The 72089-nt window shown below is 39.1% G+C and overlaps 1 protein-coding gene across 1 annotated transcript; it reads right to left on the bottom strand.

The window, feature by feature from the left end:
• Positions 1-17345: 17345 nt before the first annotated feature.
• Positions 17346-56995, bottom strand: BTC (betacellulin). Its single transcript, XM_054723460.1, has 7 exons — positions 56841-56995; positions 36158-36256; positions 34802-34906; positions 27062-27179; positions 20743-20889; positions 19228-19323; positions 17346-17389 (listed from the first exon to the last, which is right to left on the bottom strand). Exons 1-6 carry the CDS (start codon positions 56896-56898, stop codon positions 19230-19232), a joined length of 621 nt encoding a protein of 206 aa, XP_054579435.1. The 5' UTR covers positions 56899-56995; the 3' UTR covers positions 17346-17389; positions 19228-19229.
• Positions 56996-72089: the final 15094 nt, after the last annotated feature.

A 72089-nucleotide genomic window follows, 5' to 3' on the forward strand; every position in this document is an offset into this window, starting at 1 on the left:
AAGATTTGAAATACGAAGAAGCAAAAAACACCCAACCAGAAAAGAAAAAAGAATCCAAAAATATGAAAATAGTGTAAGGAGCCTCTGGGACAACTTCAAGTATACCAACATACGAATTATTGGGTGCCAGAAGAAGAGAGAGAGCAAGATATTGAAGACCTATTTGAAGAAATAATGACAGAAAACTTCCCCCACCTGGTGAAAGAAATAGACTTACAAGTCCAGGAAGTGCAGAAAACCCCAAACAAAAGGAATCCAAAGAGGACCACACCAGGACACATCAAAATTAAAATGCCAAGGGCAAAAGACAAAGAGAGAATCTTAAAAGCAGCAAGAGAACAACAGTATGTTACCTACAAGGGAGTACCCATAGGACCGTCAGTGGATTTCTCAACAGAAACTATGCAGGCCAGAAGGGAGTGGCAAGAAATATTCAAAGTGATGAATAGCAAGTACCTACAATTAAGATTACTTTACCCAGCAAAGCTATCATTCAGAATTGAAGGTCAGATAAAGAGCTTCACAGATAAGAAAAAGCTAAAGGAGTTCATCACTGCCAAACCAGTATTATATGAAATGCTGAAAGGTATTCTTTAAGAAGAGGAAGAAGAAGAAAAAGGTAAAGATAAAAATTATGAACAACAAATACATATCTATCAACAAGTGAATCTAAAAATCAAGTGAATAAAAAATCTGATGAACAGAATAAACTGGTGAATATAATAGAATCAGGGGCATAGAATGGGAGTGGACTGACAATTCTCGGAGGGAAAGGGATGTGGGGAGTGCAGGAAGAGACTAGACAAAAATCCTACACCTATGGATGAGGACAGTGGTGGGGGGGTAAGGGAAGAGGGTGGGGTGGGAACCAGGTGGAGGGGAGCTATGGGGGGAAAAAGAGAAACATCTGTAATAATCTGAACAATAAAGATTTATTTTAAAAAGCCTGGAAGGCATAATAAACTCTGTAGATTTTTTCTTACAGTTTTTTTCTTCCCTAGAAATGTTGCTTCTTAATGGAGAAAAACTTAGTCCTGAAAGATCATCCAGATTTAAGTTACCTGGATTTAGAACATCTCAAACCCAGATTTATCCAGCCATAGAGTCCTACCTTTTTTGCTACAGTTCATAGAGTTAGACTAAGATTTCTAAGGAGGTTAAATACTTTTCTATTGTGGTTGCAGTGGTAGGATGTCATGTAATCATGTAGACCTCTCACATTCAGGCTCACAGGAAGAACGAAAGTATATCAAGGAATTGGAGGATTCCATTGCCAGGATATATGGTACCACTCCCAGAATGCATGTATGCAATCAGCTGTATTATGTTTCCTACAATTTTATTTTACCTCCACAGCTGCCAACCCAAAAAAGAAGCCTGATCTTTTTATATAAAAGTCTAGAGTTCTAAAACATAAGCTCTGAGAGAGAGACCTAGTTATACTAATAGTTACACACACACTATTTGTATATCCTTAAGCAAATTATTTAACTTACTTTAGCCTTGGTTTTTTCATATTTAAGGCCAGGGGAGGATAAATTTCATAGGCTTATGGTGAAAATTATATAAGAAAATATAGAAATAAATTCTTTGTATATTATTTTCATACAAGGGACTTCAAAAATTAGAAGCAGATATCAACACCATTGTAATGCTCATTTCAGTTAGATGTACCTGTACAGTGAGAGGAGAAAGGACTACTCTCCCCAGGTTTAGCTCTATGCCAGGTCCTCAGTCCAGTATTGAGTCACCTAGGTTTGCATTTCCAATGAAATTCTACAAATCTTTATGCTACCATGCAGGAACGGAAGAAGATTTATCCTGCAGCCCTAAGTGGATCATAAAATAGAGGGTAAGCAAAGATTGGCTCAGCTCTCTCGCCCTTGTTTTTTGCCTGGGCTCCTTCTCCCTTCTCCTATTCCTTTGCCATAGCAAGCTGACCTACTGTTGAGCCTGACATCTCAGCCAGAATGCTTTAAAAAGCAATCAGAAATTACTTCTCACATTTCACCAAGTGATTGCCTAACTTGTATACTAAAATTAGTTTATTTATATTAGGAAGGTAAAGGGTATTAATATCTCACTCAATACATTAGCTCTCTCAGATAACAATTTTGAGTTTTATGTAAGTGTCTCTAGGAACTTTACTCAAGAAGAAAAATAATTTAGTGCATTAGAGGTTTAGCAAACCACAGAAAGGCATTTGAGTGCTTATGTTGGGGGTCCTAAAGTAACACAGCTGAGGCACCAGCCACTCTGCTGAAACACTGCTGGCCCAAGACTAGAGGACATTGAGGAGTATATAGTTTTGAGTCCAAAATGGCATGTTTTATCTAACATGAAATGCCATTGATAAGATGCACCATTATTTTATGACAATTAAGAAATATTATTTTTAATTAAAAAAAGAAACTATGACCACTGTTTACTCATTACTTACAATTTTAATCTTAGTCTAGCTGAAAGAAATAGTTTAGATTATTTAGACATATGTTCTTATCATTCATACATATCTATTAAACAAAAACCTTCCAGATCAAAAATTCCCCTAAGAAAGGATTCGTTGAGTCACATGTTAGCCAGAAAAAGGACCAGGTCCTGGGGCATGCAGTCTAAACCAGCAGCAGGAGAGCTGGAGGGAGAAGACAAGACAAGTATGCCTGCTGTCCTAGGGTGGTGGTGGGGACTCTTTCATACTATGAGTTTAGGGAAGAAAGATGTAATTTGTTGTGAGAGAATTTATATTGGTGATAGATAAGGAGGGTGGAAGATGGAGTTCTGGGATAGGTAAAGCACCCACAAGGAAGAAGTACTTTTGTTGCTAGATTGGTCGTGGGCAACAGGTTAGCAAACTCATGCATAAGCAAGGATGCAATGGCATCTGGTAGTCAGCTATTCTTCCTAGACAACGACTGAAAGAGCTGCCTGGGAAGTTGATTCAATTTCAGTATGTACTTGGGAATGTGAGCAGTCTCTTGTTGTTTTGTCTCTTCCTCCTTCTCTCTGCCTGCCATAATTTAATCTAGGACATCTCAGAATTTTTATCTTAGCATTTGCCCCTTTTCATCAAGATCTTTTGCAGAAAGCATCACTGATGAACATCTACATGATTTTTCAAATTATGCTTAAATGGCTGCTTTATGTTCAGGGAATTGTCCCACATTACTAGGAGCCTAATCCTAGAAAGTCATGTCCCCCAGAGGAGGGTTACTGCAGGTGATGAGATAGTTTAGGCGAGTTATGACTAACAAGAGGGAGAGAAAGAGAAAGAGGGTGTCATCAGTCAACCACCAAGGAGGATCTTTAATTTGTTTTGAAGAATAGCTCCTTCTGGAAAGGTGTAGGTGGCTAGTTCAATCTGTTGAACAAGCATAATCTTAGCTGGAGTCTGGTCCATGGATTCACATAACTGGGAGAAACACAGGTATAACACTTAAAGAGTATAACAATAAAAAAGTAAAGTAGAATTATTAAACCAATATATAATATTTTTTAAAATAATGAATTCATCCCTGCTGGCAACCAACTAAAAAGGTTACTATATACATTAAATCCTGGTCCTTTGGTAGCGACTTAGAACCAAGGCAAGTAGCTTCTTTTCTGATGCTGTATATAATAGGTTTATACTTCATGAGGGGTGTTTATGTATTCACAGCAAAATGTAGTAATTCTCATGCATATGCCTAATTGTTCTGTTGATATATATTCTAGAGAAATTCCATTGTCTAATACAATTTATATAACTGAATCCGAAGATTTTTTCCTGGTTGGCTATTTCTTTGGTGGTAATTTCAGCAATTTACCTTAAGTTTTTTTGTTAAGTTTATAATTATGTATTCATTTATTGCAATGCCTGCCCTTTTCTGGGGTTGGTGCCAAGCATTGAATACTCTTGACTCTGTGTACTACCAATTACACATTTTGACATTTGAAGTGGGGTTAAAGATGATATTCAGTACTGAGTTATCTTTCCAGACAGAAATTAAATAGAAAAAAAGAAAACAGTAAATATGGTGAGTACTTGGTCTCTCATGTTATTTGTGAGATGAGAAGGAACTAAAAAAAGTCAAAAAAGGAAAAATGAAGGTATAGATTACATGGACCTGGTCCGGAATCTTGGGCTAGCTGTCTATAACAGATGTTATCTGTTCATTTCCTAATAATTTTTTTTATTTCATATCCTCTGTTGCAACACATGGATTGGTTAGAGTACTTGATATGGACCTCTTCATCTTGGTGGTAAAGAATTTTTATGAAGGTGTGTTTTCCAGTATACGTAATCTCCTAGTTAGAAATTGTGATGTTTTAAGTCATTTGTCTCCTTTAATTAATTGATTGGATATTAAAAGCAGAACAAGATAAGTGCAAAGTTTAGGTAAGGCTGTTGGGAACCCTGTAAGCAAGGTATCATGCTGTTATCCCATGAAGGCTTTTGTCAGTCAATCTTTGTTCCTTGAAGCTGCTTGGTCATATCTAAGACAATGCATGTCTTTCTTAAACATTCCAATCAAAGCCTTGATGACATAAACAGTTTCCAATTTTCTGTTACAAGAACAGATTCTTATTGAACTTATGTTAATAATTATAGGAGAGTTTTTGTATTCTTACACAGGTAAGCTCATATTCAAGGGGTGTAGAAACAGATTCTACCTCTTGATGAAAAGAACTACTAAATATTGTGGCTATTTTTTTAAGTCTACCACATTAGACTTAATGATTTTTTTGCACATAATATGTGCTACATGAATGTTAGCTTGTATTAAAAGTAAGAAACGCTAGCCCAGCCAGTGTGGTTCAGTGGTTGAGCATTGACCTATGAACCAGGAAGGCAGAGTTCAATTCCTGCTCAGGGCACATGCCTGGGTTGCTGGCTCTATCCCCAGTAGGGGGCATGCAGGATTCTCTCTCATCATTGATGTATCCATCTCTCTCTCTTCTCCCTTCCTCTCTGAAATCAATTAAAATATATTTTTAAAAAGAATAAGAAAATCTCACAACAGTCCAATTATGCATTTATAAATTATTCTCCAGCTTTTAAGTAAATTGAGACCCAAAAAGTATAAGTAGCTGTCCAACTTCACTTAACTAACAAATTCCATAATCTAAAACTCATACACAGAATTTCTGATTCTAACCTCACTACACTCATGAGGCCTCTCTACACTCCAGTAAAATTTGCTTTCTTGAAAACTCAAGGTATGATTTTTGGCTAATTGACATGATGGTGTTACCATTGCTAATAATGTCCCCTGGTCCTTTCCAAACCAGTGAAGATGAGTTTCCTGAGAAGTTTCTGAGCTATGGGAAATAGGTGGGCATTCTTGTCACTCTGAATTACTTGTGTCAGAATATTTTAACTATAGCACCAAGTAAATTATGTTTTTTAACAGGAAATAAGTCTCAGATTTGAACATGAGCTATAAGAAGTACAGAAAAAAATTCACTCATCCTTGAAGCACTCTTTATCTTTTAAGAACAAAATGAGACCTTTTGAACATACAAAATAAATTGTTAAAATTCCCTTAGGTAAGAAGAGTCTCCCTCTCATATCAAAATGCTAATGGAAAATTACCACCCAGAGTTGAGCTGCACACCCAGTTCCGTCTGACTCCAAATCTTTTGTCCTGTCCACCAATGCATGCCACCACCAGAGGTCATTTGCAATTGCTCTATTATGAGCTTCAGGAAGAGTGAAGAAGAGTTAGAGGAAAGGTTGGTGAAAAAGCACAAAAGTGCACAGAAACCTAGGGTTAGGCATGGCTTTAGGACTCACCTGGTGCATCTCTGAAAGGGTACTAAGGTTCACATTGTCATAGATGAAAGAATTTCAGATCTGAAAATGTAGTCACTAAGGCCAAACAAATCCTTAATATTTAGCCTTATCTTTCTATTCTCTTTTCCTTTAGTTTCCATGGCAACCTACTGGATAATTTTGTGTGTATTTGCTGAAGACAGGTGGTTGTTTTTGCTTAGCCTAAGAGGGAGAAAGCAGTCTGAGAGAGGTCATTTAGAGGAAGAAAACTCATTTTATTTTGTGGGAACTCATAAGCTAAGGTCTTTAAAAATAACTGAGTTAATTTCTCAGACTTTGTCATAAGCATTCACTGAAATTGAAATTAATTATAAGAAGAGGAAGAGGAGGAGGGGGAGAGTGAAAGGGGGAGAGAGAGAGAGAGAGAGAGAGAGAGAGAGAGAGAGAGAGAGAGAGAGAAGGGAGAGAAGATAAGAGAGACGGTGTTGGGGAAAGGAAGACAGGAATAAACACAGCTGTGCTGTGTGGATATTCTCAGAGGAACTAGCTAAATTCTAGCCATTTTCCCTGTTTGCCTTCATACTCCCAGGGCATTCATCTACTTCCCCTCCTCTCTCCTCCTTTCTCATCCTTCTGCTCCCTGACTTCTGCTCTGTCACTGCAGCGCAGCAGAAGAGACAGGCTGGTGGCCCTGCAGAGAAGCCATGTCCCCCATGCCCTCCCCAACCCCACTCCCACCAGAGGTCAGTTCCACAGATCTAGAAAGTCTACCTTCCACATCAGGTGCCTCCCATTGTCTGCTTCTCTGTCTGAGGGCTTTCTCCACATAGAGGTGGATTGCTCTATCTGTGAGCAGGGTATGTCAAAAGTATAGGTGATTTAACGTCACCCCAGAAATGTCTGTGGATAAAAGTTCCCTTTTGGCACAAACCTTGATCGGACACTTCTAAGGGGGACTCTACATGGTTCCTCAAATGGTATCCCAGTGGGAATAAGCTTGGTTGTCCAAAGCCATAATTCTCTCACTAATCTACCTTTCTGGAGCTCCTCTCCTTTTCTGTGTCATTTTTTCCTACTTTCTTACTTATGTATCCTAACTAAATAGTTGCTCCCAAGTCTTCATTTTAAATGAATGAGACCTAGGACACCAAGGTATCTCCTTCTTGGCATCAACATATGCAAGAAATAATATTAATAATCATTAACACTAATAATTAAAGCAAAACAAGTGATATTTTTGAGGGTGGCCATTGCCCCAATGCCTCATTCTGGGATCCATCAGGGAAATAGAACCTCCCTGGGTTTCATGTAGAATAGTTTGTACAACCATTGGAAGAGCTTAGGAATCAAAGGTCAGGAGAGCTATAGACAGAAGCAGGTGAGTCTCAGGAACACACCTGGAAACCATGGCGAACCTTATCTGCCATCTGTCCAGACATCAGCTTTCAACTGTTCCTAGAGAATAACAGCTTCTGTTTCCTTCCACCTCCCAAATTTTGTGCAGATTCTCATCTGTAAGCAGAAAAGGAAAATAGGGTCCCAGGTATGTGCCCTAAAATGCAGATGAGCATGTAGGAAAGGAGGTGGCCAGGCTAAGGGTATAGCAGGTAGTTCAGCACACAGGCACATGCTCTCCAAGATGCCCTGGAGATGCTGGAGCTGATGGCCGCCAGTGCTGCATAAACACTGACAAAAAAGAGCCCATCTGCAATGGGTGGGAAACTGCAACTTTCTATATTATCTGGAGACTAGATCGCTGCTTCTGACCCATCGAAACCTCTGACTTTTTCTTAGTTTCATCCTTGTGGCATATGCTACCACAGGTCACCCTCTCTGCTCATTCCTTTTCTCTTTTTCTGTAGTTTGCCTTACAATTCACTTTCTTTGCTCCCCTCCCATCTCTGGACTTTCTTTTGGTTCTTGGCTGGCCCCTCTTTCTTCTCATTAGGTTGCTCCTTTCAAGGAGGCGCCTAAACTTTTCTATCTTTATTTCTGTGGAGGTTTTTAACACTTGAGGGAGTAACAGATCACCTTGAGAGTCTGATACACCTAAAGATCCTCAACTCAGCAACATGCACATGATGTCTGGCGGGGCGGGGGAGGGTGTTGATTTTAAATTTAATTTTCTCTTTTGGTTTCATTGAGTATACAATCCTGCCGTAGTCTTCCCTGACCATGACAGTCAGTTACTTTCAATCAGGAAGCTAGATTTCTTGCCTTCATCTGATTCTTTGTGGTCTGGAACCGAGTTGAGAACTATACACCCTGCCAGTGCCCTGACATCCTGGTCAGAGGCCAGTTAGAGGCTGAGAGGATAGAAGCCAATAAGGTATGAGAAGTCAAGTCAGAAGGACAGGATGGTCACTGCTCCCTGGGATCATGCCTGGGCCAGAAAGATGGGACCATAAGGTCACCTGCCTCAGAATTCGGCATCGAAGACCAGCAGAAAACAGCAGGCTGGCCAGGAGGCATGCTTGTTGAACAGAGGATGCCTGCCAGAACAATCCAAGGGCCCACATGAGGCCTAAGCCCCTTTCCTCATCCCTGCACAGCACCTTAGTGAGAGAAACAGGAGAAAATGGAGACTCTCAAAGAGCCTAAGCTTTGTATTCCAAGGGAGCCAGGAAATTTTTGGAAGGGACTCTTAACATTAGTTTAGACCAAATTGGACATTTAATTAGTTTGTTTTCACACTCCCTAGCATATAAATATTCAGGAGAGAAAAACTAATTAGTAGTGGACCACATTAATTTATTAAATATTTTTTTCTGCACAACCAATTTGGAGTGTGAGTTGCATTTTTTTTTTTACTGAAACATGCACAGATTTGCATTCCTTTTCAAGGACTTCAGAGCATCTCTGAGGGTGAAGATTTCTGCTCTATATTCATACATTTGGAAATAAAATACACTTGTGGTTCCACTTCTTTGCAAAATCTGTATTTTCATCCTGTGTGTATAATATATCTATTGCAACCACTAGCAAGACATCTTAACTTAGATGTTCTATGAGCAGCCTGCAACTCAGTGAATGCACAGTGGAACCTATCTTGTCTCCTAAATTCAGCTCTCATCTCACCTTGCTCACGCTGTCACGACCACAGCATTTCTGTGTCCCAGTCTTTCTTGCTCACAAATCAAAGGTACTTTTGTTTCCTCCCTTCTCATTTATTCACAATAGTACTGGCTATTCGCTCTTTGAAGTGGATCTAGGTTTCACTCCTTATCTCTCCATTTCCCTTTTTCATTATTATTAGAATGGTATTACTAATCAGGATACAAGCTTCTCCTCATGACCTCAGCTGTGGCCCTTTAGTCCATTGCCAGTACTCTTTATTAAAATTTTATTTTATTTAAAAAAAATCTTTATTGTTGGACCATTGCCTGTTCTCTTGATGATTATTTTTAACCCTTGCACTCGCTTGCTTTTTTCTCGATTCCTTTATTCTACTCGGGATTTAATTTTTTAAATACCCCAGATTTTACAAAGCGCGGCAGTAGAATAAAAAACTGGAGTTTATTTTCATACAAACGTATTTATTTGGATTTTTTTTATATTTCAAATTATTGATACATTCAAAGAGTAATTTTAATCTCGACATCCGAGTGCAAAAGGTTAAAGGTGTCATCACGTTGTGTCTTTCCCCCTGCTCAAGGCTCTTCTTTTCTTGACCTGGACTTTTCTTGAACTCCAGTTTTACATTCCTAATTGCTTGCTGAACCTTCTACATAAGGAGATTGAGATTTGATAAGGAAAGAGGTGTCAGGGAACAGGGAGGGACAGGGTACCTAAAGGGAGAATAGTGTGGGGGAGGAAGTGGAGAGGAAAATAGTTAGGGTTTGGGAGTCCCACTGAAGGCCTGGAATGACCTGGATTGGGTTCAAATTTCTCCCTACTTGTTCTTAACTTGCACAATTTATAAACAATCCCCGAAATCTTTCTAGAGATGAAATAGGTACACTATAGATGTGTCTAATAAAAATTCACTTTTAGGAAAAGTAAGGGAGTCAGTATCTGAACCAGGAAGTGATGACTAACCTTTATCTCCCGGTCACACACCAACGGGCCACCTATTCAAGGCGGGCTACTGAGTTACTAGAAACATCTCTATATAGACAGTGGGGAAGGGTTGGTGTGACATCAGCTTGGACCTTGGAATGTCTTCTAGCAAATACTTGCCTAACATGTCTCACTCATTCTTCCAGGCCTCTTCTGAGAAATCCTCCCTAATCCCTTCAATCCCTAGTCCATACTGTCAAGGTATTATTTGTACAGGAAAATGTTCATCTTCTCTACTAAAAAACAAAATTCTTGGGGATATGGACTAAGACTAGTTCATTCTTTTATCCCGAGTTCTTGGCACTGTGCTATGAATTTAGTAAATGCTGAATATACATTTCATAGATGTATAAATATGAAGCTTTTTATTATAGTTATTGTGTATATGTCTTTTACTTAAAAAAATTCACTGTCTCCAGTTTTTCTCTCTCCCTCCTTGTACTTTGAACACTTTTGTGTGTGTGTGTGTGTGTGTGTGTGTGTGTGTGTGCGCTCATTGTCAGCTTTTGGAAATATTTAATCAGTTGAATTAGAATCTGAAGGTAGTTTACAAGAATGTGTTTTATTTCAAGCATGTACCTGATGGCACATGAGGTGATATTACCATGAAAAAAAGACGCTGCTTCTGCAGTGTAATTTTCAATGGATTAGAAACGTTTGACATTGATATTTCTCCTATGGTTAAAAAAATACTATTTCTTAGATATTGTGAAGGTAAGCATCTGCCTAGTCCCTTCCTGAATGGTGACAGATTCTAGAATAGTAGGATTTAATTTAATGAAGTTCTGTGGAATTCAAGAGACTCAAGCAATGCATAGTTAATTTTGCTTATCAGAAAAATATTTTTTAAATGACATCAATTTGTATAAAACTTCACTCTGTAAAAGCTTCAGAAATAGCCAAATTATTACCTCTTCATATCCTGAGTTTGAAAACTTATTTTTGTTTCACCAAGTAAAATATTCTCCAATAAGAGCATGGTATTAAGTTAGCATGCATGCCATATTGTTCACTCAATATGTTTTACTCGATATTACTAATCAGGATACACAAGTTTTTTATCCTATTTTTAGATATTTTTAACTTTTAAAAATGTAGCTAAGCCTGTTAAATTTGGCAGAAAGATTCAATTAAAAATATAAATAAATAGCCCTGGCCAGTGTGGCTCAGTGGCTGAACATCCTCCTGTGTACTAAATGGTTACAGGTTCAATTCCCGGTCAGGGCACATACCCTATTGTAGGTTTGGTCGTTGGTTGGAGTGCGACCAGTTTATGTCTCACATTGATGTTTTTCTTTCCCTCTCCTTTCATCTTTCTCTAAAAAATAAGTAAAAACATATTTAAAAAAAATAAATAAAAATAATCAAACAAACAAAAACCCTCACCACTAATTAGGTGGTTGCTATAAAATGTTCTTATTTTATTCCTCTTCAGGGTTTTACTTTTTAAAATGTTTTAAAGCTTTGTCAACTACTTTACTAATCATTTATTTAGCCAACTGGTCAAGTCCAGAACAACGCATTTCTGTTTCTTTCCATTTGGAAAGTGTATAATTTTAGTGCACTTTTATTTCAAAGTCTGAGATACCGAAGTTAAGAAGCAGATGACAATGATTTTCTAGTAATTTGATGTGTCAGGGTATTTGAGCTTCCTGAGCCTTAGGAATATCAACCAGTAAATGGATAAAATAATTCTTACTGTGCAAGCTCACCATCGATAACAAATAGGAAAGGTAATTCCTAGCTTCTGGCCTAAGCTACTTTTAATACAACCATTAATTTTTAGTCTACAAGTAGTAAAGTCCACCTCCACTTCCAAATATAGGTAACTTATCTCAGCAAAATTTAAAAATGACTAGGCTTTTATTTATTTTCAATAGCAACATAGTAATTCTTCCTTAATTTTCTCATTGGGTACTTTCAAGGGGGGAGTTGGGAAGAGAGCTAGAGAGAATATAGAGAGAGAAATGAGCCAATTTTATAGGGCCTGTCCCTGAGTTGGAATTCTTCACCTCACCATGGCTTGTTCAGACAAGAGTAGGAAGACATTCTTTCCACAGGGGTCATCAATCCCTAAAAATACACAGAACTTTCACTATGTCAGTGCAGTGACTTAACATAAAAATGAATTTCTTGTTTTTAATAAGACTTATTAGAGAATATCACTATTATCATCACCATTTTCTTCATCACTCTTATTACTGATCTTACTAATAGTAGCTAACATTAATTGAAATCTTATCTTGAGAGTGCTTGCTTCAAATATGCAAGGTGCTGGCTAAGCATTTCTTTTTTGGCATTATCTCATCTAATCCACTTAGCCCACACTATTATTTATTTTCACCCTGTTGATGAGAACAGCAGAGGGGTTAAGTGACTTGCCCAGGGCCTCACAGTAAGTGATAGACCTGGGATTGAATCCCAGATCTGTTTGAATAAAGGTCCTGTGCTCATGTAGCCTTTGTATTATAATAGTTCAGCAGCCAGTTTCCCCATCCCTATGCCATGTATAGAATGATTAGGAGCACTGGTTTGGTCAGGAGTTCAGATACTTTGACATGTAGTTGGAGTTAGGAGGCAGAGAGGTGGCAGTACAGCCCAAGACTAGATTAACATTAGGAATAAAACCAACCAACAAACAAAACATACTGGGTAAGTGACTTTTTTTAGAATTGTTAGTTCCAGTTCATGGAGTAAACAATGTTCCTAGGTTGTAAAAAAAAGAACATTCTAGAAATAGATTTATTAAAATTAGTTGATACTTTGCAGTATTTCAAAATGGTTTTGCAGAGCAAGTCAGATAATGGTTCTCTCTCACTTCTTACTAAAAAGTATACATACATTTTTATATAAAAATTATATACATACTTAATAAAAAGTATGCATACATTCTTATGCATACATCTATAAGAATAATTACATGTGTCACAAAAAGCAATTTTAAGGAGTTTTGTGTTGAAGAATTTTGTTTGACTTCTTTTAAATAAACTGAAGAAGAATGAAAAAAAACACCTCTTAAAGTACTTCTTTCACACCTTTATTTTTTTGTAACTTAAACTTCTGTAAGAATAATAATACATGAAAGAAAAAGTCTTTAAAAACACATTTGATTAACATTTATTTTATAATACAAGTACTTACTGTAATGATAAATTACACATACCTATATATCCACATTTGAATTTTTCAATAGTAGAAACATTCCTAACAATTTATCTTTTGAGTATAATTACTGAAGTCATTTTTGGAATCATATAGTTTATTTAGTTTCTGAATATGGAATTTCAGACTGCTTCAAACATCAATGGCTGACAGGTCCTCGGGAAGAATGAGTTTGCAGAAGTGTCAACTAGATATTATTATAAGATACACATTCCCAGGAACAGCAGCATTAGCTAACAGGCAGGAATAGACTAATGCACGTTATGTTCCAGCATTATCGCTCAGCTGCCAACGCTGATCACATGGAACAGGTTCTTTTGCAGAAAAATGCTTTGAAGCATGAAGGATTCTTTGAAGAAGAACAGATGCCCAAAGGCAGTACTCATACACATCAACCATAGTACAAAAACAAAAACAAAAAACACCCCAAAGTATAAACCAAGATTTTTACATTGAAGAAACATAGTTATAATTCCTTGCTCTTGAGAGCCATTATTAAAATATGTAAGTTATTTTGAGTCAAGGAAAATCTGCTGATCCCTCCATATACTGACTTCTGTGAGTGCCCATCTTGAATTCTATTCTCTAAGACAGTGGACAGGTTAAAAGCCTGATGACAAAGTCCGCTGGGTAACATACCTTCTTGGATAAGCCTTGTTTAAATTCTATTCTATGAAATATTGTATCCACTAGATTATGAGCTCTATGAGGTGACAGATTTTTTTAAAGCATTTTGTTCATTGATATAGCCCCAGTACCTAAGGTACGTGACACTTAGTAGGTACAAAATAAATATTTTTTAATAAATTCATAACAAAATGAATTTCTTTTTTATTCATAACAAAATGTAAGCAGAATATATTAAAATAGAGATCATGTTAAGGCAATAGTTTGGTCTCAAAGCCATGGGCACTGAAATATGTCCTGAACCTCCTTCACAGAATTTTGCACAAACCAGGGCCTTAGCCAAGCAGCAAATTATCTGACCCAGAACATTTTACTCCACATTCTATGTCACTTGCTTATATCATGAGCAATGATATGAAGTGGAAAATGTGAAAGGCCCAAATAATTTACTTCAAGAAAGAAATATAAAGCTCTCTCCCATCACAGCTCATCATTTAATAATGTAATGTCACCGGAACCAGGAACATCTCACCTCACAGCTCACATGCCTGTATCCTTTACTCCATCAGCCCGGGGTATTCTGGAACAAAGTATGAAACCTTGATTCCTACCATTTTTTAAAAATCCCCTTGTAACAACATCTGTTGGTCCTTCCACTGCAAGAATTTAAGAGAAATTCTGAGGAATTTGACAAGGCTCCAAGAAATATCTGCCCTTACCCAGGAGCCAGTCCAGTTCAGATACAATCGCCTTCAGGAGCCTTCACTGACTCCTTCCAAGCTGCCTTAGTCATTCTCTTCTCTGATCCCATAATACCTTCGCCTCTTTTTTTCTATGCTTTTAAGTTTATCTTTATAGCTGCAAGTATTATAGAGGTCCCTCCTTTTCCCCCCTCACTGACCCCCTCCACCCTGCTCCTGCTCCCTCCCCAGGGCTTCAGCCCGTTTTAGAGAACCAAATTGAATGGAGATGATCAGTGAGTAGCTGTTCCTCCCACTAAACTGTAAGCTTCCTCAGGGGTCATGTCTTATTTCTCCTTAGCTTTTGTCATTGTGGGGAGCACAGTGCTTAGGATATAGTAGGTGCCCAGTCATTGCTCGCTGAGCTCCCTGCTCCCTCTCTATGTTCTGCAATTGTCATCTTGAATGCTTATGTGAAAGTAGAATATTGTTGCTAGAAATGTTCCTCTAGTACAATTGATAGCACTATGTGAAAACCGTAATTTGATATTCTGTTTGGTAGAGGATGTTATTTCTGCTTTAAGAAACTATTGTACACAACCCCATGATGCACTAAAATTAGGATCTCTGTTCCAGGTTACAGAAACCCAAATAGCAAGTCAATTGAGGAATTTATTATAAAGATAACATGTCTCATAGAGGCCACAGACAGGAACAGAATGAGGCTAAACTTTGAGAATACATGTACTAGGGACTCAGACTCTCAGGAAAGTTGAATCTTATATCTCTGTTCTTTCTAATCAGCTTCCTTTGCTTTTCTGATCCACATGAGGAAAAACATGACTACCTATAGCTTTGAAATGGGAATGACTTCAATTGGCCCAACTTCATTAAGTATTCCTCTTAGACCAGCCAAACGCTGGAAGTGGGGTCAAAAATATGGGCAGGTTGTTGGGCAGACAATCCCATAGGTCTGTCCACCACACTTCCAAGTTCTTAGTTTCTAAGGAAAACATCTGGTCAGAATGGACTATTTCAAATTTAATAATGGTAATCCCTATAAAATATAAAAGTTTTTCAAAACACTAATATTCAAATGTAATTCTCTTAATAATACATGGTACCAATAGAAAATTCCTGAGTATACAGTATATGTGTTTTCTTTGTTTTAAAAATAAATTAATTTTATTATTTGATAATATTGACAATTTATATCCAAGTTCATTTAATATATGAAAAACAATTATAAATACATTTTGAAAAAGATACGAAAATCCTTAGTTCTTTCTTGACATCAGACGTACCAATTTTCAAAAGACATCATTAACATCTTAAGATCAAAACAAAATCCCCCGTCTGAATTGTCTTGAGAGATCCCTTTGGTCAACCAACATCAGTTCAGGAAAGAAGAAACATTTATGCCTTCTTTTTTTGTTTTAAATGCTCAAACAAGCATTTGTTTCAAGTGTTCTCAGTATCAAAGAAGACTGAGAAAGAGAAAGGGCATGGAATGAGTCCAGAAGACTTGTAAAGAAAACATATACAACATAAATCAGCTGTATATAACCCTGTTGTAAGAATGTCTAAGTCAGAGGAAAAAAATAGAATTAGAAAATTATCAGTTGTTGACTTAGCTCTCATTGATATTTGAGCTAAATCTGTATTACATAGAAGCACAGCCTCAGTCTCACTCCAAACACGATGTGTAATAGAAAGTGATATACAGCTTCACCTTTCCTCTCAATTCTCCACTTCACTCTAGGTATGGCATCTACACCGTAAGTAAAATTTACAAAGATTCTGGAAAAGAAGCTGCTGGGTTGACAGGTGCAACAGCCAAAGTGCAGCAATTTGGGGACATCCTCCATGTGTTTTTGTAAAAGACCTAGCCTGTCAATGTTGAAAGTTCCATATTCTATGGGATGTTGGTAAATGTAGATTTTGCTTCTTCAGTTGTAAAGAGTCCTTATTAAATATACTAGGGAGTTAAAGGAGCCTGTGGGAGATGGTCTCAAGTAATAGTTGTATACACGGGATTTCATTGCAACAATATTCCACGGAGAGCAGTCACAGGTACTGCTTATTAGAAGGACAAAAATGAGGATAAGGTCACAACCAGCTTCTGCCTGGGCTCTGCTATGCTGTCACTGACCATTATCCTGGGGATAACTAGATCTTCCAGTGCTATTGTTGATACGTCAGTGAACAGACACACTTACCTGGGGCTTAATGACTGCCAGCCACTTCCTTTCCATAGCTCTATGCATTCTACTAGCTAGGGGGCAAGTCTGTTTGCTTTACTAACCTAGAGTTTATTCATGTCTCTAAGCATTATATGAAGGAGCAAAGGAACATAATAAAAGTCAATGCTGCAGAAAATATGGTGGTAACAGTAACATATATTCAGGACCCTGCATTCTGAGTTTCTGCAGGAAAATAGTCCCAGTATATCAGAGTCATGACAAAACACAGTTCAGTAGAAAGTGTTGGGCTATCTAGTGAGTTAAGTTGTACCAACTGTGAGGAGCAAAAATGATGGTTCAGAGCACATACGTTGAATGGGGTAAATCTTGGTTCCAGTTTCAGCTCCATCAATTCCTAACTCTGAAAATCTGGGTTAGATTATTTAACTTCTTTGGGTCTGTTTCCATATATGGGAAATAAGGATCATAATAGATATCTCAGAGATTCTTGCAAGGATTCAAGGAAATAACATATTTCAAACTCCCAGCACATGGTAAGTGTTGGATAAATGGTAGATGTATTATTAATGCAACTTCTAGGATCTAGAGTCCTTCCTACTTTTTTTTTTTTTCTTATTTAACTAGTAATCCTGGTGACAAAGCTTAAGTGGAAGTTTAATAATATTCCCTTCTTAACTGGGTACTTTTTCCCAGTTATTAAACGCTAATAAAATTTATTATTATAATAAAAACAATAGTAAACAACACAAACTGTTACAAACGAAGGTAAATACATGATTTAAAATTCATTTTGTTAGCTGTTTTCCTGAGACACATTCTGTCATTTTCAGTTGAGCATGGCATTTTGTAGCTTGTGACCAGCCTGGAGGTACCTTCAGAGACTGTAGGAAACAAAAAAGAGCAAGCTTTTAAAGGAAAAATGTGCTATGAATATCCTCCCCCACCCCCCACCCCCCAAAAAAAATATATATCTAGAGCCAGCATTTTTGTTTTCAATTCATTAGTGTTATCCTGGTAATACGTTCAGAGAACATTGTAATTTCTTGAGAGGCATTTACTGTACCCCATCAATCTGGGAGTTTCTGGGAAAGGAGGTTCTTTGTGATGCTGGGAGACCTATGGAAAGTCGCCGCCTCGCTCTTGCTGAAAGTGAACAAGGAAGCCTGTGGCCCTGATTGCTACTGGCCTTGGCGGAAGCCATCAAGGATGAAGCCACCTCTTCAGACAGTGAGCAGAAAGAGATAACTCGTGTTTCCCTGCGTGGGAGTCTCTAGATTGCCAGTTCATGTGAGCCAAACACTCCTTTGTTTTAAACCAGCGTGGTTGTGTTTGGCACTATCACAGCCAATCCGACCCGGTGACTGTTGTTTGCCCCCTGAGAGCCCTTCTCTGCCTGCTGTGCCCTCCTAGGGGCTGACTCTACAGATTGCATACAAGGGCTCCCTTGCCTTTCTGGTTCTTAGGTTTAGCTAGTGGAAGGCTACTGCCGAAGATCTGAAGGCAGAAGGAGATGAAGTCTGGGGTGTTTTTCTCCATTTCCTGCCTCCCTCCTTGTTTAGGTTCCAGCAGTGGCTATTTCCTTCCACAGCCACAGCTCCTACCTGGTGGGCCCTCCAGCAGCCCACCTCTCAGGGCCAAGGGAACGTAACTCCAGCCCTCGTGGGCATGGGAGGGGTACAGCCTCCTGCCATTGCTAGACTCTGGAGCCTCCATGTTCCTATGAGTTTCCTCAACCCTACCCCCACCCTCACTCCACCCCTACCCCAGTCCCTTCATCAAAATCTTTTTATTGGCTCTAGCTGGTTTGGCTCAGTGGATGATAGAGTGTTGGCCTATGGACTGAAGGGTCCCTAGTTCGATTCCGGTCAAGGGCACATGCCTAGATTGTGGGCTCGATCCCCAGTAGGAGACATGCAGGAGGCAGCCAATCAATGATTCCCTCTCATTATTGATGTCTCTATTTCTCTCTCCCTTTCCCTTCCTCTCTGAAATCACTAAAAATATATTTTTAAAATCTCTTTATTGGATCATCCCAGAGGATTTGTGGTTCCTACTGGGAAACTAACTGATACAACATTTAAAGAGCATAGAACAACAGTGTTTGGCATGTGGTAAATGCTCGATAAATGAAGCTATTAATAAAACATTACTATTGTTATTTCCTCTCAATGTGAGATGTCTCTCAACCTGTTCTTTGTGCCCCAAAATGAGGAAGAACAAAATATAAAATAACTACACAACTATGTAAAATTAGAAAACCGCCCAGCCGGCATGGCTCAGTGTTTGAGCATCCACCTTTGGACCAGGAGACCATGGTTTGAATCCCAGTCAGGGCACATGCCCAGATTGTGGGGCTCCATCTCTGGTAAGGGACGTGCAGGAGGCAGCCGATCAATGATTCTCTCCAATCATTGATGTTTCTATCTCTCTCCCTCTCCCTTTCTCTCTGCAATCAATAAAAATATATTTTTTAAAAATTAAAAAAACAATTGATCTAGGTACCTTAGAAAAAGTATATGCAAGTCCTCTCCCCACATGCATGCATCTCTGTGATAACATGTGAGAGAAAGATATGAGAACATTTTATTTGACTTCAGAGTCTATGAAAAATTCTATTTATTTTTAGATGTTTTTAAACATAATCAAACTCCAATCAATGATTTATTAGATGCAATTAAACCCCCATTTTCCCAGATAAATGCCACCTGAATAGTTTCCCATCTACCAAGTTTATCACACTCACCATTAAACAATACTAGTCTCTTGAATATCTTCATTTACAGGAGTTATATCTTTACCAAGATTTGGCATATCTTCTTTCTTTTTCCTTCGAAGGGGACTTGAAAAACAGTGTTAGAAATTAGCATGGGCCTGTTAGTTCATGTGAAGACAAAATTAATAATCAAGAAAGCCGCGTATGATTTAATTTCTAGACCGTTAAGAATGCATAGGTTCCCTTTTTTCCTTAAATATTTGAGGTTTTCTCTTAAATCATCTCTCTCCCTAGGCTCCATTGGTCGCTACAGTAAGCAACAGTAGGATAGAGTATGGCAGGAGATAAAAAGAATGTGGCACCTGAGTGTTGATGGAGTTTGAACATTTTCCAAAACAAGTCATTTTACAAAGTAGGCTGACATAGCATTATTTACTGTGTATATAAAATATAGTACACATTGGAAACAAACATAAGAAAACAAAGAGCACTTTTGGAATGTTAATTAAGTTGCCAGATACATTAGAAATCTGGACTGTTTTTTTTAAAGTATAACTCAAAATTAATGTAATAAAATAGGCCACTTCTGAGCTCTGTCCAACAGATACTCTGTCCCAAACCTGGCATTATAAAAGTTCCTTTTGCTATAAAGTAGGTAAAATAAAATAAAAATTCAATTTTACAGCTAGAAGGAATCCTACAGATTATCTGGTTTAATCCTCTAATTTTACAGAAGATATAATTAAAGGCTTCCGATGTTAAGAAAGTTCTCCAGAGTTTCAAAGATACTCAGTGGCAGAGCTATACAAAAATCAGTCACCCAGGAGCTCTGCTTGTGTTTCTCATCCCTGATGGCTGTGAAGAAAGGGATCATGAGATACCCTCTTCTGGTGTAGACCGCAGACCAGAAGGAATTGCAGCAGTTTAGGAGGCTGCACTAGTTTCTCAGGACAGAAAGATAGCACTGGGAGACTTTTAGCATACCACGTGGGAGTTCTAGTCTAACAAACCATTCGATGGGTTTCCAAAAGTAACTATCTTAAGTAATATACCAAGCCACTCTCTCTCTGACAAAAGCAAGGTGTTTCTTGAGTGCCAAAATTGTGGCATATAATGAAAAGTAAAAGAGAAGGACAAGAGTGTGATTATCTTTCATAAATTAAATTCACTATTTTGATGTGGAGAAAAAAAATGTTTTGTTCATTTATTTCAATCTTTCAAAGTTAGTTTGTTATGGTGCAGCTTGAGAAACGGAGTCTGATTTAGCCCAACAAACTCACATAAAATATGAAAAACTTTAGGACTAAATAATAGTTTTCTTTAAGTTAGGAAAAATTTATACAAATTTGATTTTAAATTATAATAATTGTGCTCAGTAAAATGACAAATATGTGTTTTACTATAAATAGTTTAAATAAATGATGGGAAACCTGGAAAGGATTTATTTAAATCAAAGCAAAAACTAACAAAAAGTTAGGAAAGAGGGAAAGAATTAGGAAGATACAGTTTCTCATATTTTCTTAAAATTAAATTAAAAATACTTACTGACAGCATGTGCAGACACCAATCACCAAAATGATCAATGTCACCATAACTGCTGTCAAACAAATCACCAGAATCTGTCCTGTGTCTCCTCTCAGGTAAAAAAAGTCAACTCTCTCACATCTCGCCCCAGCGTAGCCATCATCACAGCTGTAAAAATAAAACGAGAACAAAACAAGGTGAAAATGGGAGTTTTCAAAATTTCCACTATTTCTTTTATGAAGAAACTAACACTGTTTTCATTCCTTGGAATTAATAAAGGACATAATTTCTTCAAAATGTTAAGTACTTCATGTTACTATGTTCATGAGTAATTTCTCTTTCTTTGCTTTGCTGAAAATCTGTCACCACTTGAACAATATTAACAATCTGTATAACATAAATAAATAGGGATGCTGACAATTTACTAAACTTTAGGTTGAAATTTTAGATTTTGCGTTTGAATAGAGAAGATGATAAAATTCCCTCCACAACATTCCCAAGCACTTAAATACCTGCATGACAAACGTTTCCCATTTCATCGCAGGGCAATATGAACAATTTCAGTGTGCCCAAGTTCTATTAACATAATTTATTTAAAAATTATACTGTTTCATATCATCAAAAATGGTAATGTGGATGAAAGTTCATAGACATCTACCTACATATAGAAGTTCCATAAATATTATTCAACAGAATTCTTCTCTGTGACTTCCACCCTTCAGTTCTAGTTCTACTGCTTGCAGGTGTCACAGATGAGGTACTGCTCTTCTATTCCTCTAGTCACCACCTCCCAACTACACTCCCAAACACAGTAGGTCTTATCCTCTCTGGTTCCTGGTTTCTGGTTCCTTTATCTGATCCTCTAAGGCCACATTTTCAGATCTGGTCATAATTCCCTCTACTCTCTTCCAAATGGCCTCCCTTTCTCCATGGCCTAATAAAGTGCAGTGACCAGAAATCAACAAGTTTTCCAAGTGCAGCTATCCCTCCCCTCATTCTCTCAACTCTCTATCAATACAGTCCTAGGATTCACCTGAACTCAGCGGATGCCCCAAGTCTCAGTTACAGTTAAGGGTGTATTTGACCAAGCCAAGGCTTGTCTGAGCAACACTCAAGAAGCTCAAGGCTCAGTGATCTGGAGACGATTCCTAGTATTCTCTGAAGAGTGCCTATGCTTAAGGGTATTTAAGAAGTTTGAGGACATTTGAAACTGAAATTATATGTTGTAACATCAATTACTTTCCCCTTTTCTCCTTAGACTCATTCAAAATGCAGAGATGTTGGTCATAATTATATACATCTGAAAAAGGGGAAATTATGCTTCTTGAAAAGACTTTTGTAGAACCTCTTTTTGTTTTGTTTTGCTTTGCTTGATTTGGTTTTAATTTTGTAAAAAGAGATGAATTGCCAGGCTGTTCTATGGTTTATGTTTGACCAAGGAGTCAAGGCAGTTAATTCCCACAAAGCCTGTATTTCACAAATAAGGGGAGATTCCCTAAATGCCAATACTGCAGCTGATACAATGCTACAAAAATTAAATAAAACAAAACAAAAAAGCAAGCTTGGCTGGAGTGGCTCAGTTGGTTGCACATCGTCCTGTGCACTGAAAGGTTGCTGGTTCCATTCCTGGTCAAGGCACATACCTGGGTTTCAGGTTCCATCCTCGGTTGGGATGATCATAGAAAGCAACCAATGGGTTAATCTCTCTCTCTCTCTCTCTCTCTCTCTCTCTCTCTCTCTCTCTCTCTCTCTCTCTCTCTCTCTCCCCTCTCCCCTTTCTCTCTGTAGTAAGCATGTCCTCAGGTGAGGATTGAAAAAAAAAACACATACAAAAACAAGCTCAATCTCAACCCTGAGTTGAAAGGTGAGGCTCCATGAAAGACAATCAACTGCAAAAGGACCCCAGGACCTATGAAAGAAAACTGCTTTCTTCAAGAGAGCTGGGTGACTTTGTTGCAAGGTTAAAATCATGGAAAGAAAGCTTAGAAATATCTCAAAACATCAAAAAAATCTCCTGTACAATGGGCCTGGAACTGGGGGGAAAATCATTTTTAATTGCATATGTGGGATGAAGGTTTTTAAGAGTCTTTTTTTAAAGGTCATAATTAAAATCTTACAGATATAGTCTCTCCTAATTAGCTTAAATTTTTCTCTAACAAATTCACTAAAAGTGGCATTTTTAAACAATAACTTTGCCCATAAAATACACTGCAATTACTTAATGCTCTTTAGAATGCTTTTCCAATTATAAACTCCAGGTTTATAACTAAGGTCCTGTGGTGTAATCACACTTTGGTTGAATTTATCAGTGAGCAGTAACCCTCCCTGCAAATTATAAGCCAGTGAGCCATGCTAGAAGGTGAAACCTTAACCAGTTATAGTGGCTCTCATGTTATTTCACTTCTCATCAAATCAATAATAACCTTTGTCTCAGTGAAAACGAGGCAAAGGGTATAAGATTCCAGTAGATGTTTATTAAATGCTGAGTAATAAACAAATGAGATTTAATAAACATGAAATAAAAATTTAAATAATTTTTAAAGATGCCCACGGCTCTTGAGGACTCTGAAAAATCAGATTTGGGATCACTTTTCTGGAATAATCACCAGACACAATTCTAAAAGATTTAGAAGTATTAACTCAGTTGATTCTTTTTTTAATATATATTTTTTTATTGATTTAGGAAGGAAGAGAGAGGGAGGGAGGGAGACAGAAACATCAATGATGAGAGAGAATCATGGATTGGCTGCCTCTGGCATGTGCCCTGACTGGGAATCGAACCTCGACCTCCTGGTTCATAGGTCGATGCTCAACCAGTGAGCCATGCCGGCCGGGCTCAATTGATTCTTAAAACAACCTTTGCAGTAGTTGTTATTATTAACCCATTTTACAGATGGAGTAACTCAGCTATAGAGAAATTGAGTGAGTGGGGCTGGGGCTCAAATGCAGGAAGTTGGCTACCAAGTTAATGCCCAACCCCATGTAATACTGCTTAAATGAAATGTGCTGCATAAATAATTAAAAATTATGTATCTGGAAACAAATTATCTCTATTCCAATAATATACAGAAGAGACTAATAGAGGATTGAAGTTCTTTGAAACACTGTGGTGTTTATGTAAAAACAGGAATCCACAAACTCCTGTGAGCTCAAGTAAAAGGAGATATTTCTGGTTCCCAGAATAGCATAGGCACCATGGACAGGGCAGTTTCACCTGAATCCGTGTCCGTTACCCAAAAGGTCAAGCCTAGGTTCAATATTTCTCACTCATCTGATGGTACAATTTATGAAACATTTACTCTGTGCTAGGTACCATAATAAATATTTTTATTAGTGTTTATTTTGCTTAATTCTCAACACTTCAGAGGAAGATATTATTATTCCATCTTACAGATGATAAAACTGAGACTTGGGAAAGATAAGTGATCAATTATTAAACTTGCTTATTTTGATGGAAACAAAATTTTACCTTAGGTCTATTTGATTCCAAAATCTGTGTCCTGCCCCATATGCTTTCCCACCTCCTATTGATTCAGTATCATTCTACCACTCAGAAGGTGTTCCTGGTTCAGATTAAGGCCTTGGTTTGTGTTTTTTTAATATGTTTTTTAAATTGATTTTTTTTTAGAGAGAGAGGAAGGGCAAAGGATAGAGAGAGAGAAAGATCAATCGGCTACCTTCTGCATGCCCCCTACTGGGGATTGAACCCACAGTAAGGGCATGTGCTCCGACCAGGAATTGAGTAGGTGACCTCCTGGTTGTGGGTCAACGCTCAACGACTAAGCCACATCACCCGGGCAAGGCCTTGGTTTTGACACTTAGCATAGCATTAGATGAATTATGATAGAGGGACTCAGTCACTAATTCATCAGTCATTTCTTGAGCACCTAGTAAAATCTAGGTGTGATGCTTGGCACCGGAACACAAAAAGGAATAAGCCATGAGCCCTGCCTTCTAGGTATTCACAGTCACAGAAGTGACATTTACAGAAACCATTTATGCTCCAGGGGAAAGAGTTTTTATAGAAGTGGGACTAGATCCCAGAGAAATGGCATCTAGCCAACACCTGAATGTGTCTGGGAAGAGGGAAGATAATGCAGGGGTCCAGGAAGAGCTGATGTTTGAGTTGCATGTAAAACACCAGTGAGAGTGAGCTTTGCAGATTATGAGAAGAGCTTGTGTGATATACCATGCAAAGGAATGCAGAATTGTAGAGGGACATTTGACTCTATCATGGAGATGTGGTTAGAAAGTTAAAGCAGGATCAGAGTAGCTTTGGAGGCTGAGGAAATGAGTTGGCAGAAGGGAGCATGCTGTGTGTTGATTGATCTTAGGGAGTAGATTACACACTGTGGTTTTCATTTTAGAAGGCAGCAATATTAAAAAGCAATAAATGCACAGACATAGAGATCAGTTAGAAAAATGTAGTGCATTAATGAGCATTAATATTTAAAAGACTCAATATATTCTCCCAAACCAGTGAGCAATTAAATGAAATTGAAAAAATAATCAGCTGTCTTTCCCAACACACACACACACACACACACACACACACACACACACACACACACACAGGAACATTTTTCTTATTCCCTATTTTCCCTCTAATTATGATCCTTATATATTTATTTTTAATTAAGTTTAAATATAATTAAATTTTGAAGAAGTCCATAACTCATACATTTCACTATATTAGGGATTAGAATTACTGTCCTGAGATAATTATGAAAAAACAAACAAACACAAAAACGTATGCTGGGGGGAAATACACAAAATATAAATATTCTATGAATTTTAGATCAAAATTATACTTAAGAAATCACCTTGCTACCCTATGAGGTAAGCTCTCAGAGCATTTTAGAGGGTCATCTCTTTAGAAGAAAATGAATATTTAAATTATGCAAAAATGTTTCTTGTGCCTAGTAAATTAAAATTTGGACTCTTAATGTACTAACAGGTGAAGATTTTTCTTCCAATTCCCTGCCCTATTAAACAAGCTTTGAAAATCTATATTTATGGATAAGATGGGGTTCTTTGCACTTAATTGACACCTGCAAAAGTAACTTTTAATTTGGCAGAAGCTCTTTCATATTTAAATGAATTACAAACCACATAACTAATGCCAGAAAATGTTGTTTCCATTCAAAACACATGGGAGATAAATTGAGCTTTTAAAACCATCCTTTAAAAAAATTATCTTTATTGTTGAAAGTATTACAGATATCCCCCTTTTTCCCCCCATTGACTGCCTCCACCCCATTTCCGCCCCCTCCCCAGGCCTTTACTGCACTATTGTTGGTCCATGGGTTATGCATATATGCACATAAGTTCTTTGGTTAATCTCTTCCTGCCCTTGTGTGAGGCTCATGTGATAACCACTACACCATGGACACAAGATGGGTTAAGGGTAAGGAATTACAAGAAACACACAGGAGGATGTCACCAAAATGGAAGCAACTCCCATGGAGATCCCCGGATTCAAAGTCAATAGTGCTAACCATTACACCATGGGGCCATAGAAGCAAACCAAGTGCCCATCAGTAGATGAGTGAGTAAAAAAGCTGTGGTACATATATACAATGGAATATTACTTGGCAATAAAAAAGAATGGAATCTTACCATTTGCAATAGCATTCATGGACCTAGAGGCCATCATGCTAAGTGAAAAAAGTCAGCCAGAGGAAGACAAATACCACATGAGTTCACTTGTTTGTGAAACCTAAAGAACCATACAAATGAGCAAACAAACAGAAACAGAGTCATAGATACAGAGAACAGTCTGATGGTTGCCAGAGGGAAAGGTTGGAGGGTTGGAGGGAAAAGATGAAGACATTTAGAAGTACAGATTGGTGGTTACAAAGTAGCCAGGGGAATGTAAAGCTCAGCATAGAAAATATAGTCAAAAATATTGTCATAAATATGTAAGGTGCCAGGTGCATACTTGACATAGGGGGACACTTAAGAAAGTATATTATTATCTAACCACTATGCTGTACACCTCAAACTAACACAAAAAATAAATTGAATATAAACTATAATTGAAAAAAATAAAACTATAGTGAAAGAGAAAAAAACATTCTCAACACTGGATAGGAACAGTCTTGCTTGTCTAAGGCAGCAGAGGACGCGGCCCTGCCTGCAAGCAAATCTGGACCCTCCAATGTGCGTCAGTTTCTCCATAAGCAGCTGTGGAAGGAGCCCCGAACAAGTGGCTGGGGTAGGACCAGGGGTCTCTGTGCTGGAAGAAGGCTTGATTAGCTCAGACTTTCCAGTCCTGCAGAGCCCCCGGCCAGCACCATCCTGCTCCCCTTTGCTTCCAGGCTCAGGGGGCTCCACTTACAGGCAGGAGGGTGTCTGCAGGGCCCCCACGAAGCGACATTTCCCATTGATGCAGTAATGCTCATATTTCTTGGGGCATGGAGAGAAGTAGTCATTCCACTTTGATTGTGTGGTGGTAACTAAAAAATAAGAAAAAGTTCAATAAGTCACTCACCTTCAAAACACATTTCTAAGTAGTAGCATATTCTTATCTTTACGGCCAGGTTTTCTATAGAATATACTCCCATTTCTCTTTTCTCCTCCCTACACTGGGATAAAAGTTACACTTTTGTGGCTCCAAAATAACGCCAGAGATTGTATAATGGCAACTGTGGTGGGAACATTTCATATTTTAATTAGATTTATGAACATTCTACCTCTCAGAAACATTGGTGTTGTTTAAAGGGTAGAGCACAGTTGTGGTAAGAGAAAAGGTTACTCTTCTCATGAAGATTATTGGAGCCGTGGGCTGATGGCATTGAAGAGAGAGGTATGCCTTTCTTTTCCTTTTAAAATTGTTTTAATTTAAACACTTACAAAGCACTTACTGAAAACCAGATGCTGGTCTGTATACTTTGTTTTTATGAATGCATTTAATTCTCATAACACTCTTATAGGTAAACAGCATCCTAATGTCCTACTGATTAATGAGCAAATCTCCTATTTATTCATGAGAGGCTCATGCACCTTCCAGAATCACACAGCTAGTACTGGGCAGGCCTGGGGAGCAAACGTGGGCCATCTTGCCCCACAGGCCATGCTCTTGACCACTCCACTCAGCACTCTATCCAGCCCGCTGTTCGCTGTTCACAGGTGACTGTCATCTGCTCTCCACCTGAGGGCCCCGGAAGTCATGCTTCCTGAATGGGAGATTGTCTCTCTCATTTGACCCTTGGAAGGATGCTCATGCCCTGAAGAAGGAGGGAGATTCTGAAAGCGTCACATCCAGGATTTCAATGCTGCACTGCCCTGACCCTCTTGTCTCACCTTTAGGGTAGTGATTGGCTAATTATTCACCTGGGACAGTAATATGCAACAATTTTCTCATCGTAGAAAGTTTCAAAATTGTCAAGAGGAACAGTACAGAAATACTAACTGGCTGTGTTGATTCACAGCAGACATGTGCTCACACCCAGAGAGAGCAGCTAACTAGCCAGGCCCAGCCCAGGGTCGGACTTTCCATATTCATGTCATGACCAGCAGCTTGCAGGAGTCAGACACCTGTGGAGCCAGAAAGACCACAGTGTTCGCTTCTGGAGGGCCTTTCACACTAGGTCTGGTGTGGCACCTGCCACCCCAATGACATCAAACAATCCTTTTATTATTAGCAAAGACTGCTAAACTTCTTCCTTCATATTATGTAATGAGCGCATATAATTGCTCAGGGCCACCAGAGAGAGGGATCACAAAGAGCTCTGATGATCTACACACAGCAAGTGCCTGCGATGCCAGGTCACAGTGTTAGTGGGTGGCAGAATGTTGCTGAGGAACTGGCTGACCTGGTTTTGGTTGGTGGCTTAATTACCAGCCATGCTCACTGCTGGTCCGTGCCAGATATTTCTGCCATGCATGCCAATCAATGGGGTTCTTATTGAAATTTCTGCCAGAAATAAGGGCAAATTGGCTCAAAGGCAAAGATCTGTGTATTTTGGCAAATAAATTGATTAGTCAACTTCCATTCATCAAGTACTTTCTATCTCCAGAGCCCTATAATAGACATTGGGAAACATCAAAGAAATAAGGGGTATCCTATCTCTCTCTTATAATAAACCAAATTCAAGACAAGAATAAGCAAGCAACAAGCAAGAGCAACCATAGTAACTGCATAAACAGACGTGGTCCACTGGAAACAGTGGAAAGAACACTGGATGGGAGGACGGAACTTAGTGTTTCATTTTCAGCTCTGCCTCTCACTAGCCACATGGGTCTGGAAAGCCAAGTAAGCTGCCTGAGTCTGAGTTTCCTCATCTGCAAACTGAAGATGATAACATCTGCCTTGTTCAGAGGCTCAAAGAAAATACATGTGGAATTCCTAGTAGAGTGCTGGACTATAACGCTCTCAGTAAATGGATTGATTATAGAATCTTGGCAATTCTAAAAAAATCTTGTATCAGTACAAAGGTGCTTATTTAATTAAGGGATCATTTCTGGGACAGTCATGTCGATATTTTATTTAGGAGGAGGTGACTAAGCAAGTGAGGTATGGAGAATGTCGAGGTCAAAAGGTCAGGGTGAAGAATATGCAAGCCTTATGCAAGGGGAAGATTTAATGGGAACAATGGAAGGGGCATGAAGGGGAGCAAAGATGGCTGTGAATAGAAGTTAGAAAACTCAAATTGTCTGAAGTGTTTGCATTGAAATTTAAGGCAGGAGAGAGCTAAAGAAGGTTCTTATGCAATAAATTTAATGGTACTTGTAAAAGCTAAATTAGAAGCCTTTTATAAATATATTAGATAGGAAAGTGCAGACTGGATCTGAGTAGAAATATACCAGTGCAAGCAGTCAACCAAGGCACAGCTGAGCCACACAGACATATGTGATGTGGGCCTGCAGCAGGTGAATAGAGGGCAAGGAGAAGAATTTAAGAAGCAATAACACTTAGTGACAGATCTGCTGTGCTCCAGAAAGGTCTTTTCTACTTTGCAAAACACTCCTGGCTTTAAATATAAGCTGTATTGTTCTGTGCTCTGACCACGACTGAGTTACTTATTCGTTATGTGTCTTTAAACATAGCCAGAGTTCTCATAAGCACCATACAGACCAGGATCCCCCAAACCTTCTTAATAGCAGGTGCTAGACACAGTGATTTGATCAGCTTCGGTTCCAACAACACACACCTGTGCCAGAGAAATGGTTGCCAGGCCCTGTTTTCACACCTCACAGAGCTCTCTTCTTTGCCAATAAGCTTTGTCTTAAATATTCACAGCATTATTTGGATTGAAAAACAGTTCCATGCCATCAGGCAGAAAATATTCCATGATTTCTCTATGGAACTCTAAAACCTGGAAGAAAATAACTCACACAATACTGCCCCCCAAAAGCCAGAGAGATCCTCTCTTTCTCTCTCCTGGAAATTAAAGGTTGATCAGCATCGCCTCTTTGGAAATGCATCTACAATCCCAGTTGCTTTCATCTCAAGTTCATAAAGGTCACATTTGAAAGTTGAACAATTGTGAAATCTAACATTTTCTGCCTATCATGAGACCTGATGAGATAGGTGGGGAATGGCAAAATTATACCATTCCATTCCAGGAATTTGTCTCAAGAAGAAGAAAAAGTTAATCCTATGACAAAAGTAAAACCAGTCCCATGTATTGGGTTTCTCTTTTGAGAATTGAATGGCATGGTTTTGAACATGTCACAGGCTTAAAGCCTCCCTTGATTCTGGGTATGGTAGAATTAATTGATTTTTGTCCTCCCACCTTCCTCTTTTCCAGCTCACATGCCACAAAACCAAAACATTCTTCTGGGAGTGAGTCTGTCTCACAAAATTTCACTGGAAAACTACATCCATTGGTGAGCCAGGTTGCAACAGACACTTAACTGGATGGGCACAGGTAATATATCTCAATCTCTTCATGAGACACCATATCCCTAAGATTCTAATGCCAATTAAGTAATAAACCACAAGGATTACTGCAGGTCAGTGTATCTCAAAATCTGATTCTAAGAGTTAGCAAAAGGGATCAGAGTAAGAACACCTTTCTGTGATCAACTGGGCAGATAGACAAGAAGTATCTTCCTTGGGTGATATGGATAACTATATGAGATGTGACAGATTCTCTTGAGCTAACTCAAGTGTAGGAATACAGCAGACACCCAAATCACTTTGTTTAAATATGGAATTTCCCTCAACTTGATAGATGCTTTGATTAAGCAGCATTGTGCCTTGGTCTTTCTGTACACAATTATTACTCTTAAACCAAAACAGGTTTTGTAATATCTTGATGAAGACTCCTCATATTTGAAACATTAGGTCAATTTTTCATAAAACCTACCCTTACTTATTCCAATAGTGCTTAGTACAAATCTAAGCAATGATTTTGTAATGATATTAATATCAGCTGCTCCTCTGAAAACAACTCTAAAGGTAAAGTAAAATTATTGTTATAATGTCTTTTGTAATTGTCATTACAATGTTCATAACCTCATAGTATATGTGACCCTTATTTTGACACATAGTTAAATGTCTGTGTAGGGGACTTAAAAGGGGGTGTTCAATATGGAGAAAGATAGCCCATAAATGTTTACAAGGAGAGAGGAAGAAAAACAAATACCTAGAAATTCATCTTCCCACTCAGATACCTGACCTCAAAAAGGAAACACCGAGGGCACAGAAGAGTTTAAGTGGTCTCAGCAGAGTTTAGAGAAAAGTTTCTTCTTAGTCTGTGAAGTAGAGCCCAAGGCTTCAAACTTCTGTCCTTGGCTTCCAGACATCTTCCCGGTAGGGGTTTGTAATATTACAACTTTTTAAAGCCAAAAGGTGAGGAAGAAAGTTATATATTTTTAATGTTATTTTTTCTTATCTTTGTAATGATCTCCCTGAGAAGGGGAATGTAAATTCATGATGCCCTTCAAGTGCAAAATTTGACATTTATTGTAACTGAGGAATCCCATTTGTCTTACATCCAATGCCTTTTCCTATAGAAATGGAAAGGGTTGGTTGCTCCAAGACAAGAAAAATAGAAAATAGATCTCACAGATGTGCTGTCACCCATCCCGTGCTACCAGAATGTGCTTGTACAGAGGGCTAATCAGACCCTGTAACATGTCTTTTAACCTGAGGACTGTGCTAACCATTCTGACCTGACAGGAGTGGGCCATCACTTAAGGCTGCCCTTTTTCATTCTATACCTCTCAGGGAAGACAAGACAAATCTAGTGTTGAAGTGAGGGTGTATTTGCATATATTTAAAATTATTCATAGCTGGGAGGCAAATGAAAAGAACAATGGACAGGAGGAATACTTGTATTTCTTTTTGTTTTTCAAGAGTGCAGACTATGGAATTCTTATGCCTATGATGCCTCTTTTGCTCATTCTCCTTTGCTGGTTCTTTCTCAGCTTCTCCAACCTCTAATTTTTGCAATGCATTGGGCCTCAATGCTCTTTCATCTTTTCTCCTTTCCTCACTTCCTCCCTCAGTGTTTCTTGGCTTGCAACACCTTTAAGCTAACAATCCCCAAATTTATGTTTCCATCCCAGATCTCTTTTCTCAATGCCAACTGCCAACTAACATCACCACTTGGATATCTGACTGGCATTTCAACTTAACACTTCCAAATGGAACACCTGGTTTCCCTCTTCAAATCAGGTCTTTGCTCATAGTTAAATGTCAGTAAATCTGTATCTACATTCTTTTATTATTCAGGCCAACAATTTTGGGGTTATCTTGATTTCTTTCTCTTTTACTCTATATCTACTTCATCAAAAAATTCAATTGGTTGTATTTAAAATATGCAGAATTGTCCCTTTATCTCCAATAACCTGATCTAAGCCCAACACCATCTCTAGGCTGGAAGTAGTCTCCATAGCAATCATCTATAGGTAGTCTTCCTGTTTTTGCCCTTTTAACTGTCTAATCTGCATACACAGAAACTAGATAGATGATATTAAAACTCACTCAGAGTAAAAGTTGAAGGCTTTAAACCTTCTCAGAAAGACTCTATATTATACTACCCATTACTTTTTTTTCCCATAACCTCTCCGATTTCATCTTTGACCATTGTGTTCATTGCTACATTCTTGGTATCTGGAACAGAGCTTGCTGCATAATAGTTGCCTATAAGTATTGGTGGAATGCATAAATTCCTCACTCAAAATAGAAAGTGATAAACTAAACATGGAATGCTTAAACTCATAAAGTCATTTAGAAGTAGGAACTGCTCCTAAAGATCTTATGATATGATTCTTCATTTTACAGGTTAAAAACCAAGTCTTTGAAAGCTTAAGTGATTTGCCAAAGGTCACATGGTTAGTCAATAGAGACAATCTGCTCCTGTTCCACATTAATTCCTTTCTCAAGAATTTTTGGTCCTTATTTAGACTTTAAGCTATTATTTTTCAAACTTTCCTTCATTCCTATATTCAGCATTCTGATCTTCCCACATGATTTTAGCAGTTCAGCATGGTGATTAACAACACATTCTAGAGCCAGTCTCCCTGAATTGATGTTACATGAGGTGGAGCAAAATTTTGCTGTCCCCAAAATATGGCTCTTGTGATATTGATTTTAAGCTGGTAATTAAGGGAAATACAGACTCAGGAAGAACTTTTGACCTTCCCTCTTTATTGCCTAAAAGGAATTTAGATAGAGGATGTGCTCCAGGAAGGGAGATATATGTCATCACAGATAACCCTAATTTAATATGGATTAGTGAGTGATAGACAGGGAGGAACCCAACAAGGCCTGCTTGATCAAAGTCCTCTCTGTGTCCCATTGAGAAAGATGGCCCGGCAAACATTTGTTTACCAAACATTTGCTTTTCTATATTCATATGAATTGCCTTCCTTCCCTTTGAAGTCCCAAACCTCAACATTTTTCTTTTTCTTAGCTCCAGAATGGCATATAAGCCTCAATTGCCATAGCAATTAAATTTGGTTGTTTTCTCTTGTTAATTTGTCTCTTGTAAATTTGGTTATTAGCCCAGACAGAAGAAATTAAAAAGGTGGGAGGAAAATTAATTTTTTGACCTCTACACAGACTACTCTGCTTACTGTGTGACCTTAAACAAACTAAATATCTTCTCCATATTAAACAAAGAATCAACGGACTAAAAAGGCAACCTATAGCTGCTATGGAAAATAGTATGTAGTTTCCTCAAAAAATTAAAAATACATCAAACATATGATCGAGCAATCCAGCTTCTGGATATTAATCCAAAAGAATTAAAATCAGTATAACAAAGTGATGTCTGTACTCCCATATTTATTACAGCATTATTCACAATGGCCAAGATGTAAAAACAACCTAACTATCCATCAACAGATGAATGGATGAAGAAATTGTGTTATATACATAAAATGGGATATCATTCAATATTTTATTTATTTTTGATGTATGTTTTTGTTGATTTTAGAGAGAGAAGGAAGAAGGAGAGAGAAAGAGAGAAACATCAATGTGAGAAGCATTGATTAGTCGCCTCCATAAGCACCCCAACCAGGGAACAAACCTGCAACTTGGGCATGTGTTCTGACCAGGAATCAAACCAGTAACCCTCCAGTGCAGGGGATGATGCCCAAACCAACTGAGCCACACCAGCCAGGACTCAGTATTTTTTTTTAAAGGAAATCCTTCAATATGCAACAACATGGGTAAGCCTGGAGAACATTATGCTAAGTGAAATAAGCCAGTCACCAAAGGGCAAATAATACATGATTCCACTGATATCTGATATCTAAATGACTAAATCTATGGAAGCAGAGACTAGAATGGTGATTGCCAGGGACTGGGGAGAGGGGGAAATAAGGAATTTTTGTTCATGGGTTAAAATTTCAGTTATACAAGATGAGTAATTTTTAGATATCTGCTGTACAATCTTATGCCTATAGTTAACAATACTGTATTGTACATTTAAAAATTTGTAAAAGGGTAGATCTCATGTTAAATGTTCTTTCTACAATAACAAAATAGAAAATACATTTAGGATATGAAGAAGCAGATTGTTTAACACTGTCAATCACCAAATTATGGAATAATCTCCCAAAGGATATGTGAAAATGCCATAATTTAAACCATTTGAAACCTGACTGAAGAAAAGCACACAAACACATAAAGTTGACCTTGTTCTTCTCCCTACATGGATGACAAGACTACACAAGCAGGACCTAAGACACGGGTGGATTCCACAGACATTCTCCAGACCGCCCACTAGTGTGAGGAAGAAAGAAGAAGATAGGGCTGGAATTGATGACTCACATCAGGATGATTTGCTCAGCATGTTCCTGGCTCAGTTACAACTTCCTGAAGTCACCTCACTCTCGGAAGTTTCCAGGGAATACAGGAGGTCCTTCTCCATTCCATCCTACATTTGGAATTGGCCTGTGTTTTGTTTTGTTTTGTTTTGTTTTGTTTTGTTTTGTTTTGTTTTGCTTTGTTTTGTTTTGTATCAGAAACAACTGGTGTAGAAGACCAGACCACATAATCTATAAAGGGCAGACAGAACCTTAGACCAGGGGTCAGCAAACTATGGTCCAAGGGTTAAATCTGCCCACAGCCTATTTCTCTAAATAAAATTTTATTGGAACACATCCAAGGCCACTCATTTACATAGTGTCTAGGGCTGCTTCCACAGTAAAAGTGCAGAGTTGAGTAGTTGCAACAACTCATGGTCCACAAAGCCTAAGATAATTATTATCTGGCCTTTTACAGGCTTGACCCCTGCCTTAGACTAATAATTAATAATTCAAGCATTTCCAGGGGGAAATATGTAAAATTATTGCTTTCTTCACATCTTTTAAGTTGTGGAATAGGAAAACAAATAATTTGAATAGAATATGGGAACTTTTTATGAATCTAGCCTAAGATAGAACATGCCAGAGCCTGGAGCACACATCTGTGACACTAAAGTAGTGTCATGATTAATAATAAAAGCACTAGCTCTGACCACGTCACTCAGTCAGTTGGAGTGTCCTCCCATGAATCGAAAGGTTGTCGGTTAGATTCCAGGTCAGGACACGTATCTAGGTTGAGGGTTTGGTGTGTGTGTGGGAGGCAACTGATCAATTTTTCTCTTGCATCTCTCTCTCTCTCTCTCTCTCTCTCTCTCTCTCTCTCTCTCTCAAACTCAATAACCATATCCTTGGGTGAAGATTAAAAAAAAAAAAAAAAAAAGAATGAAAGCAGTAGGATCACAAAGGCCCGAATGTGAATTCCGAATTTGCTCTTTACCAGCTGTGTAACCTTTGCCAAGTTACTTAATATTATCCAGCTCCTAGGGCTCGTGAGAGGTGTGAATGAATGATTTTATGTAAAGCACTTAGCACAGTACCTGGTATATTAGCATGTGCTAAAAAAACAACAACTACCTACTTTTATGATTACTATATAATCAAAAACTAAACTTAACAAGATTGAAGGTGAAGATGATGAAATACAAATGCATTGCTTGTTAAACATTACCTGCACAATCTTCTCTGGCATCTCCACAGAGAAGGCCATCATTTTCAGGACTTCTGGTTGAGTTCCCATCTGCCACAACACAGTGGAGGATCACTAGACCTTCAAGTTCAAAACAGAACCAAAACAAACATGAAGACTTGAATATTTCCTCAATGTGAAATATTCTATCAAAATTATGACCCATTTATAAAAATAACAAGCCTGTGGCTTCCATTTCCAATTCATTATCCCACAGGGAGGGATGTGTACACAAGCCAGCATGTCTCATTCTTTTAAGCTCAGTGCACAAGACATAATTCTCAAACCAGCATAACTATGCACCTTAAGTAAGAAAACTTGACCATAATTTGTGATAGAAACTTATCATATAAACAGAAAATAGAGTTCTTAGCCACTGGATGAATTAATAAATGAGTTTCCAGGGAGAATGGATGATAAACAATATGGCAACGTACTTTCTACATTCCACACAGACCAAATGTTTCTCAAGTATTAACTATTGAGTTCCTTCCTCTTGGAAAGATGTGACCTAGACATGCAATTTATAGGAATTATTTTAAAACTTTATTTATATAAAACAAATTAATTATTGTTGAAGCTGGGTGGTGGGTATATCAAGAGTCACTATGCTGTTCTCTCTACTTTTATATATATTTGAAAATGTCTAAAATAAGAACTTGGGAGGGCTTCCAGTAAAGATGGCAGTGTAGATAAACGTGGTACTTACATCCTCCCACAATCACATCAAAAATACAACTAAACTACAAAACAACAATCATTCAGAACTACCTGAAATCTAGTTGAACGGAAGTCCTATAACTAAGGATACAAAGAAGCCATATTAAGAATGGTAGGAAGGAAAAAAAAAAGAATGGTAGGTGGGCCAGGGCATAAAATGAGCTAGTCCCATTCACACATGTGGTGGATAAAAATTGAGAAGGATATCTCAGCTGTGGCATTACCCCCTGAGGAGTGAGGGGTCCCAGCTGCACAACCAGGCTCCCAGCACAGGGTTCTAGTGCTGGGAAAAGAAGTACCCATAACTTCTGGCTGTAAAAAACAGTAGGGACTGTGGCTGAGTGAGAAGGCATTCCTCTTAAAGGGCCCACCCATGGACTTACTCAGACTTACTTGCTCTGAGCTGCAGGTACAGCAACTTAAAAGGAACCAGGGACATACTGTGATGAAATGAATTGTCTGGCATCTAGATGTTGGCAAAGGCCATTGCTCCTTTTTTGAGACACTCCCCACCCCACAGAGCCAGTTGGCGGGTGCCATATCTGAGTCTCCAGCAACCTGACTATCACTATTCACCCGCCCTTGTAATTCCGAGACCCTGTCCCACCAACTTTTGGGCACACCCAAGCTGTTTCTAATGGTTTTTCCATATAAATGGCCTATCTTGGCTCATTCTTTGGACTCTTGAGAGATTTTTAAATCTCTCAAACAAGCAGCAGCATCTGACCTCAGCACACTCTGTACCTTTCTCTAAGTAGCCCCAGGCCTGGCACTAGTAGCAGCCAGCCTTAGTTCTCAGCTTAACCTCTCCTGGGCACCTCCAAACCCAGCACAAATAACAGCCATCTGCAGATCACTCAGTAGCTTGTGCCAGGTAGCCTCAGGCAGAACAGGTGGTTGCTGACCTTGGCCTACACCTCCTGGAAGGCCCTGGAGCCAGCACACCCAGTGGACAGCTTCAGATCACATCAAAGCACCACTATCCAACCAGCTCCACAAGCAACACATGCACCAGAAGTAAGTCCTGCTCCATGGGGTGGGCCCCTGCACAGCTGATTCTCCACGCTGGTCATAGCCAGTCCTTGCAGCTGATTGGCCTAGGGATAAGTCCATCCTATTTATGTGCCAACAGCAATCAAGGCTCAACTATAACAGTTGGGTGTACATAGACACACCTCAAGTACCCAGTTCTGGTGAATAGGGAGACTGTGGAGGATAGTGATGGACCATCTAGGACAACTTCAAGTGTATCAACATTTACATCATGGGGCTGCAGGAAAGACAAGAGAGAGCAAGAAATTGATAACATATTTAATAAAATAATGAAGGAAAACTTCCCTAACCTGGTGAAGGAAATAGATACAAGTCCAGGAAACAGAGAGTCTCAACAAGATGAACCAAAACGATACCCACACCAAGATATATCATAATTAAAATGTAAAACATTAAAGATGAAGAGAGGATCTTAAAAGCAGCAAGAGAAAAGCAGTTCGTTACCTATAAAGGAGCTCCTATAAGAATATCAGCTGATTTCTTAACAGAAATATTGCAGGCCAGAAAGGACTGGCAAGAAACATTAAAAGTTGTAAAAAGCAAGGACCTACAGCCAAGATTACTCTCCCCAGCAAAGCTATCATTTAGGACATATAAAGAGATTACAATATATAAAAAAAGCTGAAGAAGTTCATCACCACCAAACCAGTATTACATGCAATGTTAAAGGGTCTTCTTTAAGAAGAAGAAAAGAAAATAAAAATATGAACAATAAAATGGCAATAAATACATATATATCAATAATTGAGTCTAAAAAATAAAATAAACAAGCAGAACAGAAACAGACTCATATATACAAAGAACATTTTTATATTTTCCAGATGGTAGGGGGGTTGGGGGGTTTAGTGAAAAAGGTGGAGGGGATTAAAGAGTACAAATTGGTAGTAACAGAAAGTCATGGGATATAAAGTACGTCATAGGGAATATAGTCAATAATATTCTAATAAATATGTATGATGCCAGATGGGTACGAGACTTATCAGGATAATGCATTAGTAAGATACATAATGTCTAATCAATGTGATATATACCTGAAATGAATACAATATTGTATGTCCACTGTAGTTAACAATTCATATTAAACCTGGATTTTTCTGCTTCCACTGAAAAAGCAGAAAGTCTGGTAACATAGCTCTGAAACTACTCCATGGCAAAACTGGCTGGAGCTAAGTAGTAGGTGACACCTTTAAATGCCACAGACTCCATCAGGCTTGCCACACTCATTTATCTGAACTGCCTAGACCTGGACATGAATTTCAGCTTGTAAACTGTATGAAATGACTCAGAAATTAGAGAAATGCTCACAAAAACATCTAATCAATATTGAAGGCTGCTTCAAAGAGGGTATTACTGTTCCATCCAAAATACAATACATATATTAAGCACTATGTGTTCGCCACTGTTGCAAGACACTGGAGGTTTAAAGATAACAGATATTATCACTAACCTCAAGGAGCTCACATTCTGATAATGAAGAGAGACACACACATTTTTTAAAGCATAATAAGCACAACAGCAGAGATAATAGAGGAATAACACAGGATAGAGAATGCAAAGACTTCACAGAGAGGATGAGGATTTATGGTGAGTTTTTCATAGGGGAATAACAATTTTTTAACATCAATTAATAACTTCTATAAAATAAAAACTGTGTAAGCAAGATAACATAATCATAGTATATTTATCTGTCTCAATAGTGGATAATCTTCACATGGCAATAATAATGTAAATACTGATAAGTTAACAAAAAATTGTCGTAAAATCAGGGCCAGTAACTTGCCCACATACACCATTGTGAGAAAACTCATGATTAATCAGGGTCTATGCTGTGCCAATTCTTAAATGTTTTGATTACAGCCCCATTATTAACTACAGTATACTGGAATTATGAGAGAAGAGAAACCTAACAGGTAAAGTCGAAACTAGACAAATCAAGAAATAACATTACAAATACTTTATTTAGCAAGACATAGGTGAATACAGAAGAAATACCTAAAAGAGTTGAAAATGATTGCTTCTCAGGAGATAGAGAGGCAGAAAGGCATGGTACAATGATCTGCTGTTTGCTGCTATACACTTCTCAGCACTATATAATTTTTTAAAATCCATGTATATTTATTACACTATTAAAAATAAAATGAATTTTTAAGAAAAAGATAAAATTGTAATAACCAGGAGATAGATAGATAGATAGATAGATAGATAGATAGATAGATAGATAGATAGATTTCAGAGAGGAAGGGAGAGAGAGAGAGAGAGAGAGAGAGATAGAAACATCAATGATGAGAGAGAATCATTGATCGGCTGCCTCCTGCACACCTCCTACTGGGCATGTGCCCCGACCAGAAATCGAACCATGACCTCCTGGTTCATAGGTAAATGCTCAACCACTGAGCAATGCCAGCTGGGCTGGACATTCTAACCAAAAGGTACAATTTGTAAAAAGACTTGGCAAAAATAACATGACATGACCAGCTTGTCTGGAGGGTGGGTGGGGATTGTGATAGAACAGGAGGCTGGAGAGCAAGGAGGAAGCATATGGCCTAAGAGTCAAGTTAATTGTGTGAATTCTATTATGCAGCTAAAAATGGGTCATTGAATATATTGAAAATCGTTTGTTGTTGTTTTTTTAGTTTGAAAAGGTTACTTGAATGAATCAGACACATCTAACTCAAAGTGGTGTCACTGGGTATGGAGAAGAAGAAGTGATTATGAGAGATATTCACAAAGTAAACTATAAAGGACTTGGTGACTAGTAGGATAGGGTGGGAAGTGAGAAAAAGGGAGCCAGAGTTTGTGGCTTGAGTGACTGTCTGGATTGTCACAGATATAAGGCATGCAAAGAAGACAAACAGGTTGAGGATTACTATAACTGATTTGAAATGTAAATCCCATTGTGATGGTGTTAGGAGGTGATTAGGTCATGAGGATAGAGCCTTCATGAATGGGATCAGTGCCCTTATAATAGAGACTCTGAGAAAGCCTTTGCCGCTTTGGCCATATGAGCACAGAGAGAAGATATCTGTCTATAAATAAAAAAGCAGGTACTCTCCCTACACTGAACCTTCATTTTGAAAATTGCAGCCTCTAGGACTGTGAGAAATAAATGTTTGTTGCTTACCCAGTCTATGGGATCCTATATAATAAAAGCCTAATATGCCAAGTGTCCGGTCGGCTGTTCAACCAATCAAAGCGTAATATGGTAATGATATACTAAGGCTGCTCAACCGCTTGCTATGATGTGCACTGACCACCAGAGGGCAGGCACCCTGACTGGTAGCTTAGCTTGCTGCTGGGGTCTGGCTGATTGGGACTGAACAAGACAGGCTGGACACGCCCTGGAGCCCCCCTGTGGTCCCTCCCTGTCTGGCCAACCTCCCGCATCCCTCCCTGGCCCTAATTGTGCACCAGTGGGGTCCCTCGGCCTGGCTTACACCCTCTCATAATCCGGAACCCCTCAGGGGATGTTGGAGAGCCAATTTCAGCCTGATTCCACAGGCCAGGCTGAGGGAACCCACTGGTGAACAAATTTGTGCACCATGCCTCCAGTTTTGTTATAATGGCCAAAAGTGGCTGAGACAGGAATAGAGAGAGAATTTCTACTTTGCACACTCTGAGACTTGAAATAAACTGTAGTTTATCTAGGAGATAGTAAGTGGATATTAGATCTGCAACTCTAGAGAGAAGGCAAAGCTATAGGTTCTACATTTGGGAGTCATGGAAAAGAAACTGGTATTTCATGCCATGGAAGTGGGGTTCTCAGAAAGATCTATGTGAGAAGGGAAATATGATTAAGGACAGAATCCTGAAGAACATCAATATGATACATGGGCAGAAAGAGAAACATCTTCAAGTGACTGAGAAGGAGAAGCCACAGAAGTAAGAAGAGAGAGTTTCCCTAAAAGAATTTGATCAACAGTGCAAAAAAGATTGATGGAGAATTACAGATAAGAGCTGAAACACATTCATTGGATTTGCAACCAAAAAGCACTAGTAATATGTTGCTAGAGAAATAGTAGTGGCATGAAGAGGATGCAAATAATTACAGATTATGCTTCAAATACGTGGACCTGAAGAAGGGAACGAGAAGATTAGTCAATATATATAGGAAAACAATTTTTCTTGTTGTTTCAAATGTGAGAGAAAATGGACAAAATGAAGCCAAAGGGATAGAAGAAAGGCCTAGGATGAATTACCAGGAGATACAGAAAACCTTGGAAAGTTTAGCAGAAAGGCAGGGACTCTTCTCTAATTACAGAAGTCCCCTCTTATCCGCAGGAAATGTTCCAAGCCCCCCCGTGAATGCCTGAAACCTCAGATAGTACCGAACCCTCTGTTTTTTATGTTTTCTCCCATATATAGATATCATCTAATTTAGATAGGCACAGTAAGAGATCAATGACAATAACTAAAAATAAAACAGCTATCACAAGATAATGAAATAAAAGTTACATGGCATTATTAAGTAAAATGAGGCTTACTTGAACACAAGCACTGCCATATTTGGTCAGTCCATTTAATAATTGAGACAGCTACTAAGTGACCAATGGGTGGGAAGTGTGCACAGTGTGGACATGCTAGACAAGGGGATGATGCACTGCTCCAGGCAGGACAAAGACAGAGGGCAAGAGATGTGATCATGCTACCAGAATGGCAAGCAATGAAAAGTCTTTAGAGAATAGAGCTTAAATGTATTTTATATTTTGGATATCTCACCCCATTGTTCAAAGAAATCCAATTCTGGTTTAAAATGAATGGGAAACATCCAATGGGTTTCTCAATTTTCAGACTATTGATATTTTGGGCTGGCTAAGTCTTTGTTGCAAGAGGCTGTGCATTGTGGGGTTATTAGCAGTGTCTGTGGCTTTTACCCTCTAAATGCCAGTAACACCCCTCTTTTCACTCCTAAGTTGTCATAACCAAAAATGTCTCCACACATTGCCAAATATCCCTGGGAATAAAATTTTTGTGGTTGAGAAAAACTATAATTCTTTCCAAATTCTTTCAGTATTTTTTATCCAATATATAGCTTTCATTTTGCATCTACTGCTTTAAGTCAATTGCACATCCTCAAAGTCTCAAATTTTGACTTCTTAGGGAAAAAATTTCTTAGGGAAAGTATCATTATATTGTGGAAAGATCACCAAACTCATTATAATTCACTATGTAATTTTGAGTTCATTAACAAACTATACTGACCTTTTCCTCAAGAAAAATTAAATCATAGGTTCCCTGCCCTTCCCATAATCTAATAAATGTAAATAAAATAAAAACATAGTAAAATAGTTTGTAAAGGAACATACTACACTATTATAATAATCATTATCTTTATCAGAGAAGGTATGGGTTATATTTTAGAGAAAAATATGGTACATAGATATGGAAAACATTAGATTTTCATTCAAGAGAGTCACTAATTATATATTTCAGAATTAGTAAGAATATTAGAGGCATTAAGATCTTTTACCCACTAACTCTCAACTCCCCTAAAATCATTTCTTGGGTGAATTAATCTATCCCACCTTTAATATTTCAGTACAGAGACTTCACTCTCTTCAAAAGCATTCAATTTCAGTGAGACCATTCCTCCATTCTATCAATCACAGTCATTCATTCATTCAAAAATTTATTAAACAGCTATTTCTAAAGCTCTACAAAGGCATCTTGATATTGACCTGGTTTTTGCCTTCCTGTAATTTTACTCTGCACATTAGAATCACTTAAAATAAGTGCAATATCTTTTTTTTTTTTTGCCTGACAGATTATCATATATTTGAAGCCAGCTATCAAGTTTTCCTGAAAGAATTTCTTTTCTTCAGGCTAAATGCCCTAGTTCCTTCAACTGTATTTTACCTGACATCATCAAGACCTTCATAAGCTTTGTCACTGTCTCCTAAATGCAAGGTCAGAATAAGTGTCATTTCACCTGGTCTGGCAAAGACAGAATAGAGTGGGACACTTAGCCTTCACATTGTGAACACTATATTTCTAATAATGTAGCCCCAAAGAGTCAGCTTTTTTCAGTTGCCCCATTAAATACTGGGGGTTCATTTGGATTGTATTAAAATGAAGTTAGAATGTTTTTGTACTGCTGAGAAGCACTGTATTGATGGGATTATTTGTTCTGTTTTGTGTCATTTTTCCTAAAAATAAGATTTCATACTTGACCCTTTTAAATGTTATTGTGTTAGATTTCACTATCATTCAAATATTTTACAATCTTTTTGCTTTCTTATTATTTCATTCAATGATACCTCCCTGCTTTACATGACCTGAAGAATTTCTCAGATGCATTAAAGCAAAAAAACAATAAAATAAAATGTTAGATTAGCTTGTTTGCTAAGTGACTAAAAATTGAGTCCCTATTTCCAGGGTTACTTTTTAAATATCAACTCCACTCATAAAATTAAAGACAAAAAGGAAAAGAAATCCTTTTCTTCTTTAGTGAATCAAAGCTCCATTTACTAGTACTGTTATGCACTTTGAGATTCTCAAATTAAAAATTACTGAATGTATTAAAAGTATTATCCCTGTCAGCCAGCATGGGGGATGAAGTCATTGAGAACAATACAGGCATTGAAAGAGACACAGTATGACAAGGAGCATGACCCACTGTCTCAAAGTTACTGCTGATGCTGAGGTAAGTCGTATACCAGCTGGGTCAACTATTTAAAAACATCAAATGTGACCAACCTAAACAGTCATGTACGTTGTATTTGCCTCATCTCTGAGCTGAATTTTCCATTCTTAGAGCCAAGAGCATTTTAACCAGTATTAGGCAAAAGTAGATTTACAGTTGTTTATATGGCAAATAATACAATACTTAATAATGATACAAGAATAAACTGTAAACCTACTTTTGCCCCACTCTGTATTTCAAAAATAAATATAACATTATCACAAAATGTCAATTAATCTATATTCTGATAATTTGGGACATCTTTTTTAGATAGCCTCACATCTACTTGTGTCTTATAAACCCAGTGATTTCCTATATCATATCAATCTTATTTTAGGATTTGAACCTCATTCCACCCCCCCATTAGAAAATCTAACTGTAAATTAAAGGATAATGTATAAAGCTATGAATATAAGCAGAAGTTGGAAGAGTATTTCATAGTCAAATACATTTTCATTTATTTTAAAGGGAAGCAGATTAATGGTACAAGGATGTTTCAAGACAAATGAAAATGGATTTGAATCTTGATGTACCTTTTAATTATGAGCTTTATGATTATGATTAAGTTATTCAACTTCAGGGTTCCCACCCATAAACTGAGGCTCACAATATATAACTTACATGGTAAAGATTTAGCTATGTGCTTAAAGGAATGAAAAAAATAAATTATGAATTAGTAACCTTGGTAATGTCTGGCACACGGTAGTCACTCAACAAAATAGCAGCAATAGGTGACCTGAAGTAAAAAAAGAATTCTAATTACTCTGATAAAACATTCTCCCTCTCATAAATGGCTATTGAAAAATTCCTACATTTATGATGTGATTTGCCTTCTGTATAAAACACATTTATGAAATAAAATACATAAGACAAATATACCTACACTAGAGGCCCGATGCATGAAGATTTGTGCAAGAATGGGCCTTCCTTCCTCTGGTTGCCAGTACTGCCTTCACTCTGGCCGGAGCCACCTTTTCACTCCAAACGCCTGCGTCATCACTATGGCGATGATGTAAGCGTTCTGCCCCGCCCCCGGCCGCTCACCACCTGTGTATGCAAATTAACCCACCATCTTTGTTGGGTTAATTTGCATACTCACTCCTGATCGGCTGGTGGGTGTCACGAAGGTATGGTCAATTTGCATATTACTCTCTTATTAGTGTAGATATACAGTACACACTAAGCAGTGTGCTTATATGTATGTACTCAGTGAGGCAAAACCATTTGTTGGTCTTTCCTCATGCTGTTTCTTTCCAGTGATTTTCAAAAAGAGATTCGAAGTGAATGTGCCTCAACTGATTGGTAGAACTATGGTGTCTTCTACATGTGTGGTTCTTTGTACTCTTAACACAGTTCTGCCAGTGACTCAACACACTGCTTATACCAGATGAGATTACTAATTCAGTTAGATGGTTAAGTGATTCAGTGACACAAATATAATAGACTAGAGGCCCGATGCACAAAATTCATGCAAGACTAGGCCTTCACAGCCCCGGCTGCCTCAGCCCTCACAGCCCTGGCTTTATCTGGAAGGTCCTCTGGACAGTCATTCCGCTGTTCGGCCATTCGGTCGATATGCATATTATGCTTTTATTATTATAGATAAAGTCAGATCTTAGATGATATTATTTCAAAACCCAGTTTATTATATATTATCTTCTGGCTTTGGAAAAATAGAGTTAATAAAGTTTTTAAAGTTTAAATCAACATTCTGGGCAATTTTCCCTCTATATCTTTATTGTCAACAATAAAAACAGAACCTTGAGTATATATTATAGACATAGAGCATTTTCCAAATTCAAAATGAGATCCCATCTAACATGAAGTTGACAAAATATCAGGGGGTAGAAATGATGTTTAACACTGGGCTGTGGTTGGCTGAGACAAAAACTGTGAAATAGGTGAATTTGATATAGGTGTTCTTCTCCATCTTTTTCTGTAATTATTGTTTTTGTTGCCCTCCTATAAACCAGCATCCTTATATTACTTCAGTAATCCCCTAAATAGAAAATAATTCTTCAATGTATTACCATTTCTAAATGTATTTGATTTTAAAACAGACCTGCAAAGGAAAAAATGACTTTACTAAAAAAGATACATGAGAATCAAGTGTCCCAACCTGAGTCTTTTAGAAAGCAGAGACTGAGAAACAGATTAAGGGATTATCACTTTATTTGGGAGATACAAGGTCTGGGCTGTGAGAATGAGAGAAGAGGAAATAAACTAAAAAGAAGGAAGCAAAGCAAAGCAATTTGTGTGCCCTTCATGCTGGGTGCAGCTCCAAAGTGAAACCCAGAGACACAAATTTGCTCAGACAACATGTTCACCCATACAGGAGCTAGGCTAAGCATTCCAAAGGAACTGTGTCTTCAATGATTCCACAGAAAAAGAATGAAGGAAGAATTTGTCTGTTCCAATCACTTTCATCATTCATTTCCTATTGGACCCCCACTGAGTGCTAACTTCCTCAATCTCTGGTCCCTTGGTGAGTGAGAAGCCAGAACTCATGTCTTGGGAGATGATGTTGTACAAAAAGAGGGGTGACCTGGTATGGGTGGGGAGCAGAGCAAGAGACAAAGAAGGTACTTGAAGGGGTTTGAAGAGGTGCACAATGTTTGTGTCCCAGTACAGTGAGGGATATCAGGTCATCTCATGGAGAGCCATGTTCTAGGACAGGGAAGGATTTTCCTAAGGTCTCTCAAATTGCGGCACCCGGAGAACAGTCTAATCTGTGAAACTGAGAGACAGGCTTTTAGATTTCCAGAGCCAGGAAGGGAAACAAAGATGAGGGCAGAGATATAAGAAGGTCTTCATAAACAGTTTATGTCCCTTCAAAATTAAGAAAGTAAAATATAAACTCCTTTCTCCTCCAATGTAAAATTCTATTCCAAATAGTAGAAACAATATCTTGCTGTTTAAGATGAAGAATGATGGATCACACTTTTTCTTAACTCATCAAAGTACTCCACAATCATATTTTTAAGCCCGGAGAGGAAAGTAATTTAACAACTTGTCATATATAAACTGACTCATATATCTGAAAACTGTCAACACCACAATAAACGCCGTTGCCAGTAAATCATGCTCTTTTTTTTCACCATGATTGTTATTAAATCTGTGACAACAATGACTAAATTGAATGGGACCCCATAATAACCTATAGCTAGTTTCTTAGAAATCATCATTGTCAAAACTTGACTTTTTGATTCCTATTCCTTTATGACAGGAACAGATCAGTCAGACATTGTAATACTTTAAATGAGAAGCTCAAGGTCTCACTGAATTTCCACAATAGTTCAAAGAGAGGAAGCAAAAAAGGGCCAAGAAAAAGAACAATTTGATCCCAGGGAGGATTATCCAAGTGCAAAGTGAGGAGGAAGAGTGCAGTTGGCCTTTGGATCTAGTGATAACACAGCCTTTGACCCACGAGGAAGCAGCCATCAGACTCTAATAGTGGTACAGAAGAGAACATAGAGTTTGAAGTGGCTCCTTAACCAACCTGAAAACCACACACAAACCCACCCAGAATTTAGGTTTGTAAACTTAGGTTAATCAACCCAACTTAGCATTAATCATTATTATCTTTATTAATAAAATCATTGCAGAGACCAAAAATAAATAAATAAATAAATGAATAAATGAATAAATAAATAAATAAATAAATGTCAGGTAGTATCTTTAAAGTACCAGGTATACAAAAATAAATTCTTTTGGAATTATAAGAAGAGGCAATGTGTTAAGTGAAGAAATCATAGGGAAATATTTCACAGATGGTGGGACTAAAGGCAATGACATAGAAATGAGTTTGGTATGGTTGGGACACAATGAGTAAAGCTGTCCAGCTGGAAGAAAAAAAATATACAAACAAGAATTTAAAAAAAGGGACTTCTTGATGTGTATGGTGGGACCATGAAATAATTCAATTGATATTCTTGTGTGACCTATGAAAGTAAGATTCATTAAGAAATGGTCAGGATTGCAGAGCAGCCAAATCCTATATAATTAAAGGGTAATACGCAAATTGACCCTAACAGCGGGGAAAAAAAAAAAAAAAGAAATGGTTACACCACATATTTCCAGTTGGAGCTTTGTAATGTCTGTTCACTACATTTTGAAAGACAGATTTCCAATTAAGGATCTGAGTAGTCTAGAAACCCATTCAATAAGTATTTAATAGTGGTGAATGCTGTTGAATAGAAATTAGTAAGAAAGAATGGGGTGTGTTTCCCTTGGTATGCTTTGCTAAGGCAAATGAGAAACATAGCTTATTATTCTTGTCTGTAGTTTTATCTAGAATATAAATCACACTTCCAGTCACTATTTTAACCCTAAATTACAGGATAATTGTGATTTAGTTTTTGCCCTAGCTGGTTTACCTCAGTGGATAGAGCATCGGCCTGTGGACTGAAGGGTCCCAGGTTCAATTCCAGTCAAGGGCACATGCCTGGATTGCTGGCTCAATCCCTGGTAGGGGATGTGCAAGAGGTGGCCGATCGATGATTCTCTCTCATCATTGATGTTTCTATCTCTCTCATCTCTCTCTCCCTCTCCCTTCCACTCTGAAATCAATTATATATATATAAATGTAGTTTTAAAGGCAAACACTGAGCCTGTGGCATAGGATCAGTACTACACCCCAAGATAAGGATCATGAGAAGGCTGTATCCAGTTTTGAGGGAAAAAATCTCAAGTAATTTTCTTTTAATTTTTAAAAAATTCTTCTGATTTTCAAAAAATCATTTGTTTCCCAGGTCTCCAAGTGCCCTACCTTTTTATTCCTTCCCAGAGAAATCTACTGACAATTTCTTAGTTTGAAATTCTACCTACCAACCTCCAAAGTATTTCCAAAGTACAGTAACATCATCCTGAGTTCTTAGAGACATAAGAACCCTTGGTAGTTATTTGGTCCACCTCCCGTCTCACCTAGGAATCACCTCTGTTCAACTTCCTGTAGTGTCATTCAGACCACAGACATGTCCAGGCACAGGAAGCTCACCACATCCCAAGTCAGCGGTTTCCAGTTTTTCAAAGTTCTACTTGGAAGGAAATTCTGCCTAAATTAAGGCAAGAGCTCTGCTTTCTGGATTAATTAATCTAAGTACGCTCTCTGAATTAAACTGAGGAAATCTTTGTTGAGACAACTTTTCAACTACTTGAAATTGGTTCTCATTTTTTCAAGAAAACCAAAATTTTCTCTTTTATACCCACCACTCCAACTTCTATTCTCTTTGGTGTGTGTGTGTGTGTGTGTGTGTGTGTGTGTGTGTGTGTGTGTGTTAGTGCTTGCCTTCTTCAGTTACCATCAATCTGTCTCTGGTCTTTCAAGAGTACCAATGATTTCCTCATGGCTCACTCCTCATTAGCTTCTCCTTGAGCCTCCTCCATTCCTACAGTATTTGATACTGTATTTGACCTTCCCAAATCTTCCATTTATAATCCACTCTTGGCTTCCTGAATTGTCCATTCATTTTCACTCAACTCTGCTAGCTCTTTTCTCTCATTGTGGTAAAATACACATGACATAAAATTTACTATCCTAACCAGTTTTAAATGTACAGTTCAGTTGGATCATTCATACTGTTGTGGGACATCACAACCATTCATCTCCAGGACTCTTTTCATCTTTGCAAAATTGAATCTCTAGTAACTCCCCAATCCCTCCTCTCCTGGCCCCTGGCAACCACCTTTCTACTTTCTGTTCTCTATGATTTTGCTTTTGTCTTCTTTTAATATAATGCTATTCAATCTCACAAAATACCCATGGACTCAGATTTGAAGACATTTTTACTGAGGATTTATTATGTCCTAGGTACTGTGCTAGATCCTGAAATTTTAATCAGTTAAATTATTTCTTTCTATTTTCAGCCATATTTTTTAGTTAGGTGATTGTCCAATCTCCTGTAGGACCTTTAAAATACATATATAATAAACTTTATTTTGAAAGACAGGTTTTCCCTATTATCCAAAAGTATAATATTCCTATGAAACCTTTCGTAAGCTAAAATGGCATAAAGTAAAGAAGCAATTACCTCAGAACAAACACATCTTGCTAACGGATGCACAAAAGAAATAGAAATAAAGCCCAGATGCTCACAGACACAGTAAAATGTTATGGCCGCTTGATGCTGAGATGCTGAGATGCTGAGTGTAGTTCCTGGGTAAGAAGCTTGGGGGCACTCTTACAGCTCAGAGTGTTCGCTGCCTCTATAATGGCTGGCTACAAAACAAATACTGAATGCTACTTTCAGTTTTCACAAAAATGAAAATTTTATTCGGATTTCTTTCACTTGGTAAAAACCAGTACTAAGGTAGGTCTTTTGTAAAAGTGGAGTAGCGTAAAGTGAACTTTTGAAAAGCAAGGGAGACCTGTACATTTAGATTTACAGGAAATTGCTAAGTATAGAGCATCCCCATAGTATACTCTCACTCACTCCCATTTCCTTTGATGTTATCATTTTGCATTATTGAGGTACATTTATCAAAACTAAGAATCAACATTGATCCATTAATATTGACTAAACCCAACGCTTTATTCTGATTTCACCAACTTTCCATTAATGTCCTTTTTCTGTGTCAAGATTCTTAGCAACCTCTGGTCTGTGACAGGTTCTCAGCTCCATCTTCGAGAGGAGCAGTATCTACATATATAACTTGCAATTATTCTGTTGCGGAAAATGTTTTTCCTTCTCTTGGAAACTCTTTAAACAGTTATATTTATAGGAACATATTAACTGGACTTTAGTAGGTCTGGGGAGAGGCCTGATAACCTTTACTTTTTACATTCCTTGGGAGAACAATCAGATTTGGAGTCCAAAATAGTTCACATCTCCACAGGGGGGGAAATAAGCTCTGATTCACATGTGGTACCATAAACTCCTTGTCTCTCTCAGGTTAACAGTCTCAGAGTCTCAGAGACAGTTCTACTTGTTCCTTCCCCTTCCTAACCCACACGTGACTTGTCATTATATCCTATCAATTCTTGCTTAGAAATATTTATTGAGTTTATTCCTTTCTCTTCATTGCCTGGTCCAGACTTTCTGGACTAGTTAATAGTAGCTTTCTCTTTACTTGCCTCTTATTGTATTAGTTTCTCTTTTTCTGATCTACTCTGCACACTATAATCAATATTTAAACCACTGCATACTCTGCATTATTTCCCTACTGAAAAATGCTGCAATAGCTACCCTTATCCATTAGTATTGTACTCCCAAGAAGAGGTCCTCTGGCATGAGTTAGAGGTCCTCTGACAGAACATTATTAAGTTAAGTAAGGCTAACTGAATTAATAAACCCATGATTTTCCAAAGAGGGAAATGTTACATTAGTAACTCAACCAACTCAGTCAAATTGAAATAAGGCAATAAGGCTGAACACAAACGTTGTTCACATTTTTGTCACTGTTCTGGAATTAATGTTTCTAATCTACAGGTCAGGTAAATAATATAGTACATATTCTCAAAAACAATGTAAAGAATAAGTAAAAGTTATTTCATGGCTATTTGACTTAGCCTTGCTGATAAGCAAAGTAGGTTATTACCTAATTGATGTGACCTAAGCTAAAATACCCCATCTCTGTCAACCATCTAAAAAGTTATCTTACTTCTTTGAATTTTAGCAATTAGAAATTCATTTGAGCTACCAAGATTCCCTTTTCAAGATACAAATATGCCTGGGAAAGCTCGCAGCCATTTGCAGTATAAAGCAAACCCATTTCAAGCAGATTGCTTTCCTCTTAAGTTGTAGTCTGAAGTACTCCTGACTGGACTTCAGATTATTTGTGGACCCAGGGGTCTGTCAGAGCAATTTGGAAGTGCATCATGATCATGGCTTCAGCCTAAACCGCACGCAGCCCTGATTCCAGCTTGTCTGGACCCTCCTGGAAAGACACTGATCCTTAGGGAGATGCTTACGAGCATGGTTCATGGATATTCATGTCTATATCCTGGCATGAGCTGACTACAATTAAAGGGTGAGAAAAAACAAGATGAGGTCTTCCCTCCAGGCTCTCTGTGGACTTAAGGGGCACAGGAGTACTGGGGTGAACAATCTCCACAGAGATGAGGCAGTGCCAGAGGCTTGTGCCCCTGGGAGAAACATAAGTATCCTTTGTCTTCTGCACCTTCCATTTTGGCACAGGCATTGGCAGGCCAAGCTTCAGCAGGGGCATCACGAGGCACGCCTGCAGTATTGGGCTCTCCCAGAATTATTTGGGCATTTCCACACCACAAGAGAGCCTCATGCAATGGCGAAAACTGATTTGTAACAGTTGTTAATATGCAAGTGTGGCCTGTGAAACCTGAGGTTTTTGAAGAGGAAAAAACACATGCAAAAATTCGATGCTCTTTTAAATCGAAATCACGTCTGAAGAGGCAAATCCTAAAATCTTCGGTGTTTGGGGCTTCAGTTACATCATTTGTACAATGGGAATTTTACTTGCTGCCACCTTCTGCTTTATAACTTCAAAGCTAGATATTACAATCATGAATACATTCATGTTTTCTAGCAGAACTTAAAACCAACTTGCAACTCTAGATTTTAATAAGGAGAGCATATTTTTTACCTTAAAACACACTCATATTTTCAAAAGAAAAGTTTTTCCCCTTTTTCATTGGTTATAATTTCAGTGTTAGTGTTATATAGCAAGTGGATTTGAGGGAGAAACTAAAAAAAAAAAAAGAATTACAGAGAATGACTCAATTTCTTTAAGATAAAAAATCCACTTTAAAGAAAGTTATTGCCCCTTTACCATATTTTTTCAAAGAATCAAACATCCATGATTATTTCTGTGATGATAACATTTGCCTAAAACAGAGACCCCATTACATAGTAAATGGAAGTTAAGTGATATTGTAAAAAGATTTTCTCTTAAATTTCCCAATGGAAATGTTGGTTACAGATCATTACAATGTCTGGTTGGTAAGAACTTTAGTCTCATCTAAAGCAACTGCTTCATTTTGCAAATGAGAAAAACGAGGCCCAGAAATTTATAACTTGCAGGCATCTCCGAGTCACGGAATAGCAGAGTAGAACCAGGTCTGGTGCCTGCTCATTGCCAGTTCTCAAGGTACTTTTCACTGACACACACACACACACACACACACACACACACACACACACACACTAGCTAGTGGATCACACAGTACTAGTACATTGCTCACATTCCGGGAACACTGATGCCAACAAATGACATCCTTTGGCATTTTGCAGCGAGTGGAGCTTTAAGGGATCTAAAGACCGAGTTCAATTCCCTAAGCCAAACATTCAACATGGCAGTTATACATTTAGGTTACTTTGAGTATACAATAACACTAGATTAGGGCTTTTCTGCTTTGTAACAGGTTTTGAGAAAAAATAAATAAAGCACTGTGTGATAGTAAAGGGGGAAGAATGTCCATTAACCTGGAATAATAATTTCTATCATAACATTTTGCCAGGCACATCATCCTAATTTAAGGCCTGAATTAACTCATGCCTGGACCACAGCTGTGAGACAATCAGAACTCTGGCCTCCAGCACCTCTCTTCCCCACTCCCAACCTGCACCCCACTGACCGATTTACCTCCTTGAATCTTCGTTTGCATTATATCATTCTGTATTCAAGACCCATGATGGTGTGTGTTTAACTGTTTATTGATTCATGTCCAAATATTTGAATGTAGCTTTTTTTGGCTCTTCATAATCCATCTGCCTCTCATAAATTCTACTTCCTGGCATGCTGACTGACTGTCTCTCAGTAAAACAATCTTATTTCCATCACCAGCCCTTGTATATTGTTGGCGTCCTTTCTCTACTACTTCAAATCCTACCCAAGCTTCAAGGCACTCACTCGTGTCCTCCATGCTGCTGTTCCCCACTCCCCCACCCTTCACCGTTGAAGCTTTGGTAGAGGTAGCTCTCCCTTCCTGGTTTCATGAATTTTTCTCTTATTGTGTCATATCTGTTAGTCTTGTATCCCCAATTCAACGTAACATCTTTTAGAGCAAAAATCATGCCTTAGAAATTACATCTTGGAGTTTCTTGAGCCCTCATCCCACTCCCATTTCCATATACTCTAGCATCCTGCTGACTGTAGCAGATTCTCAGTAAATACTGTGAGTGTTGGACAGTCCATGTGAGTTGTAAGGAGAACGTTCACCTTCATCCAGAACTGGTATAGCATCAGCCCTGGTTCTGGGCATAACTCTCAGGCCCACTGCTCTTCTTGGAGGCTCCACATCACTCCACCACTAACTTGTTCCTGACTTCTTCCTCCTCTGCAGAATTTGTTAAATCAGTTCCTTCTCTCTAAGCATGGTCTGTCCACTTCCAGCCAAGGTCACAAGCCTTTTTAGCTACCTCTCTTACTCCAAGGACACAGCCAAATGAAAGTTTCCATTTCTTTTCCCTCCATAGAGAAATCCCAGCCCTTCCTAGGCTGTAGACACTTCAGCTGTGAAGACTCTCCTCTCCCACATGAATGTCCCAAGCCCAGGTGTCCCTGCCCCTCATCCCAGATAAGCCTGCAGAATACTAGATTTCTTTCCCTCCACCCGCCCCCTCAAAATGACCATGATGTCAATGGGATGGCCTGAAGTGGTAGGGTTTTCCTGCTACCTCATCACACGAGGGGCCAAGGGAGCCTGGCTCCCAGCTCGTACACCTCCCCCCGGCACCTGAAGTTCCAGGTTCCTGTCTACCAGCACCTACTCCCAAGGTGGTGGGGACAGCCTCCAGGGGTTTCTGGCATCCTGCAACTCCTCCCACCGGCCTCTCCCCTCTCTTCCCTCACACCACGGGACCACACCCAGTGGTCCTTAACCTAACAACCCAGATTAAACCTTCGAAATGAAGAATTGTTTTCCTTCCTGCAATTTCTCCTTAAAATAAAGAATATACAGTCACATGTTGCCTAAGGAGGTTCGGCCAATGACGGACCACATATAGGATTGTTGGTCCCCAAAGACTATAATGAAGCTGAAAAATTCCTATCAGCCAATGACTTCGTAGCCATCATGATGTCATAGAGCAACGCATTACTCACGGGTGTATGGTGATGCTGACGTAAGCAAACCTGGTGTGCTGCCAGTCTTATTAAAGTATAGCACATACAATTATGTACAGTACAGATCACTTTGATGATGATAAGAAGTGACTGTTACTAGTTTATGTATTACCTATGCTACACTTTTTATTGTTATTTTAGACTGGATCTTTCCACTCTACTCCTTAAAAACAAGTGTCCTGTAAAACAGTATGCTTTGTTACACTAGCAGCAGTCTCATACATCTGGTGTTTACCAAGTGTCCTGATTGCATGGCTTTCTCTTGTGCTTGATTTAATTTCATGTTGCTTTGTACAGTAACACGTTGTATAGGCTTGGGACCTAGGAGTACTAGGCTATACCATCTTGCCTGGGTGTGCATTAGGCTGTACCTTCTAAGTTAGTGTGTAAGTACACTCTATGATGTTCACACAATGGTGAAATCCCCTAACAGCTCCCTAGAATACTCATCCCGGTCTAAGCAGCACTTGACTAGATTCCCAGCACAGCATCTGTGCATTTCATGGACAGTGCCCTAGGGAGGCCTGTCATTTCCCTTTCCTTTGCTTCCCTATGAGCAACAGGAGATTCGGGTCTCAGAAGCGGTCTTTTCTCCTCCAGCTCCCCCAACTGCCCCAGCAAGAAATAGGTGTAAGAATTCAATCCCAAACCTAGGCCAGCTCGAGTCTCCCCAGGGGTAATCTCTCTCTTACCTCTGGCACACACACCAAGCAAAGACCCACCCACCTTGCCCTGCACTCCCAACCCACATCGTAAGCCAAGGAATTCTCTTTCCAACTCCTCCCGGGATACCTTTCTCTTCGTCTCCCAGGCTCCTGCTTTTCCTCCCACCAATTCTCACTCATGAGCACGGAGCCCCCACGAGCTCCCCCAAGGTTTTGAGGGCAGCCTGCCTGGTCCTCCGCTCTGCGCCCACAGCTGCAGCACCAGCCGCTGGGCCCGGGATCCCTTCCGCCCTCTCGCAGCCCTGCGCGCCCAGGGACAGCCCCAGCAGGTGCCCCATTGCCAGCCCCTTAAAACGTCGCACTCTCCCAGCGGTCCAAGTTCCCTGACCTGCCCCAGTCAGCCCCACGGCGCCCTGGGTCCAAACGCCAGCTCAGATCAGAGTTCGCTCTCCTGCGACTCCACCCCAGCTTTCCTCCTGGGTCTCCAGCACCCAGTGCGGCCACTTACCCAGGGCCAGGAGCAGCGGCAGGGAGCCAGCGCCGCTGCCCGGGGCGGTCAGGTCCATCAAACCCGCGCTGCAGGGCGGGCAGCCCCTAGACGAGCCTCCCGCCTCCTCCTGAGCGCCTTTTCCAGGCCACGGGCGTCCAAGGAGGTGCCTGGAAACTAATCCTGGAGCCAGAAGGAAACGAAACTACTCTTCAGGCTGGAACCCTGGCTACAGGGCAGGCAAACACCCAGGGCGGCGGCCTCCGGATCCCTGAGTGTCGCTGGGAGGAGGGAGCCTCCTATTTATTTCTGCTCTTTCTGCACACACCCCACCAGCGAGGCGCAGGACGGCGAGGTGGTAGTCTCCAGGTTGTTCCCACCCAAATTGCCCCACACCCACACTTAAATTCATATTGGGGCTGCCCTGGGGCCAGCTCAGCCACTCCACCTGCTGGGTTGCGCCTGACTGTTCCTGTCCCTCCGCCTGGGGGAGTAAACAGGTAGCCGGGGAGCAGGGAGGGAATGCACCGCAGGGGAGTCAGATGTGTCCTGCAAGGCCTGCAGGCAGCCCAGTGAGAAGCCTGCGCTAAACTCGCTGCGAGAATCAGAGATTCAAATGTGCTCTGGAATTCTAACTTTCCTCCAGCCAATTGCTAGTCTCTTGGAGGGACTGGAGCCAAGCACTACTGTGGTTAACCTCAGGCATTTGACAACTTACAAGCCCTCTATTTACATGTATCATTTGTTGGCTATCTGGGAGTTTGGACTCACCAAGAGCTACTTTAGAAATTTCATTTATATCTTTATTTATTCATTTATCCGTTGTACTTTTATTTAATTTGTTTACTCTATTGGATCTGTAAAAATAAGAAGATTGCTTTTTGCCTGTCTCTATTTCATCACACCTCCTCTTTTATGGAGAAGAGGAATCTGATCCAAGCATTTTCTGGAACACAAAGGCACCCTCATAGCTTTCAAAGACAGAAAGCAGCACCCAGTATTACCTTTCGAGATTAATAAATCTGCCTCCAAAATAACGAAAGGGTACAGCTGTGTTCAGTCTGATCTGTATTCCTCTTGCGAGATCCGTGTGTGGAAGCCAGCCTCCTCAGTAGAGAAGTTCTATTTCCTGGACATCCAAAAGGCACATATGTAAACTGCATTTACATATGAAATACAGTTCAGAGGTCTGGCCCTTCCTCCCCATTGTTTAAATTATACAAATTATGATGCATCTTTCCCCCACACCACTTTAGTGCCCCAAGCAACCCATATGTCCAGAGGAACAAAAATCAACTGTAATTTTCAGAATCCCATGCTAGCCTCCACATGGCAGTTCATAAAGTCGCGATAGAGAGGTTATGGGATAGACTATTAAGGTACCCAGATAAAAGGAGAGGAGCACACTAAGCCAAGGATTTGGCACCATCTCCTTCCTCTTGCTTTCTGATATTCTCTCCTTCCCTGAGGATCGGGGCCCTATGTTAAGGCATCTTTCACACTGAGATGACACCCTAACCAGCAACAGCCATGCTATCCTCCAACAGAGCATTACTTTATTTTTATTTTCCATTGACACTAATAAGCAATAAAGCACACCTAAGTTAAAAAAAACAACAACAAATCTTTGTTCAGTATTGTAAAGTGCCAGGACTTGGTGTAAGTATTCATCATTCATGCTATTCAAATGGTAAATTAACTTTTTCAGGCCACTAGAGTATGAAATAGTGTAATTAATATACTAAATAGGCCAGATAAATTAATAACCTTCCCTAAGGGCTTTATTTACTACCAGAAATAAAGTAAGTACCCTGGAGAATATGCCTTCCAAATTTCCTGACACTGGAGGTTCAATATCTTCAAGGTCAAGAAACTTCCTCCCTCCCTCCCTCCCTCCCTCCCTCCCTCCCTCCCTCCCTCCTTCCCTCCCTCCCTCCTTCTTCCCTTTCTTTCTCCTTCCTTCCTTCCTTCCTTCCTTCCTTCCTTCCTTCCTTCCTTCCTTCCTTCCTTCCTTCCTTCTTTCCTTCCTATTTCTCCTTCTTCTTCTTCCTTCCCCCCACTCACTCTTTTTCATTTATTCATAAGGGATGGTAAATCTGGGATCAAATCATAAACTTTGGAAGAGTAGAAGGTAAGAATTGACCTCTCTCGGGCCTCATCCACATTATGAGGTGTGTCTCAATGCTTTACCTTGTAAGGTGGGCGGTTGCTAAGAGAAGAATGTGTCAAAGCTACACTGGAATCACAAGGTAGAACTTGTATCCCCAGCCTAGGGATTGCTTGAATGGTGACTTGCGTGTTCCAACTTTAGGCAGGTAAAACCAGCCCTCTCAAATCTGGTATGAAGCTTAAGTGAATTCCTTTAGAGGGCCTGTAGCATCAGTCTTTTCTCTTCCTACACAGAGCAGTCTTCAGCAGGAACACCCTGCCCCACCCCTCTGGACAGGACAATATTTAGTTATTTGTGGGGACAACACAGATACACATGTGGTGATAGAAAGGAAAATGTTGAATGTAGTCATTCTAGGTCAGCCTATGTTCTCCAAATTATTACTGTAAGGCATTTGGTAGTATAGGAAGATTTCCTCTTGGTAATTTACATTATTTAATTCAATAAGAATGGATGAATGAAAAGAAATATGAATGATGAAAGACTCTTAAAATATGTTTTTACAGTAATGATAAATGTTATGCATTATAAATTATTAAAAAGTAGCAGTATAATATATGTGGAGAGCTTTCAAATATTCTATTTGAAATTATTGAATTATGTCTAAGGAAAAACCAGTGAAAAATCATTGCTATCATTGCTTAAAAGCTGTATTCAAGGGATTTTGTTTCACAATTTAGTTTTTCTAGGGAAGGGGATTATTATTTTTTTACCTATTTTATTGTACTTTCCTTTTCAGTCTTTTAGGGAATTTTTTTTTTTTACATGTATGCCTCAATCCATTTGGCTTGCTATCTTATTTTTTTAAGTAACAGCTCAATACAAGTTTAATAATCTCAGATATACTCTTTTCTGTAATATTATATCTGTTAGTTTCAACTCATTCTTATGATCTTTTTCTTTGGCCATATTCATACATACTCCAAAAAATAATTTCTGAATTTTTTTTTTAAAAAATGAGCTTTTGTTCTGGCCCTAGTTGTAGACTAAGTAGAAAAGCACTTAAGTGACATAACTTTAATGCTATGATATGACAAGGCCCGAAACATCCATATCTAATACACCTACCACAGTGACTTTATCCTCTCCTACATGGTTCTAGATTCCCATCAATATAGACAATCCTCTGGGTGGGACAATAGAGGTGGAATATTATGTAAAATTGGTTTTGGAGTCTGCTCAGTCTGTTTAAATTGGAGCTGTGCTACAGAAAACCTGCATCACAAACTATTCACATTTCTGAGCCTCAGTTTTCTCATCTATAAAATGTGATGGGAATGATTTGCACAGCTTTCATGATTTGCAAGGCTATATATCTCTAAGGCAAAAATCTTGCACATTAAAAATTATTCAGTGTATTGTAGTTATTATCTATATGTATAAAAGCCTAAACGACTGAACGACTGAACAACCGAACGACCGGTTGCTATGATGTGCACTGACCACCAGGGGGCAGATGCTCAACATAGGAGCTGCTCCCTGGTGTCAGTACACTCCCACAGCAGGAGCACCACTCAGCTGACCGATGGGTGCCAGACGCAGGGCTCACGGCTGGCCACCGCAGCCCGGAGACTGCAGCAGAGTGGCAGCGAGCCTACCAAGTGGCGGTGGCAGCAGGCACAGTAGGGATGGGATGAGCAGGAGCAGCGGGCAGCATTGGGCTGCTGGTTTCGGCCTAATCCCTGCAGGCTATGCCAACGGACCCCACCGGTGCAGCAATCCATGTACTGGGCCTCTTGTATTATTATAACAAGAGAGACTTGTTAGAGGTGGTTGCCATGGAGACTACTTCCAGCCTAGAGTGGATGTTGGGCTTAGACTGAGGTAATGGAAATGGAGGGGCGATTCTCCATATATTTGAAGTACAACCAATTGGATTTTCTGATGAATGGGATGTAGGTAAAAGAGAAAGAAGTCAAGATGACCTCAAGATTTTTGGCCTGAATAATAAAAAGAATGTAGACACCATTTACTGACATGAGTATATGAGTAAATGAGGAAAAAAACCTGATTTGAGGGGGAATCAGGTCTTCCATTTTGGAAGTGTTAAGTTGAAATGCCAGTTAGACATGCAGGTGGGCATGTTAGTTGGAGAGTTAGTATTGAGAAAAGAGGTCTGTGCTGGCAATATAAATTTGGAAATTGTTACCTTAAAGGTCTTTCAAGCCATGAAACGCTAAGGGAGGATGTGGGGAGAGAAGAATAAATAGGAGAACATAGAGGCCCAATGCATTGTAAAACTGAGAGGTTGGAGAAGTTGAGAAAGAACCAGCAAAGGAGAATGAGCAAAAGAGGCATCATAGGCATAAGAATTCCATAGTCTGCACTCCTGAAAAACAAAAAGAAATACATGTATTCCTCCTGTCCATTGTTCTTTTCATTTGCCTCCCAGCTATGAATAATTTTAAATATATGCAAATACACCCTCACTTCAACACTAGATTTGTCTTGTCTTCCTTGAGAGGTATAGGATGAAAAGGGGCAGCCCTAAGTGATGGCCCACTCCTGTCAGGTCAGAATGGTTAGCACAGTCCTCAGGTTAAAAGACATGTTACAGGGTCTGATTAGCCCTCTGTACAAGCACATTCTGGTAGCACGGGAGGGGTGACAGCTCATCTGTGAAATCTATTTTCTATTCTTCTTGTCTCAGAGCAACCAACCCTTTCCATTTCTATAGGAAAAGGCATTGGATGTAAGACAAATGGGATTCGTCAGCTACAATAAATGTCAAATTTTGCACTTGAAGGGCATCATGAATTTACATTCCCCTTCTCAGGGAGATCATTACAAAGATAAGAAAAAATAACATTAAAAATATATAACTTTCTTCCTCACCTTTTGGCTTTAAAAAGTTGTAATATTACAAACCCCTACTGGGAAGATGCCTGGAAGCCAAGGACAGAAGTTTGAAGCCTTGGGCTCTACTTCACAGACTAAGAAGAAACTTTTCTCTAAACTCTGCTGGGACCACTTAAACTCTTCTGTGCCCTCGGTGTTTCCTTTTTGAGGTCAGGTATCTGAGTGGGAAGATGAATTTCTAGGTATTTGTTTTTCTTCCTCTCTCCTTGTAAACATTTATGGGCTATCTTTCTCCATATTGAACACCCCCTTTTAAGTCCCCTACACAGACATTTAACTATGTGTCAAAATAGGGGTCACATATACTATGAGGTTATGAACATTGTAATGACAATTGTAATATTTTACATTACCCTTAGAGTTGTTTCAGAAGAGCTGCTGATATTAATATCATTATAAATCATTACTTAGAATTGTACTAAGCACTATTGGAATAAGTAAGGGTAGGTTTTATGAAAAAATAGAACTAATGTTTCAAATCTGAAGAGTTTTTATCACCAAGATATTACAAAACCTATTTTGGCTTGAGAGTAAGAATAATGTACCGATAGACCAAGGGGAAAAAATGCTGCTTAATCAAAGCATCTATCAAATTGAGGGGAAATCCATATTTCAACAAAGAGATTTGGGTGTCTGCTGTATTCCTACACTTGAGTTTAGCTCAAGAGAATTTGTCACATCTCATGTAGCTATCCATATCACCCAAGGAAGATACACTTCTTGTCTATCTGCCCAAATAGTCAAAGAAAGAGGTTCTTACTTCTGATCTCTTGTGCTAACTCTTAGAATCAGATTTTGACAAACACTGACCTGCAGTAACCCCTGTGGTTTCTTACTTAATTGGCATTAGAATCTTACGGATATGGTGTCTCATGAAGAGATTGAGATATATTACCGGTGCCCATCCAGTTAAGTGACTGTTGCAACCTGGCTCACCAATGGATGTAGTTTTCCAGTGGAATTTTGTGAGACAGACTCACTTCCAGAAGAATGTTTTGGTTTTGTGGCATGTAGGCTGGAAAAGAGGAAGGTGGGAGGACAAAACTCAATTAATCCTACCATACCCAGAATCAAGGGAGGCTTTAAGCCCGAGACTTGCTCAAAACCATGATACTCAATTCTCAAAAGAGAAACCCAATACATGGGACCGGTTTTACTTTTGTCATAGGATTAACTTTTTCTTTTTGAGACACATTCCTGGAATGGAATGGTATAATTTTGCCATCCCCCGCCTATCTCATCAGGTCTCATGATAGGCAGAAAATGTTAGATTTCACAATTGTTCAACTTTCAGATGTGACCTTTGTGAACTTTAGATGAAAGCAACTGGGCTTGTAAATGCATTTCTAAAGGGGAGATTCTGATCAGCCTTTAATTTCCAGGAGAGAGGAAGAGAGGATCTCTCTGGCTTTTGGGGGGGCAGTATGTGTGAGTTATTTTTCTTCCAGGTTTTAAAGTTCCATAGAGAAATCACTGGATGTTTTCTGCTTGATGGCATGAAAATGTTTTTAAGTCCAAATAATTCTGTGAATATTTAAGAGCAAGGTTATTTGGCAAAAAAGAGAGCTCTGTGGAGTTATCAAAACAGGGCCTGGCAACCATTCCCTGGCACAGGTGCCTGTTGTTGGATGAACTGAGGCTGATCAAATCACTGCATCCAGCAGCTGCTGGTCAAGGCACTCTTTGGGATTCTGGTCTGTGTGATGTTTATGAGAACACTGGCTACATTTAAGGGGGCACAGCTTATATTTAAAGCCAGGTGTGTTTTGCAAACTAGAAAGGACCTTTCTGGAGCACAGCAGATCTGTCACGAAGTGTTATTGCTTCTTAAATTCTTCTCCTTGCCCTCCTTTCCCCGGCTGCAGGCCCACATCACATACGCCTGCGTGGCTCAGCTGTGTCTTCGTTTTCTCCTAATCCTGGCATCTTTCTACTCTGATCCACTCTGCACTCTCCTACCTAATACATGTATAAAACACTTCCCAGTTTAGCTTTTACATGTACCAGTGAATTTAATGTATAAGGACCTTCTTCAGCTTTCTCCTGCCATAATTTTCAGTGTAAACACTTCAGCCTACTGACAATTTGAAGTTTCTAACTTCTATTCACAGCCATGCTTGTCTGTTCCACTTCATGCCCCTTCCATTGTTCCCATTAAATTTGTTTTCTGAATAAAGCTTGCATGTTCTTGACCCTGAGCTTTAGCTCTTCACGTTCTCCTAGCCTCAATGGCCTACTCCTAAATAAAAAATATATATATATTTTCCAGAAATGTTTCCTTAATTAAATAAGACCTTTGAATTAATACAAGATTTCTCTTAGAATTGCCAAGATTTCCAAGATTCTAAAATCGATCCATTTTCTGAGGGCCTTATAGTCCAGGCACTCTGCTAGGAATTCCACATGTATTTTCTTTGAGCCTCTGAACAAGGCAGATGTTATCATCTTCAGTTTGCAGATGAGGAAACTCAGGCTCAGGCAGCTTACTTGGCTTCCCCAGACCCATGTGGCTAGTGAGAGGCAGAGCTGAAAATGAAACACTAAGTTCCTTCCTCCCAATCCAGCGTTCTTTCCACTGTTTCCAGTGGACCACGTCTGTTTATGCAGTTACTATGGTTGCTCTTGCTTGTTGCTTGCTTATTCTTGTCTTGAATTTGGTTTATTATGAGAGAGAGATAGGATATCCCTTATTTCTTTGATGTTTCCCAATGTCTATTACAGGGCTCTGGAGATAGAAAGTACTTGATGAATGGAAATTGACTGGTCAATTTATTTGCCAAAATACACAGATCTTTACCTTTGAGGCAATTTGCACTTATTTCTGGCAGAAATATCTGGCACAGACCAGCAGTGAGCATGGCTGGTAATTAAGCCACCAACCAAAACCAGGTCAGCCAGTTCCTCAGCAACATTCTGCCACCCACTAACACTGTGACCTGGCATCGCAGGCACTTGCTGTGTGTAGATCATCAGAGCCCTTTGCGACTCCCCTCTGGTGGCCTTGAGCAATTATATGTGCTCATTATATAATATGAAGGAAGAAGTTTAGCAGTCTTTGCTAATAATAAAAGGATTGTTTGATGTCATTAGGGTGGCAGGTGCCACACCAGACCTAGTGTGAAAGGCCCTCCAGAAGCGAACACGGTGGTCTTTCTGGCTCCACAGCTGTCTGACTCCTGCAAGCTGCTGGTCATGACATGAATATGGAAAGTCCGACCCTGGGCTGGGCCTGGCTAGTTAGCTGCTCTCTCTGGGTGTGAGCACATGTCTGCTGTGAATCAACACAGTCAGTTAGTATTTCTGTACTGTTCCTCTTGACAATGTTTATTTATTGAAACTTTCTACGATGAGATAATTGTTGCATATTACTGTCCCAGGTGAATAATTAGCCAATCACTACCCTAAAGGTGAGACAAGAGGGTCAGGGCAGTGCAGCATTGAAATCCTGGATGTGACGCTTTCAGAATCTCCCTCCTTCTTCAGGGCATGAGCATCCTTCCAAGGGTCAAATGAGAGAGACAATCTCCCATTCAGGAAGCATGACTTCCGGGGCCTCAGGTAGAGAGCAGATGACAGCCACCTATGAACAGCGGGCTGGATAGAGTGCTGAGTGGAGTGGTCAAGAGCATGGCCTGTGGGGCAAGATGGCCCACGTTTGCTCCCCAGGCCTGCCCAGTACTAGCTGTGTGATTCTGGAAGGTGCATGAGCCTCTCATGAATAAATAGGAGATTTGCTCATTAATCAGTAGGACATTAGGATGCTGTTTACTTATAAGAGTGTTGTTAGAGTTAAATGCATTCATAAAAACAAAGTATACAGACCAGCAACTGGTTTTCAGTAAGTGCTTTGTAAGTGTTTAAATTAAAACAATTTTAAAAAGGACAGAAATGCGTACCTCTCTCTTCAATGCCATCAGCCCCACGGCTCTAATGATATTCATGAGAAGAGTAACCTTTTCTCTTACCACAACTATGCTCTACCCTTTAAACAACACCAATGTTTCTGAGAGGTAGAATGTTCATAAATCTAATTAAAATATGAAATGTTCTCACCACAGTTCCCATTATACAATCTCTAGCATTATTTTGGAGCCACAAAAGTGTAACTTTTATCCCAGTGTAGAGAGGAGAAAAGAGAAATGGGAGTATATTCTACAGAGAACCTGGCCGTAAAGATAAGAATATGCTACTACTTAGAAATGTGTTTTTAAGGTGAGTGACTTATTGAACTTTTTCTTATTTTTTAGTTACCACCACACAATCAAAGTGGAATGACTACTTCTCTCCATGCCCCAAGAAATATGAGCATTACTGCATCAATGGGAAATGTCGCTTCGTGGGGGCCCTGCAGACACCCTCCTGCCTGTAAGTGGAGCCCCCTGAGCCTGGAAGCAAAGGGGAGCAGGATGGTGCTGGCCGGGGGCTCTGCAGGACTGGAAAGTCTGAGCTAATCAAGCCTTCTGCCAGCACAGAGACCCCTGGTCCTACCCCAGCCACTTGTTCAGGGCTCCTTCCACAGCTGCTTATGGAGAGACTGACGCACATCGGAGGGTCCAGATTTGCTTGCAGGCAGGGCCGCGTCCTCTGCTGCCTTAGACAAGCAAGACTGTTCCTGTCCAGTGTTAAGAATGCTTTCAATAGCTTAATTCATTTCCCATCTGTTTCAAGTACAAAGACAGTCTTCTTGCATTGGTTATATGGGTTGTCATTAATTTAAATATGAAGGAGTTTCTGCCAAATGACAAGTTGCATTTACAGGTGTCAATTAAGTGCAAGAAAATCAGTCCTATTTATAGAGATTTGCAGAGCTTGTTTAGTAGAGCAGGAAACTGGGGAACAGTTCTTTTTCCAACTTTTAGGAGATCAAGAATCCAAGTTTAATTTTACTGGGGCACAAGTAACATATTGGCATAACTTAAATATTTATTTTCTTCTAAAGAGATGTTCCTCTAAAGTGCTTTACCTCATAGAGGAGCAAGATGATTTTTTAAAATTTATCTTTATTTTTAAAGTATTACAGATGTCCCCTTTTTTTCCCATTGAACTCTTCCACCCCACACATGCCCCTCCCTGGTCTTCATCACACTATTGTCTGTGTCCATGAGTTATGCATATCCTATATAATAAAAGGCTAATATGCAAATTGTCCCCTCAACTGAGAGTTTGACCAGGGGGCAGTGTCGGCCAGCCAACCACCTGTGGCTTCTCCCCCAGGTGGCCCCTTCCCTGATCGCCCCCACCATCAGGGGTGGGGCCAGCCAGCAAACCTGCTGCATCCCCTTCCCCTGGCTGGCCCGGTTTGATGGTCCTGATCGGGGCAGGCTGGCCAGACCCAACCTGTGCAAGAATTTGTGCACCGGGCCTCTAGTATGCACCTAAGTTCTCTGGTTATCACTCCTTCCCCACTCCTCCACCTTTCCAACCCCCTCCAACCCCACCTTCTCTATGAAATTCATCAGTCTGTTCCATGCTTCTGTGTTTCTGGATCTATTTTGTTCATCAATTTATTTTGTTCATTAGAGGATTTTTTAAAGTATCATTTTGACCTATAATTCACAGAATTATATTCTGTGTAATTCCACTAGCATACATTTTATATTCTGTGTAGTTCCACTAGTATACAGTTTATATTCTGTGTAGTTCCACTAGTATACATCTTTTTATCATTGACACTATTACAGATGTCCCCCATTTCCGCCCCCCTTTTGCTCAGCCCTGCCCCTCCTCTTCTGGCCTTCACCACACTTTTGTCTGTGTCCATGAGCTATGCATATATGTTAATTGGCTACTATCTTCACCTTCTTTTATCCAGTTGCCCTCTCACCACTCTCCCCTCTGACAAGTACTATCTGAGAACAGTGATTCTAAATTCTAGTTTAGTGGAAAGTTTGAAACATGAACTTCCTCAAAATTTAATTATTTTTAAATTTAATTTAAGAAGTAAATATACATGGATAATTCTTAGAATGGAATAAGTATTGTTAACTGTGTGTTGGGAAAGATAGAGCTAACTTTTTTATATGATTTTATCAATTTCAGAGAGAAGAAGGGACAGGGAAAGAGAGATAGGAACATCAATGATGAAAGAGAATCATCCATCGGCTGCCTCCTGCATGCCCCCAGCTGGGGATTGAACCATCCACCTAGGCATGTGCCCTGACCAAGAATTGAACCATGACCTCCTGGTTCATGGGTTGATACTCAACCACTGAGCAGCACTGGCTGGGCAATAAAACTATTTTTTTTCATTGAATTGCTCACTAGAGAATATATTGAGTTTTAAAAATATAAATGCCCTTAACCTAAGTACATTTTTCTAACATTTATTGCTCTTTAATATTGCTGCCTTCTAAAATGAAAAATACAGTGCCTCCCTAAGATCAATACCCACCTGCCTCTTTCGTCTGAGGTGAAAACTCATTTCTTTGGCCTCCAAAGCTACTCGGATCCTGCTTTAACTTTCTAACCACATCTCCATGATAGAGTCAAATGTCCCTCTACAATTCTGCGTTCCTTTGCATGGTATATCACACAAGTTCTTCTCATATCTGCAAAGCTCATTCTCACTGGTGTTTTACATGCAACTCCAACATCAGCTCTTCCTGGACCCCTGCATTAACTCCCTCTTCTCAGATACATTCAGGTGTTGGCTAGATGCCATTTCTCTGGAATCCAAAAAAACTCACTTCTATGGAAGCTCTTTTCCCCTGGAGCATAAATGTTAGTTTATTTAAATGTCATTTCTGTGACTGTGAGTACCTAGAGGGCATGGCTCATGGCTTTTATTTTTTGTGTTCCAGGGACAAGTGCCACGCCTAGATTTTACTAGGTGCTCAAGAAATGACTAGTGAATAAATGACTGAGTCCCTCTATGGTCCATCAAATGCTCTGCAAAGTGTCAAAACCAAGGCCTTAATCTGAACCAGGAATACCTTCTTAGTGGTAGAATGATACAGAATTAATGGGAGGTGGAAAAGCATAGGGAGCAAGACACAGATTTTGGAGTCAGATAGACCTATGTTAAGGTTTTGTTTCCACCAATAATAAGCAGTTTTGACAATGGGTCAGTTACCTTTCCTGAGCATCAGTTTTGCCATTTATAAAATGGAATGATAACAGGATCCTCTGAAGTGTTGAAAATGAAGCAAAATAAAGCAGTAAGTAAAAAATACTTATTATAGTAAGAGCACAGAGTAGATGCTTCATAAATTGTACCATGAGATGAGTGGGCGATATTGAACCTAGGCCTATCCTTTTAGGTGACTTGGTGTAGCAAGGATTCAGGCAAAATTGTCCTGCCTGTGGTGCCTATGCTATTCGGGGAACCAGAAATATCCTTTTGCTTGGGTTCACAGGAGTTTGTGGATTCCTGTTTTTACATAAATACCAGAGTGTGTTTTGAATAACTCCAATCCTTCTATTACTCTCTTCTGTATTTTCTTGGAATGAGGATGATTTTTTTTTTTTTGCAGATGCATACTTTTTATTTATTTATGCAGAATACTTCATTAAAGTGGTATTACATGGAGATTTGGGCATTACTTTGGGAGCCAATTTCCTGTATTTGAGTCACAGCCCCACTCACTCAATTTCTCTACAGCTCAGTTTCTCCATCTGTAAAATGGGTTAATAATAGCAGCTATCACAAAGGTTGTTCTAGAGATCAATTGAGTTAATACATTAAATCTCTTAGAAAAGTGTCTGTTGATTATTTCAGACCAGGGATCCCAAATATGACTTTGCAGAATCCTCAAGGGTCACAAGTATCTTTAAAAATTATTTTAAATTTTATTTGATTGATTTTTATTAAATAAAATCTCATTTATTCAGAATTAATAAACATCTACCAGGAACTTATATCATTTGACTCATTCTCTCCCAATGAAATACCATCAATGTGTAGGTTATTATTGGTTTGATGAGAAGTGAGGTAACATAAGAGCCACTATGACTGGGTAAGGTTTCACCTTCTAGCATGGCTCATTGGGTTATAACTTGCAGGAAGTACTTCTACTGAGAAATTCAACCAAAGTGTGGTTAAGCCACTGAACCCAGACCTTATCATTACAAAAGCATTCTGAAAGAGCAGAAGTAATTGCAGTGTATCTTATATGCTAAGTTATTGTTTAAAAATTCCATATTTAGCAAATTTGTTAGAGAAACATTTAGGCTAATTGAAAGAGACTATATTTGTAAGATTTTAATTATAACCTTATAAAAAGACTCATTAAAATGTCTTTATCCCACATATGCAATTAAAAGTGATTTTTCCTTAGCTCCAGTCTTATGTGCAAGAGATTTTTGATATTTCAACATATTTCAAAGCTCTTTTCCTATAATTTTAATGTTGAAGTGAATGTAACTAGTTTTTCTGCAGGAAGCAGTTTTCACTCATAGGTCCTGGGGTCCTTGCGCAGTAGATGGCATTTGGTGTCTTTCTCCTGTGCCTGCATTGAGCCTCACCTTTCAACTCATGGTTGTGACTGAGTAAGTATTTCTTCATAGCAGTGTATAAGCTACAATATTGGCATCAAAGGATCTCCTTACTTGTGAAATATAGGATTTGTGGAAATTAACTGCCTTGGTTCTTGTCAAACATAAACTATAGGACAGTCTGACAATCTTTTTTAAAAAAGAAACTAAAAAACAAAGCAAACAGAACAAATTTAAATAAAATAAAAGGTTGAATACAAGTCTTTTCAAGAAGCCAAATTTATTCTTTTGAGATTTAAATATTTATCTGTATGACCAAAACTCTTGTTTTGAATGAGTCTGAGGAGAAAAAAAGAGAAAATATTTCTTAATTTAAAGGCACTGATATTAGTACATGCAATAAGGTTACATTTGAGGTTTTAAATGTCCTCAATTTTTTTACCTGGCTTTTAAGCATATGGTCATACTTCAGATGATAATACTAGGAATAGTACCCAAGTCATGAGGCTTGAAATTCTTGAGTGTTGCTCAGACAAGTGTTGGCTTGATTAAATACACACCTAACCGTAGCCTCAGACTTGGGGCATCTGCTGAATTGAGGTGTATTGATACAGAATTGAGAGAATGAGGGGAGCGATAGCTGCACTTGGAAAACTTGTTGATTTCTGGTCATTGCACTTTATTAAGCCATGGAGAAATGGAGACCATTTGGAAGAGAGTAGAGGGAATTATGACCAGATCTCAAAATTTGGCCTTAGAAGATCATATAAAGAAACCAGAAACCAGGAACCAGAGAGGATAATGATTTATTGTGTTTGGAAGTGTAGTTGGAGAGGTGGTGATTAGAAGAGCAATAGAAGAGCAGTACCTCATCTGTGACACCTGCAAGGAGTAGAACTAGAACTGATGGGTGGAAGTCACAGAGAGAGAGAGGAATTCTGTTGAATAATATTTATGGAACTTCTATATGTAGGTAGACGTCTATGAACTTTCATGCACACTAATTATCATGTTTGATGATATGAGACAGTATAATTTTTAAATAAATTATATTAAGAGAACTTGGGCACACTGAAATTGCTCATATTGCCCTGCGATGAAATGGGAAACCCTTGTCATGTAGGTATTTAAGTGCTTGGGAATGTTGTGGAGGGAATTTTATCATCTTCTCTATTCAAACTCAAAACCTAAAACTTCAAACTAAAGTTTAGTAAGTTGTCAACACCTCTATTTATTTATATTATACACTAGAGGCCCGGTGCATGAAATTCGTGCACTGGGGGGGGGGAGGGTCCCCTCAGCCCAATCTGTTCCCTCTCACAGTCTGGGAGCCCACAGGGGATGTACTACTGACAGCTTAAGCCCGGAAAGCAGTCCTAAGCCACAGTCTGGCCTTCCTCTGCAGGAGGTGACCAGGCTGATCAGGGGAAGGCGCCAACCCCAACACCCCGCTGTTGCTGCCACTGCTGGCTGCTGTAGCTGCCAAGGTGTTTTCATCAACATGGACTCCAGTCCCTTCACCACGAAAAAATGACAACTTTCTTTAGGCATTTTCAAGATGTCTCTTTCATAGGATATGACATTTATTCCTTCCTTCCTTCCTTCCTTCCTTCCTTCCTTCCTTCCTTCCTTTTCTTTTATCCTCACCTGAGAATATTTTTCCATTGATTTTTAGAGAGCATGGAAGAGAAAGGAAAAGATAGAGAGAAACATGTGAGAGGGACACTTCGATTGGTTGCCTTCTGCATGAGCCCTGACCTGGGCCCCAGCCAGGGAGGAGCCTGCAACCTAGGTACATGCCCTTGATC

The sequence above is a fragment of the Eptesicus fuscus genome, chromosome 2 (genome assembly GCF_027574615.1).
Source record: "Eptesicus fuscus isolate TK198812 chromosome 2, DD_ASM_mEF_20220401, whole genome shotgun sequence".
Taxonomy (NCBI): domain Eukaryota; kingdom Metazoa; phylum Chordata; class Mammalia; order Chiroptera; family Vespertilionidae; genus Eptesicus; species Eptesicus fuscus.

What these genes read in the sequence shown, in the direction of transcription:
- BTC (XM_054723460.1), bottom strand. Translation starts at nt 56,898, where the DNA reads ATGGACCTGACCGCCCCGGGCAGCGGCGCTGGCTCCCTGCCGCTGCTC. An exon ending in AAGGTCAACTTTATGTGTTT is followed by an intron (nt 27,180 to 34,801) that starts GTGTGCTTTTCT and finishes CTTATTTTTTAG; the next exon opens with TTACCACCACACAATCAAAG. An exon ending in CTGCAGACACCCTCCTGCCT is followed by an intron (nt 20,890 to 27,061) that starts GTAAGTGGAGCC and finishes TTATTTTTACAG; the next exon opens with CTGTGATGATGGCTACGCTG.